General features: G+C 41.4%; 1 protein-coding gene across 3 annotated transcripts; it reads right to left on the bottom strand.

Annotated features, from left to right (window-relative positions):
- Positions 1–26,009: 26,009 nt before the first annotated feature.
- KDR (kinase insert domain receptor) lies at positions 26,010–70,535 on the bottom strand. Of its 3 annotated transcripts, none has more exons than XM_082653973.1 (30): positions 70,192–70,535; positions 66,099–66,192; positions 63,966–64,162; positions 60,917–61,047; positions 60,464–60,632; positions 59,747–59,886; positions 58,961–59,138; positions 57,461–57,575; positions 57,207–57,370; positions 55,157–55,313; positions 53,945–54,068; positions 53,308–53,416; positions 52,144–52,485; positions 49,980–50,126; positions 49,131–49,262; positions 46,483–46,589; positions 45,919–46,054; positions 45,456–45,560; positions 43,998–44,111; positions 43,334–43,422; positions 42,584–42,737; positions 40,554–40,651; positions 38,146–38,268; positions 37,882–37,993; positions 37,167–37,266; positions 36,654–36,759; positions 35,293–35,444; positions 30,152–30,251; positions 29,565–29,650; positions 26,010–27,833 (listed from the first exon to the last, which is right to left on the bottom strand). In XM_082653973.1, exons 1-30 carry the CDS (start codon positions 70,256–70,258, stop codon positions 27,611–27,613), a joined length of 4,071 nt encoding a protein of 1,356 aa, XP_082510099.1. In that variant the 5' UTR covers positions 70,259–70,535; the 3' UTR covers positions 26,010–27,610. The 3 variants fall into 3 exon arrangements, with proteins under 3 accessions (XP_082510099.1, XP_082510100.1, XP_082510101.1); XM_082653974.1 differs by having other exon boundaries at positions 27,690–28,069; XM_082653975.1 differs by lacking the exon at positions 26,010–27,833 and having other exon boundaries at positions 29,147–29,645.
- Between the last annotated feature and the right edge of the window lie 1,554 nt (positions 70,536–72,089).

Genomic DNA, 72,089 nt, shown 5'->3' with positions numbered 1-72,089 from the left:
GTTTCCCAGGCTCTAACCTCCATCGGTACAGAGGACCGATGGGACAGCAATTATTCTGCAGGGAGTACACCCTCAGAGCTTGAGGGATCCTGTAGAAAAGCAGGGGCAAGATGCTGCTCTCTGCTTGGAGGGAGTTTGCAAAACAGATTGGATTCAACTGAAAGAGGCCAACCTTAGGAGGAGAACATCATTTTCTTCTTTCCATACCAAACCATAGGATTAATGAAGAATCAAGGGGAATAAAAATGCAAACATGCACAATATTCACTTCCACAGACTTTTCTTTCACTAATGTCTTTGTGGCTGTAGCTGGTGATTTGCACCACTCCTTCCCATAACTTACCTAGAGGCTGAAAGGAAAAGGAGTGGGGAAGAAATTAGCATTTACAGAGCACCAACTCGCTATCAGGTCCTAGAGTGTCTTATCTAGTTAACACAGCAACCATGCAAGGAAGGTACTATTACTTCCATTTTTTCAGAGAAGGAAAGGTAAGAATTATCTAAGGTTACCCAGCTAATGGGTTTGGGAGCAGGAATTTAAATACTGGTCTCTGACTTTAGATTTTGAGCTCTTTCCACACTTTCTACTACTGTATTGACCCATGGAAAAACAAAGCCCAACTGTGGAACCAGTTCTGGAGACACAGGTGCAGGCTGAGTCTGGTCCCTTGGGGCTGGCCTTCCACAAGGATACACATTAGATTGTCTAATGAGGGAAAGCTAACAGACATTCAGGTGCAGGACTTGCCATTTCTCAGGGGCAGTTTTGAGACAAACACCAATTCTTTGTTGTCATGCTCATTGAAGATGTAAAATAGGAGAAGAGCATGGGAATCAGAGACAAATGCTGGACAAGGTTTTTAAGAATTTTTTTTTCAAGCTCCTCTGTTCTATAGCCGAAGTAGCCAACTACTCCCAACTTAGCCTCAAATTACCACCTATGTTCTTTAAAGAAAAAAAGAAAAGAATGTCTTTTCCAGTAATTTTACACTGGGAGAAATACATGATGGTCTTACCTATAGACTTGGCATTGGCAATTGTGCATCATTTTGTGTCATATCGCAGGCTAAGGAATGTGACACACTCCCTTTGGTTTCCTGGGATACACCCCAACAAAGGACTTTGTTTTTTCAGGTTTCAGTGATAAATATGTTACTGATACTCATACTTTAAATTCATAGCGTATACCAAGTCACAACTCAGTGAGGTTAACAGACAGTTTTCTTTTTAGATTTTGGATGAAGTGGCAAAGAGATACTCCATTGATTTCTGCACCCTACACCTTTACACACTTGAAAACAATAATTTATGCTTCCTCTAAATCTTTTTTTCGCCTGGGCAATGACCTCATTTAATAGGCTTTTTATATTTTGGATTATGCAAATAATAGATATTCAAAAGTTAAATAATGAAAAAATTCTAATGTAAAATGATATAAAATAGGATGTTATTTTAATTGTTAGTGCACATCTTAACAAGAAATGATACCTTAGGAATTTAATGTTACCCCAATTTTTTAAATATACTAAATTTTATATACAGTTTTGTGTAAAGTATTTAAAAATTTTTATTGTGATAACCTAAAGTCTGGCAAGAGAGAGGGAGAGAGAGAGAGAATTATGTATGTGTTAAGTTATGAATATGCTCAGTTGAAAGTGCCTTTATGACCTCCAGATGGAAAGGTATGCAGTGGATATATGGGTCTGGAACTCAGGAGGAAAGTTTGGACTGTAAGTATAGTTTTGGAATTTATCAGTATATAGACGGTAACTGGAGTCGTAAGAATGGATAGGATCATCCAGTAAAAGTACACAGACTGAGAAGAGGATAGGGTCTAGAGCTAAACCCAGAAAATCCCCTACATTTAAAATGCAGGGCTGTTCAGATGCCTAAAACCACCCAAATACTTCCACCACCTCGGGGCCCATTCCAGTGGGATTCTGTCTTCTTCTACCTGCTGGGTAAGTTCTGACCCAGAAAAGAGGCTTCACTGATATTTCAGATCATGTTGGATTCTTTTCTACACCAATGCGAAAGCTGCATCATGGGAGAATTAACATTTTAAAAAAATGGCACAGGAGAACTCACACTTGAAGTTAGGACGTAGGAGCAGTCAAGTGATGCAAATCCAAAGATGACTCAGTTATTAGAATTACCAGACCAGGACTTTAAATCAACTATTGTGATATGTTAAAGAAGTTACTTAAAAATATGGATATAATAGGTAAAAATATGAAGCATTTCAGGAGAACAATTTAAACACTAAAAAATAGAAAATATAAAACTGAAAAATATAATATCTAAAACACTTGGGGCTTATAAGTAGCATTTAGACACTACAGAGGACAGTGAATGGGGAGATAGAGCAATAGCAGTTGCTCAAATTGAAGGAAAGAAAGAAAAAAGATAGAAAAATGAATAGATTATCCATACCATGAATAATATCAAGTTTCTAATGTACATGAATTTGAGTATGAGGGGGAGAGAGATAAGCAGGCAGAAAAACATACTTAAAGAAATAATAACTGAAACTCTCTAAATTTGATGAAAACACCAACCCATGGATCCAAGATATGCAACAATCCCCATGCAAGATAAATACAAAGAAAACCCCTTCTAAATACATGATGGCCAAATTGGTGAAACATAAAGAGAAAGAGAACATCTTAAAAGCCACCAGAAAATAAGACATACATATAGGAACAATGATATGAATGATAGCTGATTTCTCATCAGAAACTATATAATACAGAAAACATCACAGAAGACAAGACAGAAAACATCTCAGAAGACAATGCAACACCATCTTTAAAGGAAATAAACTGTCACCATAGAATTTTATATCCAACTAAAAACATTCTTCAAAAACGAAGGTAAAATAAGGATATTTTCAGATGAAAGAAGGCTGAGAGAATTTGCTGCAAGCAAATTTATACTACAATAAGTACTAAAGAAAAATTTTCAAACTAAAGAGAAATGATACCAGATAGAAACCTGGATATACAGAAAGTAAAAAATAATGAAGAAAATAGGTAATGGGCTCTCAGTTTCCAGTCCAGCATGTAAGGAGCTTTAAGAAGTCACCACTCTGTGCTAAAAACTGTAAAAAGCTGAAGAAACTGGAAAATCAACAATTCTTCTTAGACTTCTCTGTCAGAGAAGTGAGGTCAAAGGTCAAACTGTTGCCCCTCGAATTGGAGAAACAAGTGAATACAGAGAGTCACAACTTATTGGAGCAGAAACTCACAAGTAGGAATTTCTGTGGGAACCACTACCTGGGCAGAAAAACCTGAACTGTAATTGACAAATTGCTGGAGGCTGAGTGTGGACAACTCTGAGAGTTCTCAATGAACAAGTACAATTTGAAACTAAAAACACATTTTCTTGCCTTGTAAAAAGGCATCTATTTGGCTTTTAGTACAAAATAACTCAGAGAAGCAGAGAAAGCCAGTTATTGAAAAAAATTCCCTAACAAATTTTAGTCACAGTCCCTGTCTTTAGCTTGGATTAGAAAACAGGAAACTACAAACCACCTAATATCTGCCCTTTTGAAGAAATCTTATTTAAGGAAAAAAAAAAAAGAGGAAAAATAAAACAGTCCCTGAAATACAGCAGTTGGTTTTTTCAGGGCCCTGGAAGCTTGCCTTAATCATTCTGGTGAAATGGAAGACATGTGGTCATTGGAATATGGCCGTCTCCTTGTTTTATGCTAGTAATGATTTTCATCTGAAGGGAAGATGATGGCCTGGGCACCATTTGATGCCCCTGATGCAATCTGAGACATCAAGGTCAAGTTGCCCCAAGTCTTCCATTCCATATCTTCACTGAACCTCCCCCATATACAGTCTCTTGTCACTGGATGATGAGTGAATAATGGACTCATCAGGGTAGAAAGACACTTCATTGATGGAGCCAGCATGGCTGGGCAGCTTATACAAAATCCTCGTGCTTCTGATATCCCACATAAACACAAACCTGTTGGCCGAGCCAGCTGCTTTCTTGCTTCCATCAGATGATCAAGACCATCTCAGAAGATTCTTTTGAAAGTGGTGCACATTTTTTTTGAAATATCTTATTATTTACATTATCACCCTCCAAAATCAAATACTTTCAGATATAACAAAATATGTACAAGATCTATATGAGGAAAACTACAAAATTCTGATGAACAAAATCAAAGAAGAACTAAATAAATGGAGAGATATTCCATGTTCATGGATAGGAAAACACTATATTGTCAAGATGTCAGTTCTTCTCAGCTTGATCATAGATTCAATGCGATCCCAATCAAAATCCCAGCGAGTTATTTAATAGATATTGACAGACAAACTGATTCTAAAGTTTACATGGAGAGGCAGAAGACTCAGAATAGCCAACACAATATTAAAGGAGAAGAACAAAGTTGGAGGACGGATACTACCCAACTTTAAGACTTACTGTAAAGCAACAGTAATCAAGATAGTGCAGTATTCACAAAAGAATAGAAAATGGATCAATGGAACAGAATTGAGAGCCTAGAAATAGCTTTCCAAAGATATAGTCAACTGTTCTTTGACAAAGGAGAAAAAACAATCCATTGGAGCAAAGACAGTTTCTTTGACAACTGGTGTGGGAACAACGGGATATCCACATGCAAAAAGAAAAGGCTAGACACAGACCTTCACGAAAATTAACCCAAAATGATCACAGACCTAAATGTAAAATGCAAAACTATAAAACTCTTAGATGACAACATAGGAGAAAATCTAGATAACCTTGGGTATGGCAATGACTTTTTACATATAACACCAAAGGCATGATCCATGAAAGAAATTGATAAGCTGGACTTCATTAAAATTATAAACTTCTTCTCTATAAAACACAGTGTCAAAAGCATGAGAAGATAGTCCACAGACTGAGAGAAAATATTTACAAACGATACTTCTGATAAAAGACTGTTATCCAAAATATACAAAGAACTCTTAAAACTCAACGATAAGAAAAAACCCAACATGATTAAAAAATGGGTCAAAGACCTTAACAGATACCTCATTAAAGAAGATATACAAATGGAAAATAAGCATATGAAAAGATTCTCCACATTGTATGTTATCAGGAAGATGCAAATTAAAACATCAGTAAGATGTCTTCACACCTATTAGAATGACCAAAATCTGAAACACTGACAGCACCAAATACTGACAAGGGTATGGAGTAACTGGAATGCATACATTTCCGGTAGGAATTCAAAAACAGTACAGTCATCTTGGAAGACAGTTTGCCAGTTTCTCACAAAACTAAACATATCCTTACCACACAATCCAGCAATCATACTCCTTGGTATTTCCCCAAAGGAGTTGAAAGCTTACGTCCCACAAGAATCTACATACAGATGTTTATAGTAACTTTACTCATCATTGACAAAACTTGGAAGCAACCAAAGCGTCCTTCAGTGGGTGAATGGACAGATAAACTATGGTACATCCAGACAATGGAATATTATTCAGTACTAAAAAGAAATGAGCTATCAAACTATGAAAAGACATGGAAGAACCTTAAGTGTATATTACTAAGTGAAAGAAGCCAATCTGAAAAGGCTACATACTGTGTGATTCCAACTATACAACATTCTGGAAACGGCAAAACTGGTGACAGACCAGTGACTGCCAGGGGGAGGGGACACAAGGGATGAACAGGCAAAGCTCACAGGAGTTTTAGAGCAGTTAAAATACTCTCTATGATATTATAATGATGGGTATATGTCATTATACATTTGTTCAAGCCCATAGAATGTACAACACCAAGAATTAACCCTAAGGTAAACTCTAGACTTTGGGTGATTATGATGTGCCAATGTAGATTCATCCTTTGGTAACAGATGTAAAATTTGGTTGAGTGATGTTGGTAATGGGGAGGCTGTGCATGTATGGGGCAGAGGGTATATGGGAAACCTCTGTACCTTCCTCTCAATTGTGATGTGAACCTAAAACTGCTCTAAAAAAATAAAATCTTAAAAAATCTTCAGAGAGACTCAGTCATAGGGGTGGTCCCACACTTCTGTGAGTTTTACTTCCAAGAGTTTTACCAGACCTTCATAGTAAACAGTGGAGAAACCTCTCCCAGTGCTTCCAGCAGGGAAGTGGAAAAGGAACCATTTTGAAATAGGCTAGAGTATTCTGTTCTTCTTAACAAGGACTGTGCTCAAGAGAAACTATTTGATCAAAACCCAACTTCCTGGGGTTCTATCAGAGCCTAACATACACAGGGAAAGGGAAATATCTAACTCTAGCCTCTCCAGCCATACTGTCCTACCTAAGGGATGAGTGGGGAATAAAACTCAGAAGCATGATGAAATTCACTGTCCAGGGCACAGGCTCACCAAAAGACTGCAACCTAATCACAGGATTGTGGAACACTTTCCCTCTTCCCACACCTTACCACCACATTACTAAAGGCATATTTACTGCAGTTCCTTTACACACTACATCATGCCCACCTTTCAACAAAAAATTATAAGGCATACTAAAGGGCAAAAAACTACAGCTTGAAGAGATGGAACAAGCATCAGATCCACAGTCAGATATGACAGGAATGCTGGAATTATCAGACGAGGAATTAAAAAAACTATGATTGGGCTTCCCTGGTGGCGCAGTGGTTGAAAGTCCGCCTGCCAATGCAGGGGACACGGGTTCGTGCCCCAGTCCGGGAAGATCCCACATGCCGCGGAGTGGCTAGGCCCGTGAGCCATGGCCGCTGAGCCTGAGCGTCCGGAGCCTGTGCTCCGCAACGGGAGGGGCCGCAACAGTGAGAGGCCCGCGTACCGCAAAAAAAAATAAATAAATAAATAAAAACTATGATTAATATACTAAGGCTTTAATGGGAAAAGTAGACAACATGCAAGAACAGATGTATGATATAAGCAGAGAGGTAAGAATTCTTAAAACTAATCAAAACAAAATTTTAAAGACAAAAATTTTATAAAAGAAATGAAGAGTGCCTTTTGATGGCATTAGTGGACTGAATATAGCTAAGGAAAGAATCTCTGAGTTTGAGGATATGACAATAGAAACTTCCAAAAGTGGAAAGCAAAGAGAAAAAAAAAAAAGACTTAAAAAAACAAAACAGAGTATCCAAGAACAGGCATAACTACAAAAGGTATAACATACATAATGGGAATCATGGAAGGAGAAGAGAGAAAGGAAAAGAAGAAATATTTAAAGCAATAAGGACTCAGAATGTTCCCAAGTTAATGTTAGACATAAAACCATAGATCTAGGAATCTCAGAGAACACCAAGCAGGATAAATTAAAAATAAACACGAAAACAAAAACCACACCTGAGCATATCATATTCAAACTTCATAAACCAAACATAAGCAAAAATTCTTGAAAAAAACATTCATGTATAGCGGAGCAAAGATTAGAATTACATCCAACTTCTCTTCAGAAACCATGTAAGCAAGAAGAAAGTAGAGTGAAATATTTAAAATGTTAATAGAAAAAAACCTACCAACCCAGAATTCTGTACCTTGTGAAACTATCCTTCAAAAGTAAAGGAGAAATAAACACTTTCTCAGAAAAACAAAAATTGAGGGAATTTGTTGCCAGTAGACTCGCCTTGCAAGAAATGTTTAGAACTTCTTTGGAGAGAAGGAAAATGATATTGGTTAGAAACTCAGATTTACAAAAGGAAAGAGCATCAGATAATTAACAAGTGAAAGTAAAATAAAAACATTTATTTTTCTTACTATTAGTTTATCTAACAGAGAGTTTGTTCAAAATAATAATAGCAATAATATGTTCAGTTACGAATGCTTATATACATAAGCATATACACATATATAAGCATACACATATACATATGCTTATATATAAGTGAAATGAATGACACCAATGATATAAGGGACAGGAATATTCTGTTATTATACATACGAAAAAGCCAGAAGAATACTAAAAAATCAGGAATTAGGAATATTAGGAATATTAGGAATTAGGAATATTCTGTTATTAGGAATAGGGAATATTCTGTTATTATACATACCCAAAAGCCAGAAGAATACTAAAAAATACCCAATTTATCCAAAAGAAAACATGTAAGCAAGAACAAACAATCAGATGCAACAATTTGAAAATAAACATAAGATGGTAAGCTTAAACCCACTTGCGTTAGCGTTAAAACATGGCTGCAAATTCTTTGACATCCACTCCATTAAAAGTTGGAGTCCATCTCTCCTCCCTTGAATCTGGGTAGGCTTGTGAATGCTTTGACCAATGTGACTTTTGAGTCTAGGTCACAAAAGTTCACACAACTTTGGCCTTGTTCACTGGAACACTCGCTTTTGAAACCCTGAACCAATATGTAAAAATTTCAACTACCTTGAGGCTGACCTGTGGCTTAGTCATAAAATGGAATGCTACTCAGTGACATAAAGGAATGAACCACTAATACACAAAACAATATGATCAAAACTTAAAAATATTATGCTGAGAGGAAAAAGCCTTACAAAAAGAGTATGTGCTATACTACTCCATTTATACAAAATTCTAGAATAGGGAAAACTAATCTATGGTAGAAAAAATCGAACTGTGGTTGACTTTGGTGGGGGTGGGAGTTGGCAGAGATTGATCAGGAAAGGCATGAAACAACTTCCTGAGCCTGATGGTACTGTCCTATATCCTGAAAGAGGTTTGGGTTATACAAGTTTATGAATTGTCAAAATCAGTGTATATCCTTAAGATAAATTAAGATTTATTTTGTTTGTATATTATATATCAAAGAAAAAACTGCAAACAAATACTGAACACTACTTAATGCTATGCAAATCGAAATGTTTATAGGGAAGCATACTGATGTCTGCAATTTACTTTGCAATGCAATAAAGAAAAGATGCATTAATGGATGGGTAGAGGGATGCATAGGTGAATAGATACACAATAAAGCAAATATAGTTAAACGTTAGTGGTAGACTCTAGGTGGAGGGTGTACAGGTGTTCACTATAAATTCTCTCAACTATGCTGTAGCTTGACATTTTTCATATTAAAATGCTGGACATGTTTCCAAAAAAAGGGGAGAAAAAACTATTTTAGAAAAGGGGAAGGGGACAGGAGGGCAGGGAATGAGTAGTTAGGGAGTTGCTCCTTCTTCTTTGCTGTGATTCTTGCTTTATAGATAGAAGAAATTGCTTCTATAAAAACTGATTAAACCAAGATCCCAGTAGAATGTAATTTTACAGGATATCTATATTAAGTGGTTTTCAAATCCTTCCAGAATCGGTCGGAAATGCCCAGGTTCCTGAAGTTGTAGGAGAGTTCCTTGCCTGAATTTGCCATGGCCTGTTCATGGTTGGTGGCCTGTTTGGGACTGAGCTGGGGAACCCCAAATGCAGCAAGCATTGCTTCCAAAGATGCTCAGACTGAGAAATCTGTTGAGAGGACAAGGTCTCCAAATGGACATCTCAAAGGATCTCATTATTCTAAAACAGCTCAAAGAATGTTTCCTACATGGTGCTAAAAGGGATATAAGGGGGAAAAAATCCCCTGTACTATCAACTCCAGGAAGGCAGAGATCTACGTATCTTGCTCAAAATTTTTTCTCCAGCATTTTAGTACAATGTATAGCACAAAGTAAAGCCCGGTTAAATATTTGTTGAACAAATTAATGAATTGAACGTTGTTCCCTCCTACTGGAAATCTTGGAGTAAATTTCAAAATTCATGATCCACACATTTCAACTGTCCTCTCTACTCAGCATCAGTGGAAACAACTTCCAGCAAAGTCTTGCTAAAGAACAGAATTTTATATCTTTGCCAAAACGGTTAATAGGTTTTTCCAGTAAGAGGACAACCAAGATGAAAATTACTACTGCTACTATTATTTATTAAGCAAGTGCTATAAAGCTAGGGGCTATGTTAAGCACCTTACCTTGTTGCCAATCCCTGCAATAAGCCTGAAAGGTAAAAATGGGATGAGAAAAACAGTGCTTAGCTAAGATAAATAATTTACCAAACGATATGCTGCCTGACTCCAAAGCTTACTTACAACACTTATCACAGTATAAGGTGCACGTGCTCTGTGCAGAATAACACATAAATAAATGTAGAAGACCATTATCTAGTTAGGTTGCTTTTCCCCATGTGCATATATGAAGAATCTACTCTTAGCAAACGCCCACTGCACACCATGGTGTGTGTGTGTGTGTGTGTGTGTGTGTGTGTGTGCGCGCGCGCGTGTGTGTGTGTGTGTGTGTAGTAACTGCCTAAACAATTAAAAGAAGGAAGGAAGCACATCCTCCCTGGCCTTTGGCCTCTCCCTTCCTCACCCTCTAGTAAATACAAGTCTGTCCAAATCAGAAAGCTCTTCCTACCTCTAGTAGAAATAGTTACCCCAGCATTATTATTCTCTACCCAACAGTTTTTAAAAAAATATCTGTTCTCATGAAAGGATGCTCCTGGGGGTTTGTTGTTTCTCTATGCCCTCAGTGGACACTCCAGAGCCCTGTTCCTCTCTCCAGTGAAGGTCCATTTGAACCCTGGACATGTACAAACGATCCTGCTTTGATCACAACCATTCCTAAATAATAGCACAAGAATAGCACCCATACAGGGACATAGAAACCATAGATCTGGGGAAGAAGCACATCCGGCAGAGAATCAGGAAGTACCAAAGATTTGTCTTCAGTGCAATCCACCATTCCCTGCCAGGGTCCCTCTACTCCATGTTGAAAACCTTCCTACCCAGCTGGAACCTTGTCTAGAAATGAATATCTACTAATAACATGGGACTGAGTTAGGACATGGGATTTCTAGGCCACAGTCACAATGTCACAACTAGACTCATGTTACACAGGTTCAGTATTAGAAGTCAGAGTTCTATTCCTGAAAACACATCATATCATTAGATATGAAAATTGATCAAAAATAAAAATTAAATTAAATTCCTCTTATATTTTCTTTTCAATAAGAGGTATATCATAATTCAGAATACTGCATAAGATTTATATCTACAGTTAAAATAATAATTATGTCAATATCCATCTTGATACCCAAATCCCAAAACAGATCCACTTCTGAAAACAATGACCTAATTCAAGAAATTGAATATAGCCAGTATTCCAGGGGCCCCCTCAGGACACTCCCGAATCACATTCTTTATGAAAAATCTTTTTTCACATATTGGAATAGATGGACTGCAGACCTCATCTTCTTTCTGGATAAATCTCCAAATATAAAGCTTGGGTATTCTTCATTGCTGCATGCTGTCTGGAACATTTTCGTTGCACTTACAGAAGTGTGACTTACAGAAATGTCTTTAAAAAGAAAATGCTGGGTATGCTAACTTCATTCTCTTTTCTCTTTTTTCCTTTTTTTCCCCTCCTTCATCTCCTTCTTCTTTCCTCCTTAAAGATCACTGGAGACCATCTTTGAGGCTGCCTACCACAACTCATTTGACCCTTCCATGATTTGTGAGAACTATTTAGACCACAAGTCACAGATAAGGAAATGAAAGCACAGAAATGTTAATTACCTTAATGCAATACAGAGAGCTAAGAGATGAGAGATGTGAAAGAAAAATCAAGGAAATCTGGAAGATAGGACAAAAATCTCCAATCTCCAATCCATCTAATAAAAATTCTGGAGAGAATAGAGAGTAGAAGAGAGGCAATATTCAGAGAGATTATAGATGAGAATTTTCTGGAGATAGAGAAATAAATGAGACTTCAGGTTGAAGGAGCACACAGGGTCCTGAGCAATATAAATAAACATAAATCTACACCTAGGCTCGTTGTAGTAAAACTACAAACATTAAATTCAAAAAGAAAAATCTTAAAGCTGCAAAGGAGAAAAACCAATTATATCCAAAGACATGGCAATTAGACAGACAGCAAACGTCTCATCAGCAAAAATAAGTACCAGAAGATAATGAAATAATACATTCACAGTTATGAAAAAACTGTGAAGAAAGAATTGTATAACTGGCTAACTGATCACTGAAGATGGAAGGTGAGATAAAGCCATCTTTAGACTAACAAAGGTCAAGGAAGTTTTTAATGCATCAATCCTCATAGAAAAGGATGTACACAAGAAGAAATTGAAAACAGAAGAAGTGAATGCATAAAGTAATGGTGAACACAATGTTGGTAATATGTTATTAAATCTAAATAAGGATAAAAAATTTTTAAAACGAAAACTAATTTTAGAGAATTTAAATTCCAGTTAACATGAAGGTGAAGACTGGGACAGTTTAAAATTAATGCATTCTAAATTCCCATATTATTTGATAAGAAACTAGAAATAGTGATTAATGTTTTGCTTTGTTCAGAACAGGTGGATTTTCTTATAGAGCATTGGTTTTTTTTTGTTTTGTTTTGTTTTGTTTTTGTGGTACGCGGGCCTACTCACTGTTGTGGCCTCTCCAGTTGTGGAGCACAGGCTCCGGACGCGCAGGCTCAGCAGCCATGGCTCACGGGCCCAGCCGCTACGCGGCATGTGGGATCTTCCCAGACCGGGGCACGAACCCGCGTCCCCTGCATCGGCAGGCGGACTCTCAACCACTGCGCCACCAGGGAAGCCCTAGAGCATTGTTTCTAAGTATACCTTTTACATAAAACAACTTTCATGTCTTCTAATTTAAAAAATAATACTATCATGTAGGCATTACACAATGAAGCTCAGGCAGGATATATAGCTTTTCAATGCTTCAAAATCTGATGAGATTTTACATTTGTAAAATCAATATACTTTGAATATTTCATACTTGTGCGAAAAGATTTAACTTATATTTTGAAAACTCTATTTCCCCAAAAAAGAAATTAAATGATTATGGGTTGAGAGTTCATTATGAAAAAAGTTTAACATTTTGAAAGGCATAAGTGAAACTTTTACAAGCTATAATCTGGAATGGGAGTCTGAACACCTCAGCTTTCTGTGTGATCCTAGGGAAACCACTTTAACTCTCCGGACACTAGTTTCCACATTGAAAAGTAAGAATTAGATGATCTCCAAGAACCCTTCCAGTAATGTGTTTCTAAAGCATTTACTCTTATAAGTTTACTGTTATCAAGGCTGCTGCCAGTAACATTTTTGTGCAGATAGCCTTCTCTTACTTTTGTTTAGTTCAGATTAATTCCTCAGTATAAATTTCCCAGGAACAGGATTAGTAGATATAAATATTTTTAAGGCTTTTGATACAATGGACCAGATACATTCTCAAAATTGCTTTCCTAAGGCATTGTACCACTCATATCAGTTGATAAACTGGCAGTAGTTATTAAAGGCTTTAAAAATGATCTTAATCTTAAGTCTGCCACTCCACCTCTAGAAACAGATCTCTAAAAGAAAGAGAAAAGTGACACAATTATGTTTATCAAATTAATATTTTTACATTTATAAATATTACATATAATATTTTTACATTTATAATGTAAAAAACATGAGAAAAACAATAATCAAACAACAGGGGACTGGTTATTACACATTTAATAATGGAATACTACGTGACCATCAAAAATCAAGATTTAGAAGAGTATTTACTACCATGGGGAAATGTTCACAGTATATTTTCAGTGAAAAAGCAGACTTACAAAATACCATGCATATTATTATCCCATTATATCCTTACATATCTATCTATGTATATATATGTAAAATATACACACATATATACATAAAATATGTATGTTTTGTATTATTAATATTTGGTTTCTAATCATATATATTCTAAATATACACATATATTCTAAATATATATAACATATATATTTAAAATACGTATGTTAAAACCAAGTAATAATAATGTTATTAGGTAGAAAGTAATGTGACTTTAATTTCCTGAATTTTAAAAATGTTGTACAAAGAACATATATTAGTTTTGTGACTTGAAAAAAAAAGCAGTAAAAAGAAAAATAAAACCAAACAAGTCACTCCAGTTCACCTCATCACTCACAGTGAATGGCTCCCTCATCCAGACTTCATTTTCCTTCATAACAAACCCAGTTTATTCAGGCACAAGGTCCTGTGCTTCATGGCAAAGCCATGGGCTTCGGCCATCCCACCCTTGGTTCCAAGGGCTTCCTGATTGATCTAAGGATAATCCCATCCTCCTTGCCAGTGACTGATTCAGAAATGGCCCGCTCTGACCAATGAGCCATCAGGTGAAGTCCAGGGTATAAGTGGGGATCATTTGCTTGTCTCTGAGAGACAGCCCCACGATGACATCGTTTCTCCTTTTCTTTCTCACACTGTCACGTCTGGACCAACCACAACCATCTTGCTTTCTGTGTGACATTGAAACTGCCACTGAAGATCAAATACCAGAGAGATGGAAATAACCTGGGTCTCTGGTGGCATCGCAGAGCTGCTAAAGCCAGCTCCACCTCCAGACTTGTTGTTATGTGAGGTAATACATTTTCTTATTGTTTAAAACAGTTTTTCTTGACTTTCACTGTATATCAGAATCTCTAGGGAGTTTAGAAACTACTGATCCCCAGGTTATTCCAAGGTCAAGTCAAGGTCTTCAGGGGCAAACCCATCTGAGTCAGGGTTTTCTGTTCGTTACACCTGAAAGCACTTTGACAGATAAAGACACCTTTGCAGACATCTCCATTGTTGTTTCTCTTAAACTTTCAAGGCAGGGATTTGCTTTGGGGTTTTCTCACATTGATTCCTCCTGGGCTGAGGTCTTTGCCTCTAAAGTGCACCATTACTGACGTCTGTTTCTTGGGGACCTAACAAAACCCATCCAAAGCCTGTTCCATGTGATTTTGCGTATTTGTAACACGTTAACGATCAAGGATGTGGACGAACCTACTCAGTCATTCCGAAAAGTGTTTATGTTTTCATTAACTATTTTGTGACAAGTTACCTTTAACAAAAGTTACACTATATTTTAGTAAATGTTGAGTTTAACTATCAAGTGAATACAATATTTGAATATCTTATGTTTTTGGTTGGCACACTGTGGAAGGTATAGGGTGCTAGAAGCTTCATACATTCCATTCTTATAAACTGCCAATAAGCTTCAAAAATATTTTTCATGCAAGTACATTTATAAAATCACTCTTAGCAAGGAAGCTGTTATAAATAGTACCTGCTTAAAAGAGTTCAACAAGCTCTTGGAAATGAAATCTTCCAGAGCATCAATTCTCAACACAGACCATCAAAAGCACCATATTGGAACAGTTGGTGGGTACAGTAGAGGGGGAAGAGAGAGGGGAACACAGGTATCTCGTGAGATACATAGTGAAAAAAAAAAGTCACAGCCACAAACAAGAATGACAACTTTCAAACTGACCCACCACTCTACCTAACCAGGCCCTAGGAAAGCAAACTGGTGTGAGGAGGGACAAGCTTACACCTTTCAGGGACTAACACTTCCTAGGGATGGCTGTACAATTAACATGAGCTGCGGGCTGTCAATAAAACGTAATAAGCTGGGTCCACACGAGGGCAGGATCCCTGCGGGGACCCAGTCAGGCCCACCACACTAACGGTGGTTTTCGTGCCATTAAACAGCAAGTATGTTAATAATTGTGGTGGTTTATCTCAACACTCCCTGCTGCTTTCAGTGCTTAACTCAAATACAATGTTCATCAGCTTTTGTTAGTAGCAAGAGGGAGAGCTTTATCCGAAAATGTAAAGATCACTTTGTGATTATTATTTCACCTTGGGGCAAGCCTACCCTAAGTGCCCCCGCACGGCTCCTGGTGGGACATTATCTCCTGAAGGTCCTGGAAATGAGTACCACAGTATTTAGATTTTCGTCCATGCCTGCCCCACTCCACCACTGCCCCCATACTTTAAAAAAAATTTAATACTGGGCTGACTTAAGTCACACCAAATGGCAATTGATAAGACACGGAGTAAGCTGTGTTCTCGTCTCGGCATAGCCTGGCTGACCCGATCACCCTCTACTCCACTCCCACCTGGTTCTTGCTGGCCACAGAGCCATTTTCTGTCTTGCCATCCTAAGTCTACTGCACAGACTCTGTTATCTGGTGCGCTCAATGCTCAAGGCAGTCACGCTGTCCCCCTGTATGCACTCAGCACTTTACATACAGTGCAGGGTCCAAGGACGCCCATGGAAGAAGAATCCCAGCAGGTTGTGGAGGTCGGTAGTGGGCTGAGACTAACTTTCAATAAAGTGCCTGGTAGGAGACCCTCTTGTCCCTTAAGAGAAATCAACAAAGCTTCCACTTAGAGTGAGTCGGTCTCTAGGAATCTCCCCTCACAAGTCAGTGGGTGGAAGGTGCAGCCAGCATCTTAAAGAGAGCAGTGACATCATTAAGCAGTCACATCACAATCTGCCGTGGCAGAGAATGCTCATTGGATTCTCAGATCAGACATTGTCAGTGTTCACATATTTCTGATTGGAAGCTGCATAGAGGAGACCAGAAGAGAAAGAGAATGTCACCTTGAAAACATGTAGTCTGCCACCCACCCAGCCTTGAGCATCTTATCCTGCCCGGGCACACAAACTCCAGAGAGCCTGACAGTTGGAGTGCTAGCTGGCCAATTCAAAGGAAAAGAGACTTTCCTAGATTCTGCTTAGAAATCCAGAATCTTAACTTGATTTCCTCAGCATCCCACCCCAACTGTTGGTTATTCTCCTGAAAAACCCTGTCTCCATAAAATTGGAAGACACTCAAAGACGTAATTACAAGCGTTTTCACCGATTGCTTTGTTCTTACACCATCTCAAAAAGTTCCCAAACAACATGAAGTTAACTATGACAGAAAAGCCCCATATGAGTTTCTGAAGGTCAGGCTAAATCAGGCTGATAAAGAGAGGGGATAGAGAAGATAGTATTGTTACGGGCGCCACCAACATATTTTTCTAATACATCTTATTTTGGGTTGGTCTTGATACCAGTTGGAGTCTGAGGAATGGCACATTTCTCCACAAGCCTAGTGGAGAGAGGTTTCTAACAGGTCCTAAAATATTGACTTTGAGTTTCAGTGCTTGAATCAGCTTCTGGGATTAAAATCTGGATCCACTATTTCTTACTAACTGTACCATTTTGCACAAATAGGTTACCCTGCCTAAACTTCAGTTTCCTCATCTGTAAATTGGTGATAACATTAGCACCTAGCTCAGAGGGTTGTTATGAGAACTATATTTATAACTGCTTAGTACCCTGCCTAGCACAGACTTAAGTTCTTAATTTATCGATGATTACTGTTGTTGTTATTATTACTTCTATGAAATCAATGGAAGTTAGGAGGAGGTGCCGTTGGTACACAAGGTAAGGGCCGTTTAGTAGCTATTTGCCCAGAAATGAGACTTACAGTCTCCTTCCTTCTGACAGATGCAGTTTTAATGGCCTTGCCAGGCATCCAGCTGACCATTCTGGAGGGGCACTCAACCTTCACCAAGCTCACCTGGCAACCTAGCGCTGTAGTGCCAAACCCTGAGTTAGCGGGAAACGCCGAGCCAGCTGGCTGCCACGCTGAGCCTTGACAGGACTTCAAAGCCTCCCTCAGAGGTGACTCTATAGCCCTCCCAATATTAGGGAAACAAATGGTCCTTCGTGGCCGCGGCTCCCTGGGGTCCTTCCTCCTCAGGAGGCTCGTGGTTGCCGAAGCTGCAGAAAGTTCAGCCTCCTGACCCATCATCGGTCACCATTCTAATGATCTGGCAGGAAAAGATACCTGCCCTCGGTCCCCCTGGGGCGGACTCACAGTAATTTATGAGCCAGCAGAGCACCCCTTCCTCGTGACTTAATATGCTTAACAGCTAATTGCATCTGTGTAGGGATTACACTTTACATTGTGCAGCGTTATGGAAACAAACCCCGGGCTTCCTCGGATTCCCTTAAACAGCTCCTTATCTCGGAGAGGGAGATCCTTATCAGGGCCATATGTTAGAGGGCCTGGACTGTTTCCAAATGACCCCAGGAGGGTCTGGGGCCTAATCAGTCTGCAGGCCCAAAGAGGGGCCTTGAACAGAGTCCCAACCTGAACCAGCTGGGAGGCCAAAGCCAAGGGAGGAGCTTCCTCCCTGCCTTCTGTCCTCCATAAACCTGTCAAAGGCCAAGCTGGGGCCCAGATGACCCACATCAGCTCCTCTGCCCCGGTGACCAGGGCTTCCTGTGCTGACCTTCATGCCACGTGGAGCTCGAGCGAGCAAAGCCCAGGGGATTACTGAGCACCTTATCCAAAGTCAAAGCGAAGCTTTTGCCCTTCCAGGGGTGCTGTAGAAGGAATCTTTTGGTAGTAACACTTGGCTTTCTAACTCACAAGCTAGCTAAGCCCCTCCAACCCCCGAGGGAACCAGTCAACGCTACCGCCTTCCTTTCGCCAGGACGGCAAGGTAGGCCCCAGCCGGAGAAACAACTTGCTTCATACACAATTATTGCAAAGCTTGGGAGATTCCTGCCTTGGCAGACACAGAAAACACTCCTTCCCCTGGGTTACAACAATTTAGTTAAAGACCGAGTCTTAAGGAACTCCTGGGGGAGGCGGGGCCGCCAAGTGTAAAGAGCAGGAAATGTCTCCCAGCGTGAGGAGCCGGGAGCCAGAAGCCAGAGGGGCCCTGCTGGAGTTTTCCAGCCTGTGACTCACGGGGCCACTTCCCTGCTGAACCCGGCCTGCACTCCGGCTCCTTGGCCACTGTGTCTCAGAGCCTCTTCCTGTCTCCAGTCCACCCAGGCCCCTGAACAAAGCAGAAGTCTGGAGTCCACGGCAAACTCTAAAGTGTTGTGTATATATTCGGGCGTCATCTGTGGAAGCAGCTATTTTGAAAACAAAAAAGTAACTTCCCTGCCCTCAGAAGAACTTGGTGAGCTCTTAGAAGTGTCTACGTTAACAATTTGAGACTGAAATCTTGATTACCACCTCTTGCAAAAAGAAAGGAAGACAGAGTACATTCTTTTTCATTGATTCATAATAATAGGTAAGGAACTTATTGAGCACTTATGTGCCAGGCACTCTCCTAAGCCCTTTACATCCATTATTTTATTTAACCCTTATGACAACCCCTGTACGGTTGTTATCTCCATTTCATGAATGAGGAAACTGAGGCTCAGAGAGGTCAGTAACTTGTACGTGATCACACAGCTAGTATATGGTAGAGTCAGGATCCAAACCCGTCTGTCTTACTCAAGCACCCAGCTTCTTGGTCTCTAATATTCTGGGCTGAAACAGGACTTGGAGGCTATCTGAGCCAACTGGTACCCTGATCCTCAACTCTTATAACTCCTCTCCAACAACCTTACAGAACAATCTCTACTTACTCCAGGGAAGGGAGACTCTGCGAGGCACAAAGGAAAGAACATGTGATTGGGCATCAGATGACCCAGGGTCTGCCATTCTCATGGTTTGTATCCATTGGTCTAACTGCCCTTTGGCAACACAAAAGAAAGAGCACTTTCCATGGAAGCTTCCTCATATATTAAAAGACAGCCCTTGCATAACCCCTTAAACCTTCTCCAGTCTAACTAGTTCCAGTTTGCCAACCATTCTGTATGTAAGACCATCCCAGTCACCCTCCTGTGGGTGTGCTACAGCTTGTCAAATTATCTCTTAAGTGTGGTTCCAGGAATGGAGAGTCAGAATCAAGTTGGTCTAATCAGCAAGGAGACTGGGTGGACAAATCCCTCCCTTGATCTCCCCATATTTACACAACTTAAAATTTCTTTCACCTCTTTGGAAACTCCAACGTACCCTGAACATGTAGTCAACAAAAGCCCTTAAGGTTTTTTTTTTTTTTGCTCTGGCTGGTACCTAGGAAACCAAGCTAAAATGCCAAAAATCAATTTGCTGAGAGCCAATTGGCTAAAAGTCTATTTACCCAATGACCGATTTTATCATTGCATTCCACAGATATTGAGTACCTACTACTGTCCAGACACTGTTCTAGACACTAGAGATAAAGTAGTGAACAAAATAGACAGAAATTCTTGTCTTGATGAAGCTAACATTCTTAGTATAATGGAATTGCTCCAGCCACTTTTGAGTTCTTATTGCTTTGAATGTCATTTCAATAATGCCTCAAATGGCATATGAGACTTCATCTTGCACTTCCAGCAGCAGTTAGTAAGAAAAAGTCAGCATTTCATATCATTTTGATTAGTCTGGATCCCTTGACAGAATTTATATATCAATGGCAAATATATAATACAATTTTATGCTGAAATTGATGAGTTTGAATGACTCATTGAAAATGATTAAATGTATTAATGGGAAATGTAAGCCTATGTCCATCAACTTTTGAAGAATTGAACTTCCCATAAAATTCTGTTTTGAAGACAGAGTGAAAACCAGTCCATTACAACTTCACAGAAATCTTCACTACAAATGGCTGTAAACTTTATAGATAATTCTTGAAAGTTGGTGTTTATTGACAAGTTTAATTTGATGAGCTCATCATTGGGCAAACCGGTCATCTGACAAACTGATTTTTAGCACATTGGTCATTGTCTAGCTGATTTTTGGCAAACTGATACTTGTTAACCAATTTAAAGTTATTGCTAAGCCATGGTGCCCCATCCCAAAATTTGTGCAGAAAAACTGAATTAAGTTATTTGAGTCACTGACCAGTGAGCTTTTACTGAATCCTGACTCTATCACACTGCAATCTTCCCAGGCGCTTGTCATCCAGCAATTTGTTCTTCATGCTGAGTCCTTATGCCAGTCTTCAAACCTAGGGAACCAGGGACAGCAGAAAGTACCATTGGAGACCTCCAACCGGTTTGTCAATGGTAAGTTAATCAACAATCTTTGAGAACTATCATTCAACAAGCTATAAACCTAACTTCCCTATCCCCAGCAGCATAAGAAAATAGCTACCTTTATTGAATACTTTCCACTTATCAGGTAGTATGGTGGCTATTTTACATACGTATCTCATTTAATTCTTATCCAGCTAAGGAAAAGAAGACTCAAAGAGGTTAAGTAACTTGCTCAAGACCATACAGCTAGTAAGTAACACACTTTCTTCCCTCTGGAAATCAGATGTTTATTGTAACACTAAACTTTTACATTTAGTCAAAGTGGATTTAGCTTGTAGATAAAGCTGCCTGAAAGATGGAAATATTTAAGCCAACATATATTAACTAAGACAATTAAAGGTACCAGGTCACCTTCATATGTATCTTTTTTTTGGTTGGTTGATTTATCAGATGAGTCAGCTCACTGCCTTCCATCAGGAGAGAGGATCCCATTCTGGTTCCCATCCCAAATAGGAACATGTCCCCAAGGTATAAGTAGACTGGATTCAATCCCGGCATAACCTTGCTTACCGGGGCTTCAAATTTTAACTGCCAGTCTTCACTTGGAACCTGGTGATAACAGCACCTAACACGAGGGCCCGTTACAAGGATTTAATGAGGTAAAATGTGAGGAGTTCATAGCTCAGTGCCTGGCATATGGCAGCCGATCAACAATCAAGGTTATTTCTCTGTCCTTCAGGCTACTCAGGTCTGAGTGACTGCAGAGCTACTTGAAATGTCTATCACCATGAAACAGAGAAACATAATGAAAGTTGAATCCATGATATATATCTATCTAAAAATTCTATTACCATGACTAAACTTGTTCTAATATATATGTCATCCAAAATTAATACTTATTGGTACTTCTTTTTAAAGTGAACATTACTAAGTAATTCTGTAAGATTGGACTCAGGAATAGTTTCTGGCATGACATCCCCTTGTCTTGTTCATCAGTCAGAGAAGGAATAAGCTCTCCTGCAGTGCAAAAGACTACAAGAATGAAAGCTGGGCAGAACACTGAAATTTACTGATGAATGAGGTTGATAAAGGAAGAATGAGGATCTTTTTTTTCTCTTCATGACAGGTCCTCAAGGCAATTTGCCAACCATATTAGACAGGAGCAGGGGGAAAAGGCACAGCAATAGATCATGATCTATTCGTGGTGATTGAACTAAAAGAAAATTCTGTTTCTATTGACTTCAAGTATATGCTGCTTAAAAGATTCTCAAGGTGGTTTATACAGGAGTACACTTTGATTTGTAAAACAGATGTATTCATGAAGTGTTGCATGCTACTCGACAATATTTTGAAATACCCAAGGGGAAGTCATTATACACTTAGAACAATCCCTACTGAAGAATTCCTAGTAAAACTAATGGCAATGGTGGAATTTATTCTTTCCGTACTTTGGATTTTCATCCACTGGAAAAGTTTAAAATGTAGAACAGTAGCATAAAGGTCAAACAATGTTACTTATGACAAAACAAATATTCCTTCTATGTTGCCATAAATGCCTGCCAACATGGAATTCTTCTGGGTGCATTAACAGAATCTCCTCTTGCTTTACAAGTGAAATGCAAATTCTTCAAGGTGAGGTGAACCAGACCAAGAAAAGCCTTTCCTCAGCCTTCTGTCAGAAGGCTTCTTATCTGGTTTTTCCCATGAGCATCCTGACTCTGAAGTCAGGGTAAGCGTGGAATCTATACCTAGAAGGGTTCTTGAACTCAGATCTTTATTCAAAAATGACTGAATGAAGAATGACCAATAATTAGAACTACGCTCAATTTGTTAAAGGGGTACCATAAGGATATGTAGAGAGTTCTGGAATAAGATGGGAGTTCCTCCTCTCTAGGGTTCTGCTGATAACCTGTAACCCAAGCAGCCAAGAAAACGGTTTTGACCACTGTCTGCTAAGGTGCCTGGCACATAGTAAATGCCTAACAAACATTTGTAGAAACCATCAGTGAGGATCCCTTTATGTCTCCTACATAAAAGGAGGAGATTGCCACCCAATCTACAGTGTGATGCCTACATCTTGCTTTAGGGTCCCGATTAATTCAATGAGTTAATATTAATAAACTCTTTTCAAAAGAGTGTCTGGCACAATGTAGCATTTTTAAAGTACAGTTAAATATAAACAAACAAATAAATATGACTTGCTTAAAGTTTAGTGTTAAGGGCTGAACCTTTGGTACCTGATTCCTCTGGAGGGCCTCGCTTTTCCCCACTATGTGCTGCAGGATTCCTGTCTGCCAGTTTTCTTGTTACCTTGGGGGATGAATGTGGAATGTTGTTGCTCACTATGTCACCAGCCTGAATTCTCTACTTTGCGTCTGGGTTTTCATTTCCATTTCTGTTCTCTCTGTGGCAATGAACGGAATGTTTTCAATCCCCTTTATCAGGATAAGACTTTCAGCTTAAAGAGATTCCATGCAAAGCACCAGGCTCCCATGAAACCTCTCCCCATAACAATGGTTCAGAGGGCTCTTGATGAGTCATTTCTTACCCCATATCCTGTGAAGTACACACGGGATCAGAGTCAGCCACTGAGAGTATCCTTCACACCGAAGAACTCAACCCACTTTGCTGGACTTATTCCACACTCTCTGCCCCCCACAAACGTCACTCCCTGAAGAAGGGAGAGGACAGAGAGCAAAGAATGGAATACAACTGGAGCGAAGGACCGCTTTCTTATTCCCTGCCCTTTTTCTATTCCAGTGTATCTAAAAGTCGAGAGCTTCTAGCAATTAAAGTATAGTATGGGGGTATGCTGTCACCAGTTACTGGTAAGTACACTGATCATAGGTTCTAAAGTACTCGGAATAAACAAAAGGTGAGACTAATGTAAAAAAATCAAACCATATGTTTTCATTCTTTTATTTTTAAACCAAAAGCTATGAGTGAAACTATTGAATGTAATGTTGTTCTACAGGTATCAAGTCACATAAAGGTCATATGCTGTGTTGTAAAGAAAATAAAATCTAAGATACAGTTTGATGTCTTCTCATTAACATTCACTCGTCACGTATCTGTCATAGTTTACTGCAATCCTTGTCTTATCAATAGTCTTCCTTAGAATACTTTTTTCCTAACTCAGAGCTCTTATCTCTGAGTCAGACCTCAGCTGAGCCTGGTATGTTCTACCACTTTAGCTCCAGAACTTCAGGCCAACTTACATTTCTCTCTGAGTTGCTCCTCCCAGATTCTTGTAATTCTCTCCATTCTGATCAAAACTAGAGCAAATGGCTTTATTTTACCTTTTTAACCTCTATTACCTAGGAGCATTCTGTAACTTTCCCCCTCCAAAATCAGATTTAATATTGGTTTCACAAAGACTGCCCAGATTTCCACTTATGTCTAAACCCTTACGTGGGAGAGACTCATGCAGAAATGCAATTTTATAAAAACAGATTGGAACCCCCTTTGATCTGTGCTCACTCCTTACCTGAAAGCATGGACATGACATGCCTACTATCCCTAAGGGACAAGGGCACACAAATGTGGGAAGATTTATATCAAGAGCTACTCACTGAAAGGCTTAAGCTTTCTGGCTTTGCCTACATTTTACCATGTGGGTGATGAATATCTGAGTGAGAGGTAGAAAGAAAGACATACTAGGGGAGACAGGAAAATGGGTTAACTACAAAGTTGTGGATTTGAGATTTTTACTTTTCTTCTTTCATTGAGACAGACATTGATAGGAATAGTTAGTCCAGGGGTAATGAACTTAAACTTCCCACCACTCTCCTCTCTCCTGTGATGTGGTTGAGGAGAAAGGCTGCTGAGGGGAGGGTTCACAGGAGAGGAAGTTTAGTGGAAAGAGAGAAACAGAAGGAGAAGGGACAAAGGGGTTTGAGAAGAGGGAGAAGAACAAAGCAAGCCAAGGGAGAGAATGAGAGAGGTCAGGAGCCAGGGGGAGACAGTTGGCCTCACCTAAAACACCAAATACCTTCAGTGAAAGCCTTGAAAATAAGACCGTGCAAGAAGCACTTTAAAAAGCTACAACGTTCTCTTCAATACAGGGGCAAATGAGGAGAGAAAAGGAGCTAAGAACAAGGGGTGTGGAAAACAGAAGAGAGAAGAAGGAGAGGGCCAAACCTCACCTCCTAATTATTCTGCCTGAGGTGCTGAAAGCATTTCTTTATGAAGTGTGAAGTTTCAAATGAATCCAATTTCCTGGCATTGGAAACAGTGCCAGGGGCCGCTTACGAGAAACAAAATCTCTTTTTCCTAAAATGAAGAAAATTCCATTTGTCTATGAGGTCTTCTCCATCTTGAATAACCTAGACTCTTCTGCCATTCATTTACTGGACAACACTGTAACAATGGGAAAGACAAGACCAGGCGTGACCTACAGTTTAACATCTGTCAGAAGACCCTACTCCACTAACTCCAGCCAATGGCCCAATCTGTAAGTGCAGTGCCCAGGAACCACACACACCCGGAGCCACCCTCTTTTCCATCATAAAGTTGTGCAGAATATCTCAGTGAGATGATAGGGTTTGAAAAATGGTACAGTGTGTATTTCCCCAAGCACAGGGGAAAAGAGGTATATTTAATAAACAATGCTGCCATGATGGACAGCCGCTTGAAGAAAACAAAGCCAGGTCCTTACCTCACTCCATATACAAAAATAAATCCCAAATGGATTTAAATGTAATAAAAGAAGGAAGGCAATTTAGGATTTTGCATTATTTTAGAATTGGGAAGACCTTCATCAATATGATTAAAAAACCTAGAAGACGTTAAAAAAATAATAGGCATATCTTTTGATTATATAAACGTTTCAAAATCTTGTATAAAAAAAAATCCCATGAAGAAAGAGTAGGACCACACTTTGGTGCCAATGATCTTTGGATAATTCCACTCACTGAATTCAGGCAAAAGTAACCATTTAAAATGGCAATGTTGGATCTGAGGTTCTGACACTGCAAGGATAGAGTAAAGCATTATTGAAAACTATAGATACGTTCCATGCTTCCCTGCACTGCCAGGTCTGGCCACCTGTCTCAGGATCTCTCGCCCCATGATTTTCACGGTTGGCTGTTCTAACAGGCACAGGGGTTACTAGCGAGCCACAAATACTGTTGGACTATTTATCAGGTATCTCTCAGTCCACGTTTTAAGAATCTCAGAAGTGCTTGGAATTTAAAAAGAGTGCATGTGTGTGTGAATTATTTGTGTAACGAAGGAGGGGGAGAAGCATTTAAGCCAGAAATATTTACCCTCAAAACAGCTGTGATAGTATTATACCATTGTATTTTTTTTTTTACTAAGAATACATTTATTGGTTTAAAAAGTATATAAACATTTAATGAAGATATCCTTCATAAGAAGAATAAGGGAACAAGTGAAAATAAAAAACAGCCATATGGAAATGATGTCTGATTCCCCCTCCTCCATTCTAGAAGTGAGAGAAATGATAGGTACAGTGATGCAACCTTGCAAAGGGATTACTTCAAGTTTTTCACTTTTTTTTTTTAATAAAATGGCATCAATTGCTAAAAGCTTTATGACCTTTGTTATGCTACATAATACTGATACAAAATGTGATAGTACAAAGTTCATTATATATAATATAAGGTTTTAATATATTACATTTGTTTCTACATAAACAGACTATAAATATATGTGCCATAGCATGTTTTATAGTCATGGTTCCCAGCATCTCACACTATGGTACCAAACGAAAAATACATTTTCTTTTTTAAAAAGGAAAGAACAAGGGCAGAAACCAGTAGAAAGAGCTTTACATGTTAAAAGTCTAAGTAATACAATAGTTGTTATAACTTTGGCTACAAAGTAATTTTGAAATCTGGCTAATAATTACTCAGAGAGTGAACAAACCAGGTCAGCTTTTACTAGGGTGTAGAGGCCAAATTACTAGAATACTGACTGGCTGGGAGGTCAGGAAAATACTGAAGGGAGGGGGAAGGCATGGAGAGGGGAGAAGGAACAAGAGAGTAATATTCTTCCTGAAGCTTTGACACCACAGCTTGATGTTGAATCTACTGCATTCAGGCTCAGACGTATCACATCAGGACAGACATGTCGGTATTCATCCAGAAGAAACCAGAAGCTGGTTTACATAGTCAGAAATCTTCGACGCAACAGAGAGGCTGAGTGTCCTTTCTTTGTGGTGTCCTGAATAAAGGATCAGCCTGGGAGACAAGGAGCCAGAGCTGCATCATTTCCTTCCTGGGGCTTGGCCAGGAGACACGTAAGAGTCCGGAAGGAACTCTCATTAGGAGTCGGAAACAGCACAAGGAACTCTCATTTAGCCCAAATGGGAAGAGCACGCAACCTTCTAAAACCAGTCACGTCGTATGAAGCCTTTACGTTTCCTAACAGACCCTATGTCCACCTCCACCGGAGCCAACGCAATGCATGTGCAGGCTCCAGTGCATCCTCAAAGCAAGCCAGCATCTTCCTTTCCATCAATCCATTCCCCACACATAAGACTTGGCTCAGGACCCATCTCCTAAACAAAGCTTCTTAGATGGACTCAGTCCTAAAGGTCTTTCCCATCTTCAACACCTAAAGCACTTCCATTGCCTGGTTTATCTTCTAGTTTTACAGGTGTCAGCTCCCCCGGTACTGCTACTTCTTGGAGGATGAAGCCATTTCTTGAACTTCTTTTGCTGTAACCCCTGGGGTGACCCACATTAGGGGGCATCAGACATACTTTTTAAATGAATTTTAAAAAGAATAAGGTCAACACCGGGAGAAGACACAAACACATTCTTGGGTCACAAGCATCTTCTCAGGAAATGCCTAGAGGACTGCCTCCCTGCAGTCCAAGGTCCTTGCTTTTGAAATGAAAATCAAATGTGGCTACTTTCTGGTGGTGGAAAGAACAACACTTGAAAATCTGAGCAGCACCTCTCATGTGATTTCTAGGACTGGGCGACGTGGGTGCCCCCTTTTAAACAGGAGGGGAGCTCAGTGTGATCCCAGTATCAGGCTGGAGAATCTGAGCTGCACTGCCAGCTTGTGGTCCAATCTCTACCAGCTTTAAAAGTTCCGCCTCCTCGCTGGAGTACACAGTGGTGTCTGTGTCATCGGAGTGATACCCCGACTGGTAGCCGCTCGTCTGGTTTGAGCCTTCAGATGCCACAGACTCCTTGCTTTTGCTGGGCATCATTCCACTGCAGAAGAGATGGCAACCAAATGAGTCGGCAGAGAGAAGGGGGTTCTTTTGCATCTTATCCTAACCCCGTTCCCAACCCCGTGTGGGCTGGCATCTTCCTGGAGACACCAGTCCCTCTCCCTCCCCCTTGTTCATCAACATAGCAGCCTCACTCAGACAATGTCTATTTTCAGGTACTCGCGTGAATCTGGAGTTTCAGATAAGTCGTCTTATTCAGGTCCAAGTCTTTCAAGCCTGAGATGAGATAAAAGGCAGTTCTCCTGAGTTATGTGAAGGCTCCAACCAGTGGAACCTTTTTATGGCCTTGCAGATTGACAAGTTTGTATACAAGGATAGGAGCCAAAGGGACTCTTTCAGGATGTGGAGCGAAACTGGGATGCTCTGAAAGTCCACTAGTGCTTGCACCACACTGTCAAGTAAGGGATTACAAGGCCCGTGGGTGGTGTTAATAAAGTTCTTGTGCAACTTTCAACTTTAGTAAGTCGAAGCGTGTGTGTGTAATCAAGCCAGACATGTCAAAAAGTGCTTTTTACTCATCAAAACCACATTCTTTGGAAGGACGGTGGAATCGTGACAGACGGTAATCATGTCCAAGCTTAGAAAAAAAGCTTAAAAAGGCTTTCTGTAGCTTGGTGTAGGCTGTGTGGAGCTTAAGCCATTCTGAAGTGTGGGTTTTTTTGCCCCCTTAGTAGGTGTTTTACCAAGCTATTCATGTTAAAAACTGCAAAAAAAGGATTTGATTAACTCCGTGTTCATATATGGTTTAAAAGTTATTTCAAATGACTAGATATCCATTTTTTCTTTCAATCCAACCTCAGTAAAATGAGCTTAGTGTCTCAGACAATGGCATGGTACCTATTCATTGCTGAACAAATATATTTGAATCAGTGAATGAAACATATGATCGGCTCTCACAGTCTCTCATCCTGGGCCTATGGCAGACAATGAAATGGCACAATGGCACATTTTAATGGGTTTGTTTGTTTTACATGACCATCACTCGGTACCAAGAGTGGTCCCATTTCATCCAACAGTTCGATTATAAGTAGATCAAAGTCTTCTCTATTCTCACCTAGAGTGAACCTGCTAGCAAATAAATAACTACTCTGAATCCCAATATTCTTATAAATACAGAATCTTATTTATTTGTTAAGTTAAAAGCAGGTGTATCTACTCAAAACAGCTACGAATTCCTACAGAATCACATGGAAGAAATATTCAAAACCAAATTCAGCGTTTTTCCCACAATTAAGTACTTAATAATTCAGCCAAAAATATTTAAGTATCTTAAGCAAATAGATAATGGCTTCTTTATACATTATATTTCATAAAGACAGGTGTACCCGTTGCTGTTCAAGTTTGAAAATTCTTCAGAGTAGAGTGCACAAAGATTTTAACTATCTCCACAGTTTTAAGGATCACATCCAATGACCTCTTTTTTACTTAGCCAGTACCACACAAACCACTGACCATAGTAAATATGCTCAAAAATCCCCTAGTATTCATAAACTCTCATGAAAACTGACCAAATCCTCTTAGTTCAGATTCTTTTTTAGACTTGCCAGGTAATTAGTTTGATTTGTTTCCATTCTTTATTAGTTAGGTTGATGCAAATTTGCCCAACCCACGAAGACACAAAAAGGGAAAACTCTGCACCTACACTCTAAGTCCTAGGTTCCTTCCAAAAGTTCCTGTTGAAATTTGTCCTTCTATTTCGGCTGAGCCTTACCTAAAAGATGGGGCTAATTTGCTTCTGTCTTCCAAGGTTTTCAGCTCTTCGGATGCAAGAACCATACCACTGTCCGTCTGGTTGTCCTTTTTAAGAGACAATGAGATGGCACAGTTGATGGTGTACACTGAACAATTACTTAATTAAACTGATTTCCTAACCCATCTATCGGACAACATTCCCACGTTCTGCAGAGGCAGGTAAAGGTATCATAGCCAGAAACCGTGCAGGCTATAAAAGGAAGTAACTGCTTCCAAGAAATAGATGCAGGCCTGGAAGAAGAGAGAAATTTAGGAAGAAGAAGCCGAGGAGACCCGTTTCTATCCCTCTTTCACAATGATGCTATGTTCGCTTGAGGGGAATTGGGCATGAAGCTGGATTGTCTTGAACCTTAGACCGGGGGCTTTGCTTATGGAGAAACCAAGGGGGCCCAATAAGTTCCATTGCTGTAATGACCCCATCACACATACCCTCAAGGACAGCCTTATAATGAGGCTTCAAGTCTCTAATGCTTAGGTTAATATTTATCTAGCTAATGTTTCACCTTTGGTATTATTTCTAAGACTATTTTTAAAAGATGTGCTTACATCTGGGATTACTTTTACTTCTGGTTCTTCCAACGGGATATCTTCAAATGTTTTTACACTGACAGGCCGGCTCTTTCGCTTACTGTTCTGCAGATACTGACTGCAAAAGAACAAATATTTATGTTTTAGTGGTGGTATATTTGGCTGCAGATTCCACAAGTGATACCTAAGTTCATTATCTTTCAACCGCAAGTTTAATAGCGACCTTCAAACATCCTTTGGAAAAAGAAAAACAAAACAAAAATCTTTCTCTGCTAGCACACACTGAAGGCTTAATTTCCTGTGAAAGCCCATTTAAAAGTATAATATAACTGAGGGGGCATAGATGAGCCCCTTTTCCTTTGAATCGTACTTCTGAGGTCCAGGGCTGGACTGAAGACAACAACAGCAGACTCAGTGGTCAGCTGCCTTCTGCTTGGCCTCCTGATTGCCTGTGATTCCTCCACTGAGCTCTCGGCATATTACTGAGTGTTTCACATCTTTCTGGCCATCTCCTAAGCAAGTTTTCTAGACAAGGCCCACAGAACAACCAGTCAATGAAAGATGGGCAGAGGAAACACCTGCAGATCTCACTGAATCTCACCCGGCTCCAGTAAAGGATGCTGAACCCAGCAAGGTCTGGAGACAATCTTCTTCTACATGTAATAGAGGTGTAATGGGTACAGGGGCAGGTGGGCTGAGTCTCCTATTGTTAGCCCACAGAGTTGGGGGTGTGGTTCGAGAGTCACAAGGTATTCTATCTATTTCAAAATCTACCACGAACTACACAGACTTGGGAAAGTCACAAATATATTTCTGTGCCCCTATTGCTCCATCTTTAAAATGTACTGGCAAGAGCTTTCCTTTCCTCACTCACAAAGATACCTGGAGGATGAATGAGGTGATCACTGGTGGTTGATAAGGGGGTCTTAGAAAGAATGATGCACCATCAACCAAAGCTTGTTTTCCTCCTTTGAATTCCAAAGGGTACACGTTTCTTTCAGGAGTCCAAAGGATAGGACTTGTCACATCACTACAACACATCACCTGTTCCCTAAGGGTGTTCCTTCCCTACTATGTGACTTTGGGTGAGTCTGATTTTCTGTTAAAACCAGACCAAGTGGAGAGAAGGAAAGTCCTTTTCATGGGAAGGGACAGCAAATTCACTCTTCACTCTTATCCCAGCATACTTCCCACTTTAGACGGCCTTCTGGATATATTACATATTCTGTGTGTTTTCTGTGATCAAGTGAAGAGAGGACTCATTTGGACAAAGAAGGATAATGGAAACTAAATCTCCGTCCCCTGCCCCAGGAGGCTGGTTCCTCCTCTTACAAAGAAGAGAGAATGGGGTTCACCAATGACGTCCTTACTCAGGAAACTCCACAGGAGAGAGGACATGACATAAAGGAGAGAGAAAAGCCTACTTCTCCTAAGTCCAGTCCCTAAAAGTGGTGGTTACCAAAAATTACTGGTACCATAGTCATTCATTCATGCATTCACTCATTCCGGAATCCTTTACTGAGACTCTCCCACGTGCCAGGCTCTGTGCTAAATGCTCCTCAACCACTGTCTCACGGCTTCTCCACAAATGGTACCTCTCTAGGTGGGTATCATTATCCCAACTTCAGATGAGGAACTAAGACACGGAAAGGTTAAGGAACTTGTCCAGAATCACATAACTGGAATATCTGGATTATTATCTTGAGGGCAATGAGCAGTCACTGAAGGATTCTAAGCATGAGATTGACAAAGTCAGATACGCCCTTTAGAAAGATGACTCTGGGTTGAGGAGGGTAAGACCAGAGGCCATGAGGCCAATCGGGAGGCTGTTCCAATTATCTAGGAGAAAGAAGAGCAGCCTGACTAAAGAAAGGTGATGCCCACATGGTCTGTGGACAGATTCCAGAGGTATTTGGGCTGTAATGCAGCTGCCTTAGAAAGGCCAGCTCCTTGCTTGCTGAGCCCAATAATGATAAACATGGCTCAGCCCTTCACAGTTGACAAGGCATTTTCATGGACATCACTGCATCTGCTCTTCACAAAACTACAAAATAGGTTTTCATTATTTCCTATTTGGAAATGAGGAAGCTTAGGGAGGAAACAGCTAGAACTGGGGCTCAAACTTAGGTTTCTAGAGCCCATGCAGGGTTGTTTCTGTTTGTTTTTACCTTATTCCACATTGACGCCCTTGGAAAAGCACTAGGAAGGAGAAGGAAGAAGACAGTAGTGAAGTAAAGATTGTCCAAGGCTTTACTGGGCACCCAGTATGCACACAGCCCTGCTCTCTCCCATGTGTGCACTGACCATGCGGTGGGGCAGGGGTGGGGGGTGGGGGAGGGGGGATAGGGAGGGTGGGAGGGATGGAGATGCAAGAGGGAGGGGATATGGGGATATATGTACATGTACAGCTGATTCACTTTGTTATACGGCAGAAACGAACACACCACTGTAAAGCAATTATACTCCAATAAAGATGTTAAAAAAAAAAAGATAGACAAAAGGTGCAGAAAGGACAGTTTCATTTCAAGCAGTCTAACATCAGAGCCAAATTCAGGAAAATCTAGCCAGCAGGCTGTCCCAGGTATCAATCTACAAGGAGCATTTAAATCATTGCTAGCAATTAACGAAAATGAAAAAAAAAAAAGCTATGTGCCAGAACCTTTCCCTGGGAGAGAATTGAAAAGAAATCTTTGATAAGCTGCTTGGAGTGGGAGACGAAACTCCCAGGGGAATTGGTGGAGCAACCGCAGATGGTCCCCAAACTGTCCTCCAAGAACGATGAGTCCAATTAAGATGTGTTTTCTTGCAGGAAGCATGCAGACTTGGGGCCAGAGCTGATCCACAGGGGAAATTAGAGACAAACCTAAGTCTAGACACTAGTGGTCCTTCCTCCTCACCCCTCCCCCACATATCTCTCAGCCTCTTCTCTAAATAAATGCTGAACAAATATTTTAAAAATAGTTTAAAGGGGCAAAAAATCAGGAGGTTGGCTCCCACGGGGATGTCTCTGTCCAGCTCTATTCATAATGCAATGAAATAGAAAATTATGAAGAAGCAAGTGAGAAAGACTCCTTGGCTCTTCTCCTTGACTGGCAACATGGAAGATAAGGGCACAAGTTCCTTGAGAGGCACCCCAGCCTCACTTCCTCTTCCCCAGGGAAGCAGAACACAAGAGAGCATCCAACTGAAATGTGCTGTGTGCAGATGCCTCGATTCTGCCTCTCCTTTAACCCAGACGATTAAAATGTGAGCGTGGTGCCTTAGTTTTAGTAAAGGCAAAAAGGTGGGGCGGGGGGGGTCGAGTGGAGATGCAGACAAAAGATTCCAATTTCCATTTTAGTTTTCAAATTACAGCTGGATAAAAGGGAAACTGGACTGGAAAGACCAATTCAAAAATCACAGACAGAAAACAGGAGCCAGGCCCGTGTTGGGAGTGTGGTGTCACATTTGTCCACGCCTCTGGGGATACATGTTGGCAGCCCTGTTTCAGATCCAGCATCGCATTTGGCACTTCCATTACACATATGTGACTTCATTGACTCTCGGCACCACACGCAAAGCGCCTGAGTAAGCCAAGAGGCTGCCGGCTTGGGTCCTCGCCCCACCTGGTCACGGAAGAACCCAAGGAACACAGCTCACCATCAGATGGCTTTCTGATAACACAGAAGGCAACAGTGTTTCGGGAATAATTACCACACCAGAAGGCCAGCTGAACTTGAACAAGGACTTTTTAAACGTTGGGGTGCAACTACAGGTTTTCATTTCATTCCTCTTTCTCTTTGAGGCCCCCTCCTTGGTATGGGAGAAAACAGCCCTGAGTCAGATATCAGAGGAACTGGATTCATCCCATGTGATTTTAAGCAGCTCACTTAATTGCTATCGTTTATTGAGTGTTCTCTAGGTGCCAGGCACTTAGAAACTCATGATACCATGTAATTCTCAAAGTCATCATTTTTGTACAACACCAGTGTCCTTGCCTGGGTCACGGTGAAAATTTGCCCCAGGTCACAGCTGCGAAGGGCAGACTTGGGAATCCAACCCAGTTCCACGTGACTCTAAACTCTGGATCTTTAACCACAATATTGTATTCTCCCCAGGTAACTGCTCTGACACTCACGTTCAACATCTACATCAAAAGATAATAGTATCTACCTTGCCTAACTTTGGCAAAATCTGGTAAGAAAAAGTTCTTTGAAAAATGCTGAAAGTTCTTGACACAAATGGAATGGACAGCTTACGAGTTGGCTTCTTCCCACTCTGAGCTTTCTTCTCTCCCACGGCAGCGTTCCTGCTGCCCTCCCTGTGCGAGTCCAAGGGGCAAACTGTCCTGCGTGACTCCCCACCTGCCATCTGGCAACCCGGCCAAAGGCTAGCACTCCGTGGTCCCCCCTGCGGCCACAGCACACTCAAGGGGGGCAGCCTGGGCTCATGCCGCCAGGGGTCTGGTTACAGGAGGAAAACACCCAAGACAAAGCAAAGTGAAGTAGTCACAGGCTTAGTAAAAGGCAATTTTAATGTCATATTGTACAAACCATACCAACTCTTTCCTTAAGCACAGGTGCTGGGAGGGAACAAAAAGAAAGCTGCCTTTAGGACTCCTCTACAAATCAGGAAAATACGGCCGTGCATGTGTTTTAAATAAGCCCAGAAGTCCCATTATGCAAATAAAATGCTGAAAATCAGACTTGGGATGGGCTTCTGACGTTGTGCTGCCCAGTCAAACTCAGGACACATCCCCATGGCACGCTGTATCCCAGCCAGAGAGGCAAAGGTCTGTTTTCATAAATGCATAGAACTCTTCCTTCCTGAACCTTCCCTAAGCCGTATAACTCACGTTCATAAAAGAGTACATGGGGATAATTTAAATACAGATGTCTTTGTAAAAGTGGTCTCTTTTTCTGGAGATTAACAAACTGTGGCATTCCAGCTATTTGCAGCTGCAGGGCTTAGAATTCTGAAATGAAGAGCTTAGGCAGCAATGTGGACCACAGATGGAAAGAGACTCACCTACCCAGGCGCTCTTCAAGGAGGACCTCTCAGGGCAAAGGGTGAATGTGCAAGTGAAATGCAGCAACTTTATATGATGTCCTTCCTCCATCCCCTTCCCTAAGATGACCTTGAAGCTCCCTCCCCCAGGGGATGTTGACCTTAGACCGTACCTGATTCCTGCTGTGTTGTCATAATGGAATTTGGGGTCACACACTTCCTCTTCCTCCATACAGGAAACAGGTGAGGTAGGCAGAGAGAGTCCCGAATCCTCTTCCATGCTCAAAGTCTCTGATATGGGAAGAACAATGTAGTCTTTGCCATCCTGAAACAATAAACACAGAGTGCTATTGTTATGGCTTCAGTCCTTCAAGAGCCTTTCTATGAAAAACAAAGGCCACTGGGGCTTCTTGTTTATGGGGAATGTGGTTTTCATATCTGAATGTAAAACTTTAAGACAACTTTAAAAATGGCTTGTCAAAAACAAAAGGGCACTCAAAAGCGATGTGTCGATGAAAGTATATTAAAGGATCTAACAAAAAACAAGATGAGTAAGGGGACCACAGAGCACTATGGCTACAATGAAGACAAAACGGGTTGTGGTTACAGATGGAACAACAGAACAGGCAGAGCTCCACAGAGCTGAGAAATCGTTTCTTCACATAGTCCTATCTACACGAGCTGGGTCCTTTAAAGGGCATGTCATCCAATTTTAGTGTCTATGCTTCAAGGCAATGGAAAAACTGATGACAGTCTAAAGAAAAGCAGTAAATGTTCAGGAAAATGGGTCTACTGAGAAAAGGTTGCAGAACTTAACATTATTTCATCAAGAGAAAGAAATAAAGGGCAATTTGATACAGCAATAAAGGGCAATTTGATACCTCTAAATGTTTGGAAGGTTTATCGGATAAAAATAGATTTGACCCATTGTCCCCCACCTGTTCAAAAGAAAAGCAGGAGGAAGTTGACTTCCATTCACTGTAGTAAGAGGTGTTGACTGGAGATTAAGTAACTTTCTAACAGTAAAGGCTACAAGTCTAAAATCCTCCAATGGAAGTTATGAGGGCCTGGGATTTTACAGAGGGAAAAAAACCCCATCAATTTTGCAGGGTTCGGATGTGTTTTTGCTTGAAGAATGTATTTAAAATTCCTTGAAATTCTGTCCACTGTTGATATTCACTTGATCAACTAGGTTTTGGGTTGTTTTTGTTTTTTAGTTTTGTTTGTTGTTTGTTTGCTTTTTTACTTTTGTTTTTTGTTGTTTGTTTGCTTTTTTACTGCCTCTGAAGACACCACAATATACATCAGTAAAAATAAAAGTGATCAGCTCCCAGGTTATGAATTAGGATCTCATCTGTCAAAAAGGTAATTATGACTTTTAGAAAAGCATTACTGCTCAGATCTGGAAGAATATGGCTCCTTGGATTCAGTGGCTGAGAGGACAGTATGGTGGCCATGAGAAGGTCTAGGCAGCAGACGAGCCCTGGACACCTAAGTACTCTCTGTAGAAGCTTCTTGGATGGAGGTCACAAACCTGCTGAGCATTCGCTTGTAACAGATTTCCCAAATGTTCCACCAGCTCTGAAAACGTGGGTCTCTGATTGGGCTCCCCATGCCAGCAGTCAAGCATGGTCTGGTACCTAGAGAAGCAAAACACTGATGTCATTAACCGCCTCTTTCCTCCTGATCTGATGCTGACAATAAGCACTTGAATGAGTAAATATTTATAAAGAGTCCACCATGAGCCAAGATGCTAAAGAGGGATACGAAACTACGTAAAACACAGAACCCTACGCTTGGAGCATCAAGTGTGTATCGAAAAGGAAACATCATAAATCAACATCTAGTACAAACTGACTGGTTGGCATAGATAAAGTGCTGTCATTTCAAGAAGGATGACTCTGTGCTTAAGATTATCAAGGAGGACCTCAAGGGAGAAGTAAGACACAAACTGGCCCATGAAGGAGGTACCTATAATGGAAAGTCTTCTAGGCAGGGAGAATTTTTGTGAGCAAAGGAGGATAGAGAAATACTTGTAAAGTCTTACATTTCGGGTGTGGTATAATCAGGAGCTCTCATTCTAGTTCCTTCTTTCAATCTCCTACAAAATTCCTCATCAATCTTTACTCCAGGATATGGAGAAGCACCTAGAATAAAACAGGAATGGGGCATTATTATTTCTTTTTAACATCTTTATTGGAGTATAATTGCTTTACAATGTTGTGTTAGTTTCTGCTGTATCACAAAGTGAATCAGCTATACATATACATATGTTTCCTTATCTCCTCCCTCTTGCACCTCCCGCCCACCCTCCCTATCCCATCCCTCTAGGTGGTCACAAAGCACCAAGCTGATCTCCCTGTGCTGTGCGGCTGCTTCCCACTAGCTATCTATTTTACATTTGGTAGTGTATATATGTGCATGCCACTCTCTCACTTCGTCCCAGCTCACCCTTCCCCCTCCCCGTGTCATCAAGTCCACTCTACGTCAGCCTCTTTATTCCCGTCCTGAGGAATGGTGCCTTATTGATTTGATTTTCTCTTGCAGAAAGCCCTGAGCCTGATTCTTCAACACCTTCTTCACATATATATCTTTTGTTCCTTTCTTTCTTTCTTTGCTTTTTTAGGTTTTACAACCCAAAGCTTCCAAGTAAGTTTCATCCGATAAAGGTGGAATACAGGAGAGGGAAAGGCGCACTGGGGTCACTGACTTCTATTATTTTATTTGGAGTATGGATGGAGAGACAAAGAGAAGGGACTTACCTAAGGAAAATATTTCCCAGAGCAGGACACCAAAAGACCACACGTCACTCTGAATTGTGTACACTCTGTCAAAAATTGTTTCCGGGGCCATCCATTTCAAAGGGAGGCGAGCCTACAGGGGTAGAAGACAAGGAATGAGAACCCTACTTATCAAATATCTGAAGGAAAAGCTTCCATTGTCCCTGGACACAGGTCCTGAGGCTTGCTGAGAGGAGTTTGAATTCTGCAACTTAACAGATCACTGGGTGCATCTCTGAAACTTACATCTCCTTTTCTGACATAATCTGGGTCTTTATAAATATCCCGGGCCAAGCCAAAGTCACAGATTTTAACCACATTCTTCTCCGACAAGAGGATGTTTCTCGCTGCCAGGTCCCTGTGGATACACTGCAAAAAGAATCGTGTGCATTAGGACTCAACATAACTGATCTCTTCCACATCTGTTGTGACCTCATGCTTTAAAAAAAAAAGAAAAAAAAAAAAAACCCACATCAGAAAACCAACTGATTAACAAGCACTGGGTTAAACATCTTTTATCAACTCTTCTGGAAAAAAGTCTGTAAGTTTCATTGAGGCACACATCTGCTTATTCCATAAACAGCCCCAGACTCTGGAATTAAATAGTTATGTTATAGCATGCTGATGGAGTCATAAATAGACTTCTCTTGGACACAATTAAGAATGTGTTTCTGGTCACATCCACACATCCCTTTTGCCTGGCACCATATACGGTTAAAACGTGTTATCCTAAGGAGGCCCTAGAATGGGGTTTATTTTGAATGAATGCACGGAAATCAGAAACAAGGGGCTCTCCTTGGTTTGGTGCCCTTTGTTGGTTTCTCTATTCCATACGTAACCGAAACTGGACAAGCTCTGAGAAACAATTCCCAGTGGGGCTCACCCTGTTTTCAAAGCACTGGCTTATCGTGGAGGTCTGTGAAAGCACTCTCAGCCTCTCACTAGTCAAGGGGATTCTCTGGTACACGATAAAGGAAAAGCGAATTCTCCTTGGCTTTCCTTCTATTCTTTTCTGTTCCTCAGTTTCTCTCTTCTCTGCATCCCCCTACCTTCATGTAACTTCCTACCCTAAGCAGCTTTAACTCCACCTGATAGATTTATAAGAGAACAAGAGTCTCAGGGAACATTGAGAAATGAATGAAAGGCTTAGATGAGAATTCTTATGTCAGTGGAGGAGTGATGTGTGAGCCAGGCATTACGGACCCCTTACACCTCACATCTGTAGAGCACTTTCCTCTGAACGAGGCACAAGGATGTATTGTACGACACAGGAAATATAGCCAATATTTTGTAATAATTGCAAATGGAGTGTAACGTTTAAAAATTCTATTAAAAAAATTTTTTTTTAAAAGCACATTGTCTGGCGTGATTGATCAAGACAGGAGACTCCAAAACACACAGTCCTTCCTACTTTGCCCCGAACCGAAGAGCTTCCTTTATTAAGCAACCAGGTGGTATTCAAGAAATTCAGCTGGTAGATGCAAGGGAAGTAAAAGGATCCCCCTCCACCCCTCATTCCCTTCCCCATCAAAGGAACCCTGACTAAATGGCAGGCTCTGGCCTTTAAAAAAATAATAAAATAAAATCAGAATCTTCAAGAAGGGCAAAGGGCCTTTCTCTTTGGAAAAATCCGCTAAGATCCCACTTCTCTCCCTTCCCCTTGGAAGAGAGAAGACAAGAGCTCTCGGGCAGAAACCTCGGAGATCCTGAGGCTCTGAAAGCGGTGACAAGCTTTAAACTCCAGAAAAAGGCATGCGTGAGGGATTTCACTCTAATTGAGGAAAAAAACACAAAGTAAAAACTTTAAGTCTTTCTCCCACAGGTAGGCTGCAGCAACTGCATTCTGTCAACGGATCATTTTTCCTGATACTTAATCTGAATTTTTCTTGTTTAATGTAAAACCATCCCTTTTACCCTTTCCGAGGGGTGCCTCCACGGTGCTTACAACCTTTGGAATGTTTGTAACTTGTCACGTATCCACCTCAGCCTTTGTTTGGCCTACTTTTCTAATTTTAGCTCTTTCAATCGCTCTCATCTGAAGCCCGTCCTTCCTGGTTTCTAATTATGCTACTACCAAATACTTTTTGATGGATGGTGATGCATATCAAAGAAATGAAAAGCAGACTTGTGCCAAGATATCTGCAAGGCTCAGCCCCTCACCTCTTCTAGGCCATTACTCAAATGCACATTCCCCTAAAGCCTTCCGTGTCCCCTTGGTTTAAAATCAATGTACACAAACACAGAGGCATATGTCCACAGGAACATAACACTCCTGTATACTCTATAACTCTTCCCTGCTGATTTTTCTCCACGGTACTTACTCCCATCTAGCCTATCAGGCATTTTACTTGTTTATATTGTTTGTTCCACCCACTAGAACATAATCTCCATGAAGGTGGAGAGTTTTGCCTATTTGCTCACACAGCGTCCTTAGCGCTCAGAAGACTGCCTGCATTTAGTAGGTATTTATCACATGAATTAATTTCATGAACTCCTAACACCACTTTAATGAGCAGAAATGGGGCCTCCCCAGTAGAGCTCTCTTAACAGTGCTCCAGCAGTGGTGAATGAATTACAGTCCCAAACAAACACCAATGGCTGGCACTGGACACCTCATCTGCAAATCTGTGATGTGAAGAGATACTCTGTCTCACCTTCCGTGATGCCAAAAACTCCATGCCCTTAGCCACTTGGAAGCTGTAACAGATGAGATGCTCCAAGGTCAGGAAGTTCTTGTACACATCTTCAGAAACTGTCAGAAGATGCAGGAGGACAGAGATTGGTATTTCGGCCAGAAACTGTTTGTAAGTTTGATAGAACAATCTTCATTTTAAAAATTGGGAGTTAAATTTCAGGAAATAGAAGCAGACAGAAAACGCTTCTATCTTCCGTAAGTATGCTGAATCCTGGTATATTATTAGCCTTCATTATACCCCTTAGCAAAAATGTTGGTTTTTCCACTTTAGCCAAATTGGACGAGCAAATCCAGGAGGAAAAATGGAGGAAAAACTGGCATAGGTTAACAGGGGGGTAAAAGCAGGCTTTTACAAATTTGCTCTTAAAGGGTTGTGTTTTTTTCATATACCCAGAGGGATAAACAATAGTTTTCATATCAAGAACTCTAAAAATAAAACAACAATATCCAGGGTCATTGAATCTTTTCTCTCCAGGCTTTGTCCCGGGACAAAGGCCAAAGTTCAAACCATAATCTACAATGGCTAACTAAAAATACCAGTAATATATTTACCTCTCTCACTTTTAAACTGAGAAAGGGCTGTAAACACATTAAATCTGGCCTGTGAGAATGCTTTTTTCCTTCAAGGATACGAATGAGAGAAGACAGGAACATCGAGAGGAAGATGAATTTACGTAAATTTGTGGTATTTACTTCTGGGCAACTAGTACAAAGAAACACTAAGACATTAATGAGCATTTCAACATGGTCTCTTAACTTTGGTCAGATAAGATAAGACATGGCTTCTTTCCTGAAGACAAATACCAGAGCAAATGAAAACTCAGTTGTAATAATAACCTTGTAAGTATTAAAAAGACTACGAAACTTTTTCTCAATGACTTTCTATGTTCAGGGCTGGAGGGCTCCCCGTGAATAATTAGTGAAACTCTTTCATTTTCCAGATGAAGAAATGGAGGCAAAATTCTGGGCCAATGCCCCCTCTACTCGGACTGACTCCCTCGAGCCCTTGGGTTTCCAGCTCTCTGGCCACCATTTTGTGAGAGAGAGGACAGGGCAGAAGTGGCTCCACTGTGTGCATCCAGTTATGTGAGGTCCAGACAACCTCCCCACGCTTTTCTAGACCAAGTTCTAGCCTCACACTGCCTGCTTGGCTTCTATGGGAAAGAAGTCAGTTTTAAGTTCTCTCTGTGGCCTCATGTCAAAGGGAACAGAAGCAGGTTTCTCCCACTATTTCATGATTGAATTCTTCTAACTCATGCCTCAAGAAGACCCAAATGTCAGGAAGCCCCATCTCTACCTCCACAGAGCTGTCTCTGCTCCTTCTGAGGGAAGCAGATATACAGTGTATCCTGAAGCTGGAAGAGGTCCTGAAAGTTAGGCTGGGAACACAGCTCCACTCATAAAGAGCACTAAAATATCACTGGAAGCATAAGTGGATAAAGAAAAGTGTATTGACCAAGACTCTTCTGACGAAATACGGAAGACTTGATAAGCCACTTGGGGTAGAAACAACAGATGCCTACACTGCCTTGGAGAAGGTTGGGTATGATTAACTGAAGGACTTCTGTTGTGCTGGTGAAGCAGACAAGGTGGGACTGAACCGCTGTGGACAACTGGGAGGCTGGATCAAACACCAGAGAGCCTCCTTTGCCCATCCGGAAGATGGCGCCGAGCCTCTCCTGCTGACAAATGTTGAACCAAGACTTGAAGAGCGTTGGTTTGACTGTTTGCCAACTGCTTAGCCCTCCTGGGGGGACCGAGATTTCTCAGGCTAGCCATGCTCTGCCTCACCACGTAGCCTGCTGCTTATTGAGACCTTCCGCCCCTCACTTTTGGGGAGACTGAATGAAAGCCTCCTAGAAATTTAGGTCTCTTTCAAATATTAGGTAATACTGGATTTTTCCAGGACAAAATTTATTGTAACACCCTGTCACCTCGTCTGTTCCTACAAGAGCATGCATTCGGTGCAGAGGAAGCAATGGCAGGTACCTTCCTCTTCCTCCACATCACTGAGGGATTTCTCCTCAACAAATCCGGAGCTGGCTGAGCTCTGGCTACTGGTGATGCTGTCCAAGCGGCGCTTAGGATCCACGGTGATTTCCCCAACGTATTCTTTCCCTTGCCGGAATCGTGCCCCTTTAGTCTATAACGAAACAGTTGAACAAACTCCTTGAACACCAGAAAATCTCTCCAATGTAGTTAAACTACAGAAACAATTGTAACTATTAAAAGAAGATGAGAGACATCAATTTCAGGATCATGGAATCTCTGGGCTGAAATTTGGGGCAAGTGTTCTACATAATAGATTTTCTTCCATAAAGCCTGTCTCTTTTCTAGCTTAGAGATAAGGGCCTTGTTACAAGTTTCACTCAGACACACTTCCAACATTAGGGCACTTTTGACACTGGGATTGACACTCCATAGGGCCACCTATGGCCAGGGCAGAGACAGAATAATCCAGAGCTGTCCTTCCACCTGTCATTCCCTACCCTTAATCACACCCACCTTCCCCTCCTTGGCATCATCTATAATGGGTCAGTAGATCAGAGTCACAAAAATAAAACATGAGAAGTATGTGTCCTCCAGAAGGTAAAAGAGGAAGTTACAGCAGCCAAGAGGTAACATGAAAAGATTCCTCACAATTTCTTTGCAGAATTTTACCAAAAAACTTAACCTGTACCACTTTGAGTTTTTCTCCATTTTACAGTGTAACCACAGTTGAGTTAGGAAATGACATACCTTGTAGGGGACAAACTCATTTCTCTTGCTCCTTAAGTAAGTTGACAGGTTTCCAAACTTGCAGAATTCCACAATCACCATGAGTGGCCCTGCAGACAGCACAGCATACCAAGAAGAGAAAATGTATTTGTATTTTCACTCGTTTCTCACCAAGTGTTTAAGATATCAATGAGCTAGAAAATATCACAGAAGAGGCTACACTCTTTCACTGGAAACAGGATCATAGAAATCAGCTGGCTGCAATTCCCTTATATTGTAACTTTTCTTTTTCCAAAAGGCAATTCCACAGAAGATGAACCAAAATTTCAGAAGAAAATCTACCCACTTGCTTTTCAACACAATCACCTGAGATGACTCCATTTTAGGGGGCACCACTCTTAAAGTCCTTTGTTTTCAAATTTGGAGGGAAGTTTACTCTTCTCCTCTGAACACCTATTACATAAGTAGCAAACTGTATTATAATGATGTAGTATTTTTTAATTCACGTTCTAGAATAATTTACAGTGCCCATTAAACCTCCATGAAATATATTTATATATAGGAATCTGCCCAAGTTTCCTAAGTTAAGGAAACCAAGGCCATGGGAGTTGGGTGGTTTCCCTCAAATACCAGCAGAAAAGTATACGCCAAAATCCCACAGCCAGAGCCATCTATAGACACTCACCCCCTGGCTTGGTACAGGCACCAAGAAGATTGACCACATTGAGATGGTGGCCAATATGAATGAGGATCTTGAGTTCAGACATGAGGGCTCGGTGTTCGCTGTGTGTTGCTCCTTCTACAAATATAAACAAAGAGGGAAATCATACATGAGGCATTACCTTAGGAGGATTAACGCCGCACTATGTGCATCTGTGCAACTTTCCCTCCAGGGGTAATACAACTGTAACCCAATTGACAGGCTAGCTGCATTAAAAGACAAACATAAATTATATTTTATAATTCTAAATCGAATTCTTTAAGTGCACCCAGAATGTTTGATATTTGAAGGAAGCCACTGTGAGGTCTTTTGCAAAGTGGAGAATACATCTGCAAATGAAATCATGCCCAGATTTTCTCCTTTTACAAAACTGGATTTTCACATATCAGGTTTACTATGCTTCTTAGGGCCTGATTATTTCAGTGCTTCCTCGTAAGGAAGCAACACCATGTATTGCTCATGCGTTAGGGGCTATGCTGGAGTTCCCACCAATCTGTGCCGAGCAGGAAACTTAACAAGGGCCAGCTGGCAAAGCCAGTTGGCACATGAGGCCGATGAGGCTAAGACTGTGAGTTTGATTCTGTACAGACTGGTACACTTCCCTCTAATTCACAGACGTGGTCCACACCTCAGGCCCTGATGAGCCACCTCAAAATTACATACTCCTTGGCCACAAGGGAGAAAAGGCAAAAGGAGAGAGATGCCTTCAAAATGCACAAGACCTATTGGCGAAGGGTCAGTAGCACTGTCTCCATCCATGAAAGCACGTGAGAATTCTAGCAAAGAGCTTTATACGCATCACCCCCCCAAAATTAAAACGGCAAGACCAGAATTCCATTACGGTTAGGCTTGACAATTGTTTATGAAACTTTTAATTTTAAAAATGTCCCCCTTAATCCTTTTTTTCCCAGCACAACCATTCTTATTTTGCATATTGCCTTTTATATGTGAGAATCTTTTACGTATTCCAATTCTAGGGAACATGCTGGTTTTTGCATGCTGCTATTTTTACTTATTACATCAAATTTCTTTTTCCGTTTCTTGATGGTCTGTAATTATCTTACTAATGCACTATAGTACACTAAGAAAACAGTTTTGATGTAACCAAGGTATTTTTTTCCTATAGCCGGACTACTAAATATAGTTGTACAAGCTGTGATCTGTGCAAGGGCTCCCAGGCAAGGTGGGGCGGTAAGGGAGCTCAGACCCATCCCAACTTTGCCTGCCAGGCTGTGGACCCTGACATGAGTCTATAAAAGAGGAAATTTTTATCTAGTTTGTACAAAGGCATCGTATAGTCTGGCTGCATGTTTGGCTCGTGGGCCCACCTAGCCACAGAGCCACTGATACAAGCCTTTCATCATGTTTAAAGATGGGATGAAACAGATAGAGGGATACATCACCACAGAATTTTGCTTTTACCTTTCAACATTTTGACAGCCACTGTCTTGCAGGTTGCTGTCTTGTCAATTCCAAAGGCATCTGCTTCAATCACTTGCCCAAAGGCACCACGGCCAAGAGGCTTACCTAGAGTCAACAACAAAACAGATTTGGACTATTTCACCACCAAAGCGATAGGCAAAGATTCTGACTTGATAGGGTGACCATACATCCCAGTTTATCATGGACAGTACAGTTGACCCCCTTGTCCTGGCTTAATAATTTAATACCCCCCTCTTCACCCTCTAAATGTCCTGCTTTGGGTGATTATACAGGGACCCTACTTCTAAGTGACTAAAATGGACGATTACTCAAATTTAGGAGATGGGATGCATTTTCTGAACCAGGATCCAACATTTAAATAGACTAGATTTGTCACCAGCCTAAAAGAGGAAGAGATGGCCTGGTAAACCCAATATCAAGTTAACATCACTTGAAAACACACCTAGTTTCAGCCGGTCTCTGGGGAATTCCCATTTGCTGGCATCATAAGGCAGGCGTTCACAGTGCTCATCCAGGGGGAGTTCGTCTGGATCCATGACGATGGATAAGTAGCCCGTCTTCAGTTCCCCTCCACTGGCCTGGAAAGCATTGCTCCTTCCGGTCACACACACCCTGTTGTCTGGCTGTTGTTCTCTGTGCTTGTTATTGTTGTTTATACAAGCCCCATTCTTGGTGTCTCATTTTCTAAATGGCTCATAGTGTGTGAGAGTAGTCCTATTATAATTCTGCTCCCAGTGTCCCCTCGACCCTCAAATGAGCTCAGAATTTAATTCTTAAATCTTAATTACACTAGACAGTCCAAGCCCATTTCTTCTCTTGTTGCTTCTATCAATTAAAGCCCAGTGGTCTAGCCAAAAGCAAGTGGGTAAGAAGGTTATTGTATAGAAATAAAATTGTGCCTGTTGAGCCAATAACAATGGGAAGAATCAACTCAAAGAACCCCAGTCAGCTTTCATTAATCATGAAAACCAACGTGCAAGGGACGGAAGGGAAATGATTTCGTTACCCGCTTAACGGTCCGTAGAACGATGACAAGAAGTAGCCAGAAGAACATGGCAATCACTGCAGTGCCGACTAGAATAATGACTTCCAAGTTTGTCTTTTCCTGGGCACCTGGAAAGACACAAATGAATGAGCATCAACAACTGGAAACTCATACCTTTTGATATAAAATAACAAAGTTCCACACTAAAGCAAAATCTCAATCTTACCAACTCAGGAAAATCCTAGACAATAACAGTCACAAACCTCTGACTTGAATGGAGTTTATAATATTCTTAATGGATAATTTCAAGTCTGCAAAACATTGCTCATGAAAACTTCCAACAGTAAAATTCTAAAGTAATTAAGAGAGAAATATTAATGTCCTAAAAGACAAACAGGAAGCATTTGGAAGAAGAGCAGACTTTGATGGAAAAAAAAGCCAGATCATGTTCTATAGAGAAGAAAAGTATTCTATTTGGGGAAAATAAATGTTTGGTTTTATGCTGTTGGTCTATATTTTGATCTGTATGGAGTTTGAGGAAGGACTGTTTAAGAAAACAAGTAGGGAAATAAATGCAGTCCTTTGGCCAGAGAGCTATTGGTGACTAGGCACCTACAAGATGCTCATCACTTTAGATATGTCATGTCACTCAGTCTTCTCGATAACCCTCAGTTTTCAGATGGAGAAGCAAGCTCAGAGAGGTTAAGCTACTTCATCAAGGGCACACAGCAAGTTGATGGAATGGTCAAGAGTTAAACAAGGTCTGTCCAACACTGGCTAACATTTCACTACCCCATCCTTGTGTGGCAGGAGCCTCAGTGAGGAAAGTGAAAGAGCTGAGGTGAGTGCCTCAGGCGTGGCCTGGCAGTATGAGTTTAAACATACTCAGGAAAGGAAAGAGAAGAGAAAAAGCTGGAGGTCAGCAAGGAAAGCTGCAGATGTTCAGAACTCCAGAGGACAGCTCTGAGTGGGGAAAATTAAGCCCAGAGGAAGCTTTCAACCAAGAGTGATTAGCACAGTGGTGACAAGGAAGCAATTATCACTTAGGCTCTCCCATTGGATGAGTGCAGTGTGAATCAAACTGGACCACAAGCTGTGAGAGTGGCTCAGGCAGCCTCAAGAAGACAGAAAGACAAGTAATTAATTAGTTAGCAAAATAAGAGTTATAGTTGAGAGACAAGCACCAAGTATGCTTGGAAGTAGATTTTGTTTCTCTGGTGGCCTTACTGAGAGAATTCTCTATTTATACATGGAGATTTAAAAGTCTGTTTGTTCATAGTAAAAAGTTCAAAGATTCAACTGTCTATATAAGTTGGTGCATTAATATTCCCATATGAACATTTGGGAAAGTAGCAGGAGCATTAAATATTTACCTCTTCCTTTCTTAGTATTCTCTTCTGGTGAGAAGTAAATACAATCTCTGTGCCAAGGTTACCTAGTTAGGCCTCTTGGTAACCAGCTGCAGACAGCTAACAGAGCTGAGGCAAAGCATGGGAGAGAACTGGAAGTCTCCCTTAGGATTTTGCCTAAAACATGTAGCGCTTTGAAAGTGACAAAACCACCGTGTCACTTGAAATCTTTATTTGCAAGTGCAGTTTACAAAATGGTAATAAGCCTATAGATTTGAAAAGAAGTCAAGGTATTGAGACGTAATACTTGGCAACATAGATTTGACAGACTAAAGGAACTAAAATCTAGTCTTTGAGAGACAAATTAGGATGAGTGCACAGAAATCCATCAGTTCCTCCATCTATCACCACCCCTCTCTTTTCCCCTTGCATACCATTCCTTCACCCACATAATACAGTTTCATTGTCCCCTGATGGGTTATTTTTAAAAAGACATAGGAATACACTTTTGAAGATAAAATATTCTGTCACAAATTCACCTTTCCCATCTGAGAAAATGCCAGATTCACATCATTCCTGCATACACATTTAGATAAGAACCCAAATTTTCTATAACAGAGAAGCAATGGTCTATTGTTCACAAATGAATGTTAATTATCTTTAGTCCAATAAAAACTATGAACCTTTGTGACTATCTAGATAGCACCGACTTTCATGACTAGGCAGCAATTCTACCTAATAAATACAGAGGCATAATTTTCATAACAAGGTCATTAAGCCATTCATATGAAGAAAGAATCAGGGAGAGGAGGATATTCCACCCGCCTGGCTAAGAATTTTTCCACAGTGAGAACTGCGGGGATAGAAATGTGATGAGAGCAGAATTAAAATAACATTAATTATGTTTTCTGGTTAAAATAACATATACTTATAGTAGAAAACATACAAAGTACAAAGAATATTAAAACCACCCATAACCCTCCTGCCCAAAGTATATGAGTATATATAAGATACAAGCTAATTTTTTTTTTTTTGCGGTATGCGGGCCTCTCACTGCTGTGGCCTCTTCCGTTGCGGAGCACAGGCTCCGGACGGGCAGGCTCAGCGGCCATGGCTCACGGGCCCAGGCGCTCCGCGGCATGTGGGATCTTCCCGGACCGGGGCACGAACCCGTGTCCCCTGCATCGGCAGGCGGACTCTCAACCACTGCGCCACCAGGGAAGCCCAGATACAAGCTAATTTTTTTTTTTTTTTTTTTTGTGGTACGCGGGCCTCTCTAATTTTTAAAAACCACCTGATGGTCTATGAATTCCCACTGACCTTCCACTATGAAAAACGCCTCCACTTTTGCACACCCGAGAACACTGCATGCCTGGCAGGTGTACAGGCCTTCATCCTCCTTCCTCACCCTGCGGATAGTTAGGTTCCGGTTCCCATCTTTTAGCACGATGCCTGAGAAAGGGGGAAATGGATGGTTTTTATTTATGATGTGGTCTGGCAGAGTTTTTCAGGACAAAAATCGTTTTAATGTAAATGTTTCCCTTTATCTTGGGCTATTATCTAACTCTAAAAAGAGCCATACAGGGTCAATTGCTGTCTCAGCTCCCCTGGCTTCCAGGAGAATTCAGCAGGCTCTGAATACTCGGGTTCCGAGTCTATGAGATGAGCCAGACCATGGGCAGTAATACTGCTTTCTGTTCTACCTAAAACAAATCAAGAAACCATATGGATTTTATACTGTAGGACACCTCTATGTGGACTCTAAAAAATAAAACAAACTAGTGAATATAACAAAAAAGAAACAGACTCACGGATACAGAGAACAAACTAGTGGTGACCAGTGGGGAGAGGGGACAGGGGAGAGGGAAGCAAGATAGGGGTAGGGGATTAAGAGGTACAAACTACTAACTATAAAATAAACAAGCTACAAGGATATATTGTACAGCACAGGGGATACAGTCAATATTTTATAACTATAAATGGAGAATAATCTTTAAAAATTGAGACTCACTATGCTGTCCACCTGCAACTTAAATAATATTGTACATCGATATACCTTAATAAAAATAAATAAATAAATAATTTTTTTAAGAAAGAAATCATATGGATTTTAGTTAATATCTCTAGGAAGATTTTGCAGCCAAAAAGAGACCGACATGCTCTATTCACCTGAATCTTCCACAAGCGTCTCATTATCTTTAAACCACGTAATCTGTGGAGGGGGATTCCCAGACGCTGTGCAGGAAACTTCGATGGTTTCACCAATACTTGTTGTCTGGTTCTCCAGGTTTCCTGTGATTGTAGGTGCCATGCGCTCTATGCACACGCACACAAAAAAAATCATAGGACATTTAGTTATAAGTTTTGAAGTGGTTTTCATATCAGTAAACTATTAAACCATTTAGTAAACTGTTAATTTACTAAGCCAAAAATACACAGAGGTTGATAACTGGAGCATTGTTCATGGCGTAAAGTTAAATGAAACAAGTCAGTCAGTTCAGACAGATTACTGCATCTCTTTGAACATTCATATTAGTGATTCAAGCTGGTAATCACATCGCAAAATAAAAGTTGTCACCCTTGACTTCCCTCCAGATAAATAAATAAATTCTAGCCAGTGACACACAAGAATTCTGCCATGTTTCTCTTGGAAAGTACATAACTTCAGTGTAATTCAACAAAGAATGCCTTATATTTATTTGACACTTTTTACAAAACTCATTTGTCCTATTTCTGTTTTTCACTATCAACCCTATGGTGGGCAGTATTAGCCTTATTTTGCAGATGAAAGGGGTTAAACAACTTACCCCAGTCCTTATAACTAAGTAAACAGCTGAACTCAGAATTTCCACTAAAACACAGACAAAACAATGATAACCTAAGGAAAGTCAAAGATTTTTAAAAAATGAAGCCCATAGGTACTCATTTAAATGTACAGGACAACTTTAGATTTAACCTTTCCTACAAATCATCAAAGTGCTGTGGAAATATCTTGTCCAAACCAACTGAACATCGAAAAGAATCCTGCTGAGAGAATCCACTTCAACATTTAGCAAAATTAGATTACCTCAATGGTGAACTACGCTGGGGCTTAAGCAAATGGACTCTAGTCTATTTCCAAGAATAATTTTTGGAAAACAACTTGGGAGTCCTTAGAGAGCAAACCAGCTCATTGTGAGCATGTATTTCCTGGGCATGGCAAAGCCAGGAACCTCCTTCACATCTCTTTCTGAATTTTTTCACTAGCTTGAAACCAGACCGGTCACCAAGATGAACAGAAAAACCATGATCATATAAGGGGTGTGATTTGAAGGGCCTTGGGATGACTTCACTCAAAAACATCTCTTCTTCTGACACCAGAGTCTCAACACTAGCAAAATCTGTCCTAGTGCCTGTTTGAAAATACCTCTTAAAATATGTCAAGGCCTTTGAAAATATTATTCCTCTAAAACTTTGGTATAAATTAGTTTATCTGGGCAGTTCCCCCTTCCTGACAGTTAAAAAAAAAAAAACAGAACACATGCACCCTAGAAACTAGGAAGGGACACCAGGGAGAGGAGAAAATGGAAGGAGATAGCACAGAGAAACTCCCCAAATTTGACTGATTTCCCCAGAGACAGAGCCGTGTCTGCACGGATTTTGTGCAAGGCGCGGGGTTAGAGGAGGTATAGAGAGTGACTTGGTGTGGGACTTACAAAGCTTTCTTGCACTAAAATGCTCATTTCATTGACCGTGAGCTGTACCACAGAGGTACAGGCACTGAGTGTAGCATCCCTCCCAGAGGCTCTCACAGGTCTTAAACAACCCCATCACCACACTCTTCAGGCAGCAGATGTCTTATCAAGCACGCAGTATGTGCCACTATGTTCTATGCCTGGAGCTCAGCAAGGAGTAAAACAGAAACAACCCCTGTCCTCATGGACACAGAGACCTCACTGTACCCCACAGCCCAGCAGTTGTCTGTGTTCTCACTCTGCCCACCACTATGAACTTCCGGCACCCTCCTAGCTCATGGTAGGCATTCACAAATATGTGTCTATTTAAATAACTGAATGCTCAAGAATGAGGCAGAAACTTCCCTGGTTTAGGGGAATCCCTTGCAGATAGTAGTGAGTGACCCCACCATCAGGGTTGGAAAGAATGGGGCTATTTTCTCTTTTTAATACATCACTTCACCACGATTAGCTTCCTTCTGACTTGAGGACTTTCCGCAAGATAAGTGCTCACCGGTCTACTTCATAAGCTGCTAGAGGACAATCTTCACACAGCCCCTGAAAGCATTACATTTATGGCATCCCAACTGCTTCTGGATGGTCCAGAGTTACCTCCCTACCTAGGACTGTAAGCTGCCTGGCCACGCAATGTCTTTTCTTGGTCTTCCTGTCCTGAGCAAAGCAGATGTAGTCTCCTTGGTCCTGCAAGGATGCATTCTGCAACTCCATGATCAAAATGTCATTTGTGCTATTAGAGATCATTGTGGCGTTCATTCTCCAAAGAGCATCCAAGTTCTTGCAAACAGGTGTGGGCAGCTCTCCCACGTGGATGGGCAGAGCCTGTGGGCCAAGTTTGTACCACGTGAGGTTCTCAAACATAGTTCGGTCCGCGGAGCACCACAGAGACACGCTCTCCTGCTCGGTGGGCTGGGTGCCGGGTTGCAAAGTGATTTCAAAACCCTCTGAAATGTAAAACCCATGCTTAGAAGACAGTGATTTAACTTGGGCAGCACACTATTGCTTCCTTGTTGCCCTCAGTCTGTGGTAAAGCACCAAGAGAGGTGAAGCTCTGGCATTCCCAGACGATGGAATACAAGGAGACGACCAAACTGGACAATTCCAGATTCAAAATGTATTATTTTGCCAAAATACATTATTTGGAAATGTAAATGAATTCCTCAGATATATATGAAATCTCCACTTTGAGCTCTAAGCACGGTTTTTAAGATTTAACCCCCCCCCAATTCAAAGCAGATAATTATAACTTGGGATTTAAAAAATTAATTCCTCATTAATATATAACACTCACTGACAGGAAAGCTATGTTTATTACAGTGAATTAGCTCAGACTGAAATATTTTATTCCATCCAGTCAGCTAAAGCTAGCCATAGAATTAAGATGAACAAAGTTGGTAGTATTGGGAAGGCACTGCTCCAATGTCATTACAATTGCCTCCCAAAAACCCAACCTTGTCAGCTGTCCAACAGCAAGTGCATAAACGTTGACTGAACCTCGCTAAGCCAAGCACTGTGCTGCACTGTGATGACAAAGACAAAAATATCACGCGGGACTTGAGCTTCAAAAGCATGTGTGAACCCATGCTCCCTCTCCTGTGAAGTCAGATGTACTGACTTCACGTGAGCCCAGGAGCTACCTGGGGAACTCTCCTTTATGAACAAAAGCATCAATTAGCCATCCAACTCCCCTTCCTAAAGCCACGCCACTCATGGGAATGGCCAGGACAACAGAGTATCAGACAGCCCAGCCCCTGGAGAGCACTTACTGGTCACGTGGAAGGAGATAACCCTCTCTCCTCGCCCAGCTTTGTTCACCGCTTCACATTTGTACAAAGCGGATACATTGGCTGCTTGGATAACAAGGGTACTTACAGTCTGTGAAAAAAACAAATTCCAGGCCATAAACAATGGAGGCTGTGTTTACGCACGTGCATTCAGACTAAAAGTCAGCATCCCCACCACTGCTGCGACCTGCCTACGCCATTCAGACTCCAGCACTGACCACGCACGCTCAAATCTGTGCAATTATAATTATGCTGGTGCAGCTCACACATCATACAAAACGAGCTTTGGAAACCATGGAATAAAGAATGTGTTTTAATACAACATTACATACCTTTTCTCATTTTCATGTTTATAAAATCAGAATTACCATACATCCCATGTACAGAGTTAATGACATATGTGTTTTATTTTTCTCTGATACAGTAACAGTAAGTCAATGGTGTTTCTAAAAGTTAATGGTGTTTTCAAACTGACTTAACATGCTAGTATTTTATCATCCAATTTATTTGATGATCAATCGCCCATATTCCTCACACATTGATATTATTTTACCCTACTTTCACTCCATCCTTCCATAAAAGAGAGACAGATTTTCAAATTAAAGAACTTCAAACTCACTTTGTTTTTTCCTTCAATTAGGGCAAACTGATTTTTGTTGACTTCGATATTGTTTCCCCCCTGGAAGTCCTCCACGTTTCTCCATTCTTTACAGGTATGTGGGTTTGTCGTTAAGGCAGCTTGGCTATAAGAAAGAGGTAACAGATGATATCATGACTTAATTTTTCTTTAATTCATATCAACAGCAAGGAAAGGAGTCAGACTTTGGTTATTACGTTCTTAGAACTAACTTCCAATGCACCCTACCACGTTACAAGACTTGGCGCCAATTAAAAATAGGCCTCAGCAATGAAGGAAAAGGTTCTAGGTAGATTCATTCAGGATACAGGAGGGAAGCAGCTATTCTGGGAACAAACCTCCATTCATAAATTGGATCGACAAGACAATTCAAGTTAATTTAGTTCAAAGGAAGGCAAGGAAACTAAGAAGCCATTGGGCTTCTTAATCTCCCTGGGACTGTGGCCTTTGTGTAGGAAATGGTCAGCATCTGAGGAAGAAACTAATAGAGGCCATCTCAAAAACAACAACAGGAAGTGAACTGCTTAGGGTGGTGGTGGGTGACTTGTTGTTTTTTTCCTAAGGATGTCTGGACTTGTGTTAGGACCTGATAAGCCGGGCCTGAGGCTCCGAGGTCCTTGCATCCATCAGCACTTCCCTTGAGATGTACCTTCTCACAGATAAGGAGACTGTGGTATTCACCGGTTGATTGGCATAAGGAGAAAAACCAAAGACTGGCAATTAACAAAGTGAGCAAAGAAACTGCATTCAGAGAGATGGACATCAGGGCCAACCCGAAGAGAGAGCTAGCTAATCTCAAAGCGGGATACCCCAAGGAACGACATCTCCTAAAGACGTAAGCACAGAGAAAGACGGAAGGAGATTAAGAGTACCACTTGAGGGATAACCTTCTTAGAGATAGTCTTCTTGGCTTAGAATGGTGTCATATCGTAGCTTGGCTATGTCCATCGACAGAGGAATAGATAAAGAAGATGTGGTACATATATACAGCGGAATACTACACTGCCATATAAGGAATGAAATAATGCCATTTGCAGCAACATGGATGGACCTAGAGGTTATCATACTAAGTAAGCCAGACAAAAACAAATACTGTATGATATCACTTACGTGTGGGATCTAAAAATAAAACAAATGAATAAATATTTTTTTAAATGCAAAAGAGCAGGAAAAAAAGGATGTGACCCTACTCACATGGGCTGGTAGGTACACTCTGTTTCCAGCTGCCAGTACCACTGGATGTGACTCGGGGGAGGAACGGCATAGACCGTGCACGTCAGCGTTTGGGAGGTGCCGTACTGGTAAGAGTCCACGGGAGAGATCAGAGATTTCTCACCAATCTGGGGTGGGACTGGAGATGGGAAAGACACCTTTTGAATTGTCAATCAGCTTTGAGGAATGGAAAGTAAAAGTTTTCAGCCATTAAAACCTGTGTTTTTCCAAGCATAGAATTTTTGCCCCCATTTGCTTTTTCAAAGAACATCTAGATTTGGAGACAGGACACCTGACTTCTAGTGATACTCATGATAGCAATAATAATAAACTAGTAAGTTGAGTGACTTTGTGCCAGTCTCGCCACCCTGTGCCTCACCTTTTTCTCATCTACATTACAGAGATTGTTCTCCTAATCCTCCCAATTTCACAAGGTCAGACAAGGCTCCAGGAAGAAAAGAGTTGTGAATAATACAGTGAGTACATGTATTATGTACTGAGTATTGTTCTAAGCGCTTTACATCAATTAATTCATTTAATCCTCACAGTCACTGCTATTGTCCTCCACTTAACACATGGGAAAAATTTAAAAGTGAAATGACTTGCCCAAGGTCACCCACCATGCCTGCTTCTCCATTTCTCCCTCCTTCTTCCCCTTCCTTCCTTTCTCCCCTCCTCTCTCCCATCCTTTCTTGTTTTCTTCCCTTCCTCCCTCCATTCCTTCCGTGTCTTTTCCTCCTTCTCTCCCTTTTTTCTCTCTTTCTTTTTTAGGCTCCAGTCATTAATGTGAAACTATCTTCTCATCACTACCAGCCTAAAGCCTCAGATTATACTTTCAAACCTTGACTTCTTTCTTTATCTTTGTTTTATAGAGCAGGGTAAATGCTAGGGTGAATCAAACATTTAGTGACTTCCTGGATGAATGAGATAGAGTTATTCACTGTCCATTTTTACATCTTTATTTCTTGTTCCTTTCCTTCTCCCCACCCTACTTTTCAGCTTCCCAGCTTCTCTATACTCCCCAAACTCCTACACCCAAGTGGCTCCTAAGTCACATTTCTGGAACCTGTTATCTTTAAAATACTCCCCGAAGCTGATGTCCCCGCAAAGAAACGAAGCCAAGCTCAGAAGACATACAGAGCTTGGCAGGATATACAGGGAAGCACCTTAATGCCACATGAGAAGATCCTGAAGTTTTAATCTGCCATGACAGTAGAAAGCACAAAGAATTACAAAAGAGAGGCATTTCCCAACCTGTGTTTGGAGCAAGATATTAATGGATGTATGCGGGAGGGGTGCTCTGGTCAAATAAGTTTGTTAAACCTTGGCTACTCTATGTCTCCCACCCACCACTGGAGAATGGCAATATACTATGTCCATCAACTTAGCATCTCCCACATTTACTTGACCATGATGTCCTTTTCCTCCCCACCCAGAGTACTTATTGTAAATAAGTATCTTTCAGTTTGGAAAAATAAAATTCAAACCATTCTTAAATCAAAAACTTAATATCTCCCCCTTTATAGGCTCAGAGTCAGATCCCAGACTCCTGTTGAAAAAAAAATTAAAACACTTCCAACCAGCCAACAGTGTCCACCTGCAAAAGCCTTCTGCATTGGAATCTGCCTGTGCATCACTGATACATCAACCCCCAAATCAAACTAGTAGCTTCCCACAAAATTCAAGAAGAGTCTTAAACATTTGCATGCCAGGAGCACAATTCAAAGGTACTGCAACTGGAGCCTGATGACTGTCCCTGTGGGCACTCTTATGTCACAGCATTTAGCCATCGGCTGAACCATCTACTTTAGGCTCGAGTTCGACCACCAACTGCTTCATTCGCATGGCCTCTTAAGCAAACATGTCCAGAGCATACCGCCCCACACCTCACTTCAGCCGCACTGTCCTGGATCATTTTTATACACCAGAGCTACTCATGATGTGAGTGAGGCAGAGACACCAAAGGAACGGTGGCCTGGCTGTTCAGGAGGACATAATCATACTCTAGAGAAGGAAAACTGAATGGACTCACCATTCACAACCAGAGATACCACGTGGCTCTGTTTCTCCTTTGAAATGGGATTGGTAAGGATGACAGTGTAATTTCCTGTATCTTTTTCACTCACTTCCATAATAGTCAGTACGTGCCCCACTTTAATTGTGTGATTGGACTCAATGGGTCTTCCATTTTTATACCTGTGGGGAAAAACAAATCCCAGAAATGAGTCCAATCTAAGGATTTGCTTTCACGTGGAACAAGGCTTTGCATTTACTTCCAGTCGTTACCATTTTATTTCTGGAGGAGGGTAACCAAGGCACTTCACAGGGACTCTGACACGGTCTCCCACGGTGGCTTCCACCAAAGATTCCATGCCACTACCAAAAGCAACAAAAGGTTTTTCTGGAAGAAAATAAAAATAATTTTTCTCATAAATGGCAACTTCTTATAAACGGCCATTTGGTTTAGTTTTTCATTTCAAGTGAAGAGTCAAAGACCTTGGGGGTCTGAGTCACTGCTGTTCAGAGAGTCCCCATCTCATCCTTCTACAGGTCCCACTCCAGGTTCTCCCTCACCTGTGGTCTCTGCGTTAGCTTTTCTCTCTCCCACAGTCTGCTCCACAAGTCTACCGAGCACTCAAATCTCACTCAACTCAAGCATTTGCTTCTCTGTGAAGTTTTCCCTACGTCTCCTCTGCTCCCATGACACCCTATACATACCTCCCATGTGCCCCAGGACTCAGTCCTCGGACCTCTTGCCTTTACCAACACCTTCCTCTTGTCAATTACACATTCCTCCTAAATCTATATCTCCTGTCCCTGACTTCCCTGCGTTCTAGGTTAATATATTAAAGTCTCCACTTGGATATTTAGTGGGCATCTCCAAATGAAGCCACCCAACCCTGTGTCCTATTCCTCTTCCTATCTTCCCTATCTCGGTTGAGAAAACTACCGTTCACTCAGTTGCTCACGCTAAAAACGCAAAGGTCATCTTCCATTCTTTTTCTCTTATATCCCACAGCCAGGGAATCGATAGGCAAACCCTACTGGCTCTATCTTCAAAAATACATCCAGAATCAGGTCACTTCTGACCACCTCCACTTACCACCCTTGTCTAAGCCACCCACCATCTCTCACCTGGATGACTGCAATTAGCCTTCTAACTAGTCTCTCTACTTCTGCCCTTACTTCCCTAAAGTATTTCACATTAAAATAACCCACATAGTGATCCTATAAAAACATAAGCCAGAGCATGTCTCTCTCTGCTCAAAACCCTTCTATGCATTCCCATATTATAAAATCCAAACCCTTATGAAGGCCTATAAGTTGGATGCCATACAAATTATCATCTAAACTGAGACATTTATGTGAATGAAAGAGAATAAATGGGAAGTTAAGTTATTTTCTCAAAGCCCCACAGAAAGTAACTAAATACAGGTTTCCCCAATTGCAAGGCCCATGCTTACTCAGGGAAGCCTCTCAGCCTTGCGATCAAATGAAAATTTAAAAATGATCTTAGATAATAACCCTCTGCTTATTATAGTGATAATAGTAATAGCAACAACAAATAATATGTAGTGAGCCCTTACTACATCAGCTCATCTCATCTTTAAAGTTGGGATTTGAACCCAAGCTACACTCTTGACCTCAAGGTCAAGTGGCCTTCCTAGCAAGAGCTCAAAAACATCTTCTGAACGAGCAAAATAGGAATCACTAGCTGACCTACATTTATTTAAATCATCTCACTTTTCAAGGCAGAGCATAATTCCAAAGGAAATCTTAGCTTACCATGGACCCTGATGAATGTGCTGTTCCTCTTGGTCATGAGCCCACTGGAAGCGGCACAGGTGTACCACCCTTGGTCACTCCGGGTTACACCATCTATAGTCAAGGTGCTCAAAAACTTCTTCATCTCACTCCCAGACTGGGTTTTTAGGTCCCGGTTTACAAGTTTCTTATGCTGATGCTGAAAAAGAGTTTAGTGAACTTCCAAAGTCCAGAATAACATTCCCTGGTAGCTTCTAGATACCCATAAAAGTCTTGGCCTTTGGTGAACACTATTTAATGCTAATAATAGACACTTCTGAACTTTTATCATCATGCTGATGACAAATACATTTGGTTTCAGGAGAAATAAATAGAATCAACTGAATCAGGCATTTTCAAACCTCACATAATGGGAATGAGATCAATGTAAACTGCAGAAACCCAAGGAAATATGACCACTGTTTAAGGAGAAGTGTGTCTCATGCCACCTCTTGAAAAGAAATTCCCTTAAAAGGAAAATAGATCAAGGACTTTGGAGAACAGAGAAATAATGCAACCTAGAAAGACATAATCCCCTAAAGAAAACTAATCTTCACAGCCTGGACAGAGTTCTTGGTTTTGCATCTTTTTTTCCCATGAGTGCTGTATGTCCTACAGTTCTCTTAAAATGTGTGTGTGTGTATGTTAGTGTAAGTTAAGGCCCTTACATTTTATCTGGCCAAAGAGGTCCCTATCTCTCTGAAGCAAACTTCGTTGGAGCTTATTATCAAAGTATTTGGAGGTCTGGCTTTGAATTGTTAGTGTTACCTTCAAAGAAGGGTATTCCCAGTTGAAGTCAATCCCCACATTTAGTTCAGTTCTTGCTGTACAATTTAAGACAAGCTTCTCTCCAACAGACAGCTCAACTCCGTGAGGGGGGCTCAGAACCACATCATAAATCTTGTACCCTGGAGCAAGTACATTGGAAAAACAGAAAGTGAGAGGGAAACCAAAATCTATAACTTGGCACACATTTTTTCAGACATGATGCAACTTCAAAATGTGTCACATCATTTTTCCCTGAGGGTCTCCCCAAACCTTGGTGAACTCCCAGGAAAATGGTCTACAGAGATCCACAAAGCAGCCCTAAATGGATCTCAAAGATGTTGTAGCCCATTGGACAGAAAAGCAGTAAAATCTGAGAGGTCAATAGTCAATGCGGCCGGTTTTAGAAAGCTACCAAACTTTCCATAAAATAGGTATAATTAAAAGACTTGATGCCAAGCAATGCTCTGAACATTGAATTTTCCAAACAATACACTCCCATAACAGAACTCTTATTCATTCTTGGTCTTGGTAAGGAAGGAGAAAAACCTCAGTTGCACATAGGTTTACTGGGTAGAGAAGAGCGGATGTAGTGAATTGCTTAACAACAAATCTTGAAATAATATATTTCTCAATATCTCTTGTCCTCCAGAATCTTAATATAAGAAGCTAATCTTTATTGTCTGACATTAATGATACAAAAAGGAATTGTCCTCTTACCTACAACCACAACTATGTACATAATAGACTGGTAACTTTCATCATTAATTTTTGCTTCACAGAAGACCATGCCAGCATAGCTGATCATGTAGCTGGGAATAGTGAAGCCTTTCTTGCTGTCCCAGGAAATTCTGTTGCCATCAGGAACAAACCTCTTTTCTGGATACCTCTGGGTAGAAAAAGAAATATCAAATATTTAATCAAGTGCTATCCAAAAGTAAAAACCATGAACACTAAAGAATTCATCTTATTTTAAGAATACAAATTGGTTTTATTTCTTGTCATTTTGACCCTTCCTAAAGTTTCCTTTAAAACTCATTGTTGACTTAATGTTATATAATGCATGTAATATATACATTTATAATATATATGATGTTATAAACAGGCTACCCATCTTAATACTAGCTTAATATTATGAAAGGGTAAGAGATGAAGAAAGAAGATGTAACTTACTGCACAAAGTGACACATTGAGGTTTGAAATGGTCCCCAGACACGGAATCACCACAGTTTTGTTTTTGTTCTCAGTGATGTATATAACTCCATGTTGGTCGCTGACAGAAGCAATAAACGGAGATCTGTAATCTAGAAGAAAATGTAGTTCCATGAGTTAATGGCATTTACTAGAAAAGTGGGTCATCTTTCAGGTTCATAAACTCTAACCAGAGAAGTAAACTATTGGGAAAGACATTTCACACTAGGCAAAGGAATCCAGAGGTAGGTCTGCTGGTAAATATCTGGCTCCAAGGTTATGCTACAGGAGGGGGGGTGTGTATGTGTGAAAAATCTGGAAGAAAACTCCCGGAATGAGACTGGCTCCTTTTGCACTGAGGATCAACAAGTAGAGTGTACTTTATAGGTTCCACATTTAAGCAGATTGATCATTACAGTTTTTTCAAAGTGAGGGAGCACACGTCTTCATTTTCATATACATTTTCATATGCACTATACATCTTTCATGTACATAAGTTTTAAAGTAAATTTAAAGTTAAACCTGTATAGTTTACCTACTGAGTTTTTTGATGTTAAAAACTTCATGTTCTCTCTCTTAAGGCAAATAGTGTAACTGTCATGAAAATAGGTTAATGGCTCCCAAAGATTCTTTAAAGTAAAGAAATGACTAACGATTTTTAATTCAATAATTCAAGACAAAGTTTCACGTGAGTATTTTAAGATTGTGAAGACTAGATATAAGATTCTTTATATAATAATGCTGAATAGTTAAATTGTTTATGTTTCCTGTTTAATTGCATTTAGTTTAAGATTCAGCAATCATTAATATCTTCAATGACAAAAGCCTGAAAAGCCACCATGGCAAAGACTGAGAAAAAAACAAAAGAGATTTTAAGGCCGTTCAAACACTGTTCGTATGATGTTAACACGCTGCTGGGAAACGACTCCTTCTCCCGGAGATAGAGTTGATGGGTGTGAAGCCATGCCTGAAATCTCAGAGAGATAATGGTTCATGCCACTCTCCCCAACACACCTGACCAAGCATTTTCAGAGCTCTTCAGGATGGTTGGTTCAAGGAAAGAAAGAGTTAATTAAACCAAAGGGGAGAAAAGCAGCTAATTCCCTGCAACAGCAGAAGTTTGATTTCCCTCCCAGCTGGACAGCACAGAAAGGCAGCCAATCCAGCCACCACATGCCATAGTCATTATCTTACGAGACCAAGACCCACTTCCCGGCTCCATCCATTGCTGGAGGGAATGGGGTCAGAAGACTAAGGAAGTAAGGTGGGGACCAGAGGGGATATTAAAGGACCATCCATAGGGAATACTTCAATGTTTTCTTTTCCACTGTTAAACTTCATGACCAAAATCTCGGACAACTCACCTCCTAGAACGCCAGGCTTAGACAGGAAGCAGAATTTGATGGTATACTCAGAGACAGGCAGTGTACAAATAAACAGTGCTGGGGATTGCTACTTCTTCATATTACCTACCTTTCATCTGCATGCTATGAAATATTACATAGCTTGCTTACAGAGCAAGTCTTTGGAAGCTAAATTAACCCCTTGACGTAAGACTAAAGCTATTCAGTAAATCAATTCTATTTCAGTATCCCAAAAAGAGGAAATAAACAAAAGAAACCCAAACAACCACCCATCCTCTCAAAATAAAATATTTACTGTAACTCATGAAATGAATTTTCACATGTCTCCAGGTTTCCTGACTTGGGGAGAAGGAAATAACGAGATATTATGGGAGAGGTTCATCTTGTAGTATTTCCAGACAGCCTGAAAGCAGGAAATCCTTGCAATCTTCTGAGAAAGCCTGATCTCCCAAGACTGCCAGATCAAAAGGAGCCAGAAATTCTCGAAGATCTGGGCCTTGTCTCTTTCAACTTCTGCAGAGGGGAGGAGAGCACAAAATTCTACCTTGGACTGTGCTTACCCTGGGCAAAAGTAATTCTCAAATATTGTGCAATCCAGGAGTGACATACATTATTCTGATGTGGTCCCCATTCTTCCCTTGCACTGACCGTACTGCACTATTGAAACGCAAATGGAGATGTGCAAGTGTGTCTCCCAAAGCTGATGAAATTCCTGTTCTGTAAAAGATGCTTCTGGAAAAAAGTCTAAGCCATCTTCACCTGCTTCAAATTCTCTAGGATGTACAGAGGTATGTAAATGTATAAATAAAATGTCTAAAAAGCTCATCTTTACTGAAAAGAAAAATATTTAGTATATCTACGCAAAATACTATACTATAGACTTATACCCACCCAAGTTATATGATTCATATCTCATTAGTTAAGTCAGGTTTTCTTAAGTTAGCATAAGATTTTTGAAACACGAAGGAACGAATAATTCAGATTATAAATGCTAAATACATGTGACATGGAGTTTACCCTACATGGATGTTAAGTTGGCCTCCACAGTGTAAATCCCAAATTGCAAACTATAGAAAGATGGAGCGTGTCATCCAAGATCTCAGACCACACAAGCAAAGGAAACACTGTCCTCCAAAGGCCTTTTGAGGCAGTGACTTTATTTGCACAAGTGTATGGAAATTGTTTTTTATAAAGTGTAAGTGGGAAAAGAAAAGTTCCTATGAACAAAAAATGCTCCAGAGCCCTTGGCTGACTCCCTGTGCATTCTTGGGGAAATCTCCGAATCTGCTGTAGATAACCTATCTCTCCACAGAAATCTCTCCATAATTCTCCCCTGAATCTTCCTTTTCGAGGATTTCAGGGGTTTTTTCCTCAAATATCAGAAGACTTCTTATAAATCTCCATTGCCAACTGTGAACACAGATTTCCCTTAGAAACAAAGATCAGAACCAAACTAATTGGGCAATAGAGATGTAGCAAGGCCCAAACTGCAGAACAAATCACTGAGTCTTGTACTCAGAGGAGGCCTTGGGAGAGAAGAATTTTGTAGATTCCTGTTGGCAGAGAGCCTTTAGAGCGAGCCTTTGTTGTCCGGATTCTTCTTTGCACCGATTGTGTTTTGTAACTGGTAAATTAACTTGGGAAGTGAATTCCATTTAACCACTTACCTTGAACATACACATAGACGACGGAGGCCATGTCAGTGTCCCGGTAGAAGCACTTGTAGGCTCCAGTATCATTTCCGATCACTTTTGGAATGGTGAGCATCTTACATAAGGCACTGTCACTGCAATCCGTCACCTCCACTCTTTTCTCAGAGCCGCTCTGATTGTTGGGCCAAAGCCAGTCCAAGTCCCTCTGACCCCTGAAAAATTCATTCCAAGCAAGTATTTAAGTGAAATGCCTATGAGGCTGTTTCTAAGAAAATAGAAGGTTTAGTTCTCAAACTTATACAATCTCCTCAACAGACAGATTCATAGCCTTCTACCAACAATGACAGATTATATGGACAAATGACAAAAAGCCAGAGTCTCAGCTTCAGAAATCACTTATAAGGATTCCCGAGTTTTCTATTACTTATTTTATTCAACCAACAAATATTTATTAAGCATGTGCTATGTGTCAAATGTTGTTGAAGACTGGGAATACAGCAGTGAACAAATCAGATAAAAATCATTGCCTTCATGGAACTTGAGTCTAGTTGGAGGAGACAGGCAGTAAAAAAGTACGTAAACTTCAATAAAGCTGAAACTTTTAAAAAGTAAGTAAAATATGTTGTATAAAAGGTGGTGATAAATACTATGAAGAAAGTCTAGAAGAGGCAAAGAAACAAGTGAAGAGTTCTAGAGGGAGGGGGCTTGGTGAAGTGGGCCGTATAGATATCAGGAGGAACAGAGTTTCAGGCAGAGGGAACAGCCAATGTCAAGGCCCTGGGGTGGGTGCCTATCTGGAGTATTCGGGGAGTGGCAAGGAAGCCAGCGTAGCTAGAGAAGAGTGGGCAGTCGGGAGAGTAAGAGGTGAGGTTAGGAAGGAAGGGGATGCAACTGTCTAAGGGCCTCGTAGGACCTTGGAAGGATGGCATTAAAGCACAGATTACTTTCATTGCAGCATTTCTCTACAAAGCCCCAAGGAAGACAGTCAACATCAAGAAGAATGTAACATCACTGACCCTTCTTTAAAGAACTTGAAATTTCCACGAAGTTGCAGTTACATTAATGAAGTTACTTTTAACACACTCCATTGTTTTTCTGGGGACATAAGAGGTGTATATATAGAATCTTGGGGAATTTTAAATAACCTTTGTTGTTAAGGGTGGGTAAGAGGAAAATCTGCTGAGAAATGCATCTTGAAGTAGCAAAGCTAGGCAAACAGCACCTGTTACTATGTTTTTTCCCAAGGGTTGGGTATTGGTCCCCTACCCTTGATAAGGCAACTAGGGTATCCTTTACACTCGGCAAGCTAAAACAGATCTGTGTCACTGTGCTGAACACTTGGCATTCATCAAGCAAAAACAATGGCAACAAGCTCCCCAAGGTTCTTTGTGGACCATCAGCACTGTTCTCAGGGGGCAAGATCACCTCTACCCACCTCCTCTGCCAAAACCACACCGGTCCCAAGAAGCCTCTGGCTCTGTCATACATAATCACTACATTAAACCCTAAAGTCTTCTACTTTTCTCCCTGAGGTAAGGGCTGGAAAGCAAAATTTAGACGCCTCCTCATCTTGTCAAAGAGGCCTATTTCCCCAGCTAGCAAAAATCAAGAGCATGACTTCTTGCTAGCTGGTGAAAGAGACATGCCAGAACCTCAGGCCAGAGCTTGACATGCACTCAGCAATATTAATGACTGAATATAAAATTGCAACTACAGTCAGAATTTTTCCATAAAATAAAGTTCCTGAAAAGTGCTAAACAGATGTCTAAGAGCCATTCTGAGTATAACAAATACGTCCCCAAACTTCTTTAACTCTAAAGATTTCATTTATTCATTCAATATTTATTGAATGTGTATTACATAATATACGCTAGGTGCTATACTGGTTATTAGGGGGTGTGTGTGTGTGTGTGTGTGTGTATGTGTGTGTTGGCAGAGGGTAGTAGGAAAAAAATGCCAGCAAAATTGTACAGAATTTTCCAGAGAAGACCTTCCTCATGTTTTCATTATTACATTAGCTCTTAGAAACCTCACTACTTACACACAATTATGAAGACTCTATTATAATTCTGATGTATGGAAATTATTTTTTCTTTAATAAACAATGATATTTGACACAGGAAATCTGAATCTAAAATGTATCCTTACCTGCAAGTAATTTGAAGCGTTGTGTTAGCCATAATTGTAAGTATGTCTTTTTTTATGCTGAGCCTGGGTGGATCAAGAGAAACGCTAGACAAACCTAGAAACAAATTAAATAAATGAATATAATTGCCACTCAGACCCAATAGGAAACACCTTCCATAAACAATGCACACCCTATACTTTAAAACACCTCTTCAGCAATTCATTGTGTAAAACTTGTGAATTTACTTTTCACCATTCCCAGTAAAAGTTCACAAGCTGTGTCATAACAGGAAGAATGGGCAGATGGTCATAAACCAACACAACAGTTCTGCAATTCATTGAGCGAGGGTGGAGTTCCTGTTTTCCTGCATTGCCAACTTCAAGGTCTTACAAAAGGATATGGGACATTGAAACCAAATGAACCTTCATCTGATGATCTCACTCCCCTGGGAAAGGACCCACTGACATTTCTTATAAAACATAGGATGCACACATTTGACTAAATTGCTGATTAATGAATACTACTTAGAGAGATTTCTATATAGTTCATCCATGTACTTTGAGGGGGGTGGGAACGTCCATGACATTGTCTCATTTTCCTTTATCAATTTTCTAGTGCACTTCCTCTGGTAACAGAACTGCCAAGGTTGAAAGACTGTACATTAAAACTAGATGAGAGGAACTGAGGAAAGAAACATGTTCCCATGTCATATAACATGCATATACTTTCCTTCAGAAAACAGAACTTAAAAAGGGTAATGCAGGACTTCCCTGGTAGTTCAGTGGTTAAGAATCTGCCTGCTAGTGCAGGGGACATGAGTTTGATCCCTGCTCTGGGAAGATCCCACATGCCGCGGAGCAACTAAGCCCGTGCACAACAACTAATTAGCCCCCGCTCTAGAGCCCGCGAGCCACCACTACTGAGCCCACATGCTTCAGTTACTGAAGCCCGTGCACCTAGAGCCCATGCTCTGCAACAGGAGAAGCCATGGCAGTGAGAAGCCTGTGCACCACAACGAAGAGTAGTCCCTGCTCGCCGCAACTAGAGAAAGCTTGCACACAGCTACGAAGACCCAGCGCAGCCGTAAATAAATAATAAAGTTAAAGAAAAAATAAGTTAAAAAAAGGGTAATGCTAATGAATTACAACTGGGGAATCTCAACTTACTGATCAAAGCGCTGAGCTTGTCCTGACACCAACCTTGGAACACAGGAAAAGTGTCTACCTAAATATACCACGGGACAGATTCCTTGCCATGGGTCACTCTACAGCAAGAAGACTGAGTTCTCTGCCAACTAAATGCAAAGAACTACCAGGTGTTGATAAAGCATCAGAGAAAGAAAAACTGTCCACCATGTCAGGGTCTTAACTCATATCTAGATCTTCAAAATACAACCTTAGAAAGTGATTGATGCTGGGTAAGCATCCCAGCTTCTTACGATCCTTAACTCACATCCACTAAGAACAAATGACTCTCTAGGCCTAAACTGGGATTGACATTGTTGGGCAAATAAAAGAGTATTAGCAAATATGAAAGAGTATGAATAAACAGAGTATGAGCAAATATCCAGTGTAAATATGCACAGCATTGAATCTGTGGACCCCAACGTGAACAGCTGCAGGCAGAATGAACAGCTGATGACTCGTGTTCTCATACGCTCACTCAGACGTGTAAAATAGGTTGCTGTAGATTTGTTAATATTAAAAAAATTTTTTTTAACTGGAAATTACTTTATATCAATAAATCTCAGGAACTCATTGGCGTTGGAACGGCCATGGGTTTGGGGCAGTGGTTCTTAGACTTTAGCACGTGTCAGAATGTGCCTAGGCCTACAAATCTGCATTTGTAGGTGACGCGGTCATACATGGTCTACGGGCCACTGTTGGATGGCTATTGGTCTGGGTGGTCATGCTCAGTTAATCAGCAGAGCACTTTTCAATATGAAGGAAATAACTGCTCCCAAAGTAGGCAAACAATAAAGCAAAGTGTTTAAAAGCAAAAGAAAAGTTTTCCAATAATGGAGCCCCATTTTGTGTCACAGAAGGAAAATGAAAATAATTCATTTGGATGAGCACAGATATCAAACTTGACTGGGAAACACTAGGTTGAGAAACATGTCAAAAACAGTAACTTAATACAATTCCTATGATGACCCAAATGAGAAAGAACCCATTATTTGGGCACATTCATGTGAGAAAAAAATGGTAGTAAAGACTAAGCTCTAATTAAGCCAAGCTCACCCCACCACAAAAATAAAAGATTCTTGAACCTCTCCTGTAAATCACTGCCACAGATTATCTCACACTCTAGACACACTTTCCAATGTTAAAAAAAAAAGGTTCTCCATTCATAGGGAGCCAAAACAACACCATACTATTCTAGAGACATGTCTCCAACAAAAAACTATTCAACAAGGCTATCAATAATGATAACTTCAAATTCATATATGTAGACCAACACTCAATTTCTTTTTGCTCCAATAAGCTTCATTCATTTTCACTGACAAGTTTGAGTTCTGCTCTTCAGAAAGTTCTAAAGAAATAACTCTAAGAAGTACATACGCTGCTACTCAATAAAAAGCTCTTCTATGTTCAAATTCCATAGCCAAAATTAATTCATTTGTGCACTATTACCCTTCCAGCTCAAAGACAGGAAGGAAAAACAACAGTGCCTCTGTCTCTAGAATTTGATGGCATCAATTATAGCCCAATCCAATTAAGCAAGTCACACACTCCAAAAGGGCAACCTCATCATTATATTCAGGGCAGCCCGATTACGGTTACTACTGCTGTGCTATGAAACACCCCAGGCTTAAAAGCAACTCACTTCTTTGTGGGATACAGAACAAACCACAAGTTCCAGAGCTTCATTCTCTCACCATAAAGGGGAAGAGAGAGGTCTTGTCAGGGACAAATGAGTGTTCCTGGTGGAGCTGGCCTGGATGAACCAAGTCGTCATTCAGAAAATTCAGTAACTATAGACAGATGATCTTGTTACCATATATGTGTGTGGGTGTCTTTAAAAAAAAAAAAAAGACATGTGATTCTTTAATTTATAAGGAATTTTCACCTGAATCATTTTACCTTTTCTTCCTTTTCCACCCTCTCCCCTTCTTTCTCACCCTCCAAAGAGTGGAAATCTGTAAATCAACAAACTGGCTACAGGAAAGAGATTAGAGAGAGATGAGAAAGAGAGAGATAAACAGAGAAGGAAATAGGGCTGGGGGAGAGAGAGAATTTATTGCACCAAGGGCATGCGTGTTCCTAATCTTGAAGGAGAGTGAAATTTTAGACGACAAGGAGAGTGGCGAGTGGCGCCCAACCTAGGTACCAAAACCTTCAGAGCAAGTTTTCAGAACGTGAACTTCTGACCTGTGCTTACCCGAAAGACCAAAGCGCTTTGAAAGATGTTAAACTGTTTTACATGAGAAGGTGACTATTACTTGGAGACACTTCGGGAAGCTGTCACAGCCCCAGGTCCAAGCCCAATTCCCCTTTCTCTCTGCGAGGAGAGCGGCGTCCTGCACCAGGAAGAAGAAAAAGTTTCCCTCTCCCCTAGACCCCACCTTATACACTGGGTGTGTACGTGAGTTCGAACCAAAAGGGAACAGTAGACCGGGTTCCCGGTTCGACTCCTACAGAGGCAGAGCTACGCGCACGCTGCCGTCTGCCGAGCCGGCTCGCGGCCCCCTAAGGGTTTCCTTCCCCGCGTCCTGGCTAGGATGGTGCGCGCAGCCGGACAACGTTTCACCGCGTGTTCCCGCCTGCGGGGGCACCTCCTGCCTGCCAGCCACAGGCGCTTTCCCACTCCCGCCTCCTAAGAGCACGGGTGTATCGGCTCTGCAGGACACGCTCCAGCCCAGGCCCTGTCGGAGGCCAGAGTCGCGGAAATGGAACTGGGCTCAGGAGACCACCAACTCGCTGCGTAATCTTAGGCCAGTCACTGAGCTTCAGTTTCCTCTTTGATAAATGAAAAAACACAGTGTGAAGTCACTTTCACCTCTCCAGCTCTATGACTCCCAGTTAGGTCCGGCCTCCAGGTCCTCTCCGCATCCCTATCTCTCCGCCCGTACCCGACCTTCTCCGCTTTCCTTCTAGGGAGTGGGCTCCTTACCCACAGAGGCAGCCCGGGTCTCCACGCAGAGCCACAGAGCAAAGGCCAGCAGCGCCTTGCTCTCCATCCCGCACCTCGCGCCGGGCGCAGTGCCCAGAACTCGACCGGCGGTTCTCTCTCCCTGGTCCTGCTCCGCGAACAAGGCGCGGAGGTGGAATGCGCGCCGCCGCGCAGGGCTCCGACGCTCTCAGGGCGAGGGTGCCCCGGCTTCGGCCGCGGCTGCAGGGGCGTCTGCGGGTGCCAGCAGGAGAGGGTATCCCGACTGCCAGACAGCTTAGGGCTTCTGTAGCGGGCAAGTGATACCCCCTGCGGGCAGACGAAACGCAACCGTATACCTCCGGCTCTCCCGGGGTCCCGGGATTCAGTGCTGGGTGGGGAGCCAGAGCCGAAACTCTAGAGCGCGGGGGCGGGGCTATGCGGGGCGGGGCTTCCCTTCGCAGCCGGCCCCGCCCCTCAGCCGGGTTCTGTGAGTGGACCCGGTGCTTCCCACGCCCACTACATCTCCCCATCTCCCCACTTGCACCGGACTGCGTCTGGCCCGGAGTGGCCCGAGGGTGAACGTTCCGGGCGCAACCACTCCATTTCTGAAAGAAAACGTAGCCCATAACGGGTTCTGAGCCACTCCAAGTTTCAGTCGGCGGCTGCCCTCCCGCCCCGAGATGTTGGGGAGCAACACTGGGAGTGCTGCGAGGGACACTGCGCCCTCAGGAGGAGCGCCAAAGTTTGGGACGGTCTTAGCTCTGCGCGCCTCTGAAGTGGCTGGGGCACAGGCTGAGGATCAGCGGCAGGCTGAAGAAACGAGGCAGAAGCGGATACTGAGCAGAGGCGAATGCAGGATCGCAAACTGTGACTACAGCCAGTATGAGTGTTTTGCTTGGCCAGCACAGTTGTAGTTTAAAAATCTGAAACTGAATGCCTTTAGTCCGAATACTCACTTGCCCAGTTCTCCAAAGTTCCCACTATTTCCTCTTACACCTGACGGCTTCAATTGTTTTTAAGTTACCTGCCTCGCCCCCCAAAGCATTTAAATTTGAGACCCTCCCCCTCTTACCTGGCTTTCACCAAAAACCTACCTCAGGCCTCCGGGGAGCTGGAAGTACCCAGGGCTCTCGAATATCCGCGGCGCTTGTGGGTTTCCTTGAGAAAAGGTTTTGTCCACCGGGTTACCCGACCAGGAGTCCGTCGCTTGACGCTTCCCGGGCATTTTCAGAGCACAGCTTCCAGCCAAGCTCCCCTTAAGCCGCGGGGAAGGAGGCCCGCAGCGGCGGGCTTCCCTGGAGACGCAATGAAGCAAAGCCCAGACCCTGTCTCACTTTGACAATAAGACAATGAGTTACTGGCCAGACCCTGGGCACCCAGAACACTCTGTACCAAACCTCCCAACTCTCTCAGCAGGTGTAGATTCCATGTGGCTCTGTAGACTCTCTGTTTCCTTTCTAACTACATTTGTTCTTCTTTTTTCTCCATCTGTCCCCACACCTGGGAAGTGACAGATGTCCCCTAACTTCATTAAATGGGATCTTCCAGATCCCTCCGTCTCTTACTTCGCAGGTGCTTTTAAATGACAACTTAAAGGACCATCCTTCAGGGAGATGAAGAGGTAGAAATATTTTATTTCTACATCTAGTCCAAACTCCTCCTCCTGAAATAGACATTAATGTAAAGTGTTTCTTCTCTTTTTTTTTTTTTTTTTTTTTTTTTGCGGTATGCGGGCCTCTCACTGTTGTGGCCTCTCCCGTTGCGGAGCACAGGCTCCGGACGCGCAGGCTCAGCGGCCATGGCTCACGGGCCCAGCCGCTCCGCGGCATGTGGGATCTTCCCGGACCGGGGCACGAACCCGTGTCCCCTGCATCGGCAGGCGGACTCTCAACCACTGCGCCACCAGGGAAGCCCTAAAA

Source organism: Grampus griseus (genome assembly GCF_964374135.1).
Source record: "Grampus griseus genome assembly, chromosome: 4".
In the NCBI taxonomy this organism is placed as follows: domain Eukaryota; kingdom Metazoa; phylum Chordata; class Mammalia; order Artiodactyla; family Delphinidae; genus Grampus; species Grampus griseus.
Note: the sequence above shows the minus strand (reverse complement) of the source record. Positions and strands in the feature narration are given on the sequence as shown.

Coding starts and splice junctions, on each gene's coding strand:
- KDR (XM_082653973.1), bottom strand. CDS start 70,258: ATGGAGAGCAAGGCGCTGCTGGCCTTTGCTCTGTGGCTCTGCGTGGAG. Junction 55,314..57,206: donor GGTATCTCTGGTTGTGAATG/GTGAGTCCATTC, acceptor TCCCATCTCCAG/TCCCACCCCAGATTGGTGAG. Junction 46,055..46,482: donor TTCTACGGACCGTTAAGCGG/GTAACGAAATCA, acceptor AATGCTTTCCAG/GCCAGTGGAGGGGAACTGAA.